The sequence below is a fragment of the Caretta caretta genome, chromosome 6, assembly GCF_965140235.1.
Source record: "Caretta caretta isolate rCarCar2 chromosome 6, rCarCar1.hap1, whole genome shotgun sequence".
Taxonomy (NCBI): domain Eukaryota; kingdom Metazoa; phylum Chordata; order Testudines; family Cheloniidae; genus Caretta; species Caretta caretta.
The window spans coordinates 90,634,932-90,707,020 of record NC_134211.1 but is presented as its reverse complement, the minus strand read 5'-3'; the positions used below and the strand labels follow the sequence as shown (position 1 = coordinate 90,707,020).

Genomic DNA, 72,089 nt, shown 5'->3' with positions numbered 1-72,089 from the left:
AGAGATGCTACTGAGCGGCAATCTAGTGCATTGTAGATTCACACCCTGCTTTGCTGTGCAAAAACATCCCATGTAGACAAGCCCTGTGTCATTTAGGCACTTTTGAAAATGTTACTAACAATGATTAAAATACATTTTATATTTTGTGGAATTTTCCCTTTAAGCCCTGATGCTACATATTACCAATATAAACACTAGTCTAGTCTAACCTCTACAATTTTAATATTTTACCCCAACAGTGTTAGTTGCATTGATGATCATGAATGAAATCCTTCAATTAAAATGATTAGAATGATTAATTCTCTTTTTCCTTCTAGCTCTCAAGTTGTATAATTGTTATAGAATATAATTCAGTTTCCAAAACTCTTCAGGTTGAATATTTCTGGATGACTAATATACTAATATGTGGGGTGTAAAATGCTGTTTCTTTTTTCTCTTCCGGCTCTGGAACTGCAGGAGCTCTCCTTAGCTCTGAAATGTTTGTCATTCTCATGCTGTACCTCTGGCTTGGAATTGGACTTGCCTGTGCTGGCTTCTGTTCCCACCAGATACTGTTGATCTTACGAGGGCAAACTCGCTACCAGGTGCGGAAGGGGATGGTGGTAAGAGCCCGGCCCTGGAGGAAGAACCTGCAGGATGTTTTTGGGAAGAGGTGGCTAATAGGACTTCTCATTCCTGTGCTAAATGTGGGAAGTGACTATCATAGGCATAAAGACAAGTAACTCTCCACAACACACATGCACAGATATACCCCTACTTTCTCCCATACTTCTGCTGCAACATGGCAAAGTTGGGATATTCCATCTCTCAGTACTGCAGACTCTAGGGGGAAGGGATTGGCTAGCAAACCGAGCAGATGTAAGGGATTGTCTTTCTGTTCTGTGCTTGTACAGTGCCTAGCACAATGGGGTCCACATCCATGACTAGGGCTCCTAGCCGCTATGTTAATACAAATAATAAATATTAATAAGGAGATCACAAACCATGTAGATGAAGAGATACTGCCGCTTTGTAGACACATCACTGCACCTGTGTACATGGCAACAGTCTCTGTACTATTAGAAAAATAATATTCAAATCCTCCTTTAGGATCCTTTCTCACTCTTTCATCTTCCCTCTCTCTCTCTTGCTCTCTCTCTCTGTTATCTAACCTATGCCTTCTCCCACAACTGGCAGCAGGATCCTTCTCCATCTAGCTGATAGCCCATGCTATCATGACTAGATTGTGAGCAAAGTATATGTTCCTGTGGGGGGTTTCCAAGTTGGAGCTTTATGAAGCATAAAGTGACCTGAGACAGAAAGAAGCATTTAACAATAAAACTGTAGTGCAGCCAAACACTTTAGGAACAGGCTGCTAGGAAGGCAGAGAGAGTCTAGTCTTCATAGACTAGAAATTAGGGATGGAAAGGACTTCATTAGGTCTCTTGAGCTCCAATTATTCTTGAGCTCTTCCCTTCGTAGGTATATGAAGGGATAGCAGCTCACAGACTGTCCACAGGGCCTGTCAGGATTGTAGCTCTAGTGGCTGCTTCTCAGAGTGTTTCTTCTTCAACTCCCCACCCCCGGCCCTTGCCTTATGACACAGTCCATGGCACAATTGTCTGTCCAGCTCCAAGGACCAGCAATCAGATCTAATAATGGACCTTGGATCAAATAAGGCCAAGATACAAGAAAAGAAAACCGTGAGCATGAATGGAAAAGATGCATTTGAGAGTTGGGCTGTGTGTGAGTGGTTGTGTGACAGAGGTAGGTTGGGGGTGGCTTGCGTGAGTGAGTGATAGAAGGTGCATGCGCACAAACTGGGCTGGCAGGAGAGTGTAAGCGGCAGCACTTAAATGTACATCCTGATGTAGCACACAGTCAAAGATGGTTCGTCCATGTTGAGTGGTGTTCAGAGTTCAGCCTTCACTGGAAGACAGTGGGGTTCTCCAAAGACCAGGACACTTTGCTATAATTTTGTAGTAGTATTAAAAATTAACAAAATGATTACCTCAAACATTCCTGCCACACCCTTAATATAGGCTCTTCAGAGGTTCTCAAACTGGGGGGGCGTGGAATGTATTCTGGGGTGGGGTGGGGAATGAGAAGCTTTAGGGAAAAAATTACCGTGCGTAATCAGAGCGGGTGGCCGGAGAGCGGTGGCCATACCATACCATGCCATCCTTACTTCTGTGCTACTGCTGGCAGCAGTGCTGCCTTCATAGCTGGGTACCTGGGCAGCAGCTGCCACTCTCCACTCTGCCTTCAGAGCTGGGCAGTCAGAGAGCGGCAGCTGCTGGCCAGGTGCTGGCGGGGGATCATGTACATTACAACAGACCCAAAGAAGGGGGGTGTGATCAAGTTTGAGAACGAATGCTTTAGGACATTTCCTCTAGCCCAGGTATAGTGGGGTACATTCATCATGGTATATCTCCACTAAGGAAGTTAATGGAGTTACTATTGGGATTAATCAGCCTAGTATGTCAGTATGTCCTGCTTCAGCAAACCCCATCATATCAGTGCTGAGACACCATGCTGATAGGTGCCTTAAAAAAAGACACTACCACATTTCAAAAATTATCACAGTGCTTTATTCCCAGGGGTTTATTATAATGAGAAGAAGCCTCTGTTATGGTCATCTTGCATCAGACAGTGTGGCCTGGATGGGAATCCACTACTTCTTTTAATAGACTGGAAGGGCTGCTGTTAAGCAATGAAAGGTGTCTTTCTTCCTTAAACACCACTCTTAATCTATCATAGGGGAGGAGCATAATACCTGCTCTCAAAGTTGTGTTTCTCCCACAGCAGTGCACAGCAGTCATTCCTACAGGCTTTAGAATTGGCTCTCAGACAGCTCTATCATGATCCCAGGGTGTACACAAGTAACAAACAAACACAGTACATTGTGATGAGCTGCGTGACCTTGAGAATGTACTGTAGAAAAAACTAGTTGTGTAGGTAGAACACACATAGACAACATTCTTTCCACATTGAATGTGTGTTCGCATGAACACACCTGTATTTACATGTATAGTATGCTGTATTTTCAATAACAGACAACAATAAAGTGTTTTGATTTTTTAAGTTATCTTCTGGATGCTGTGATCTTTAACTGTTCTTTTGTTCTATTTGTGTGTGTGGACATGTATGTGTATAACTGCATATTTAATCACCTTATGTACAGTAGGAAGAAATTAGGAGTCAGGTCTCCTGGGTTCTTTTCCTGTCTCTGCCACTGATTCACTGTGTAACCTTGGGCAAGCCACTTCATCTCTCTACTTTAGTCTCCCCCCCCATCTGAAAATGGATCTAATAACATAGGAGGGTTGTGAGGTTTGATTTGTGTTTGTAAAGTGTTAGGAGGTCCTCAGATGAAATGTGCTAGAGAAGTGTTACTATTATTAATTTATTATTATTTTTATTATAATAATATTATTATTATCCACAGACAGCTTGTAAGAGTGAATTACTCCCTACTGGTACCCATGCAACAGAATGGTTAACCTTGACACTATCTCAAATAGGTAAATGAATTGTTTCTGACAGTCACCTTGTTATTGGACTGTGAGGAAGCACATTGCACTGTATGCCTGAGTGTTTAAGAGTGTTCCCAGCATTATTCTTATTCCACAATCTAGCTGATCCAACTTCCTCTTCTCATCACTGATTCTATTTTTTATTTTTAAAAGGGACAGGCTTGCAAGACTTCAGCCAATAGCTTTTAGGTGTCAGCACAAATTATGAAATTATGTTGTGGAATTCTCATCCCCTGCGTGTGCCATTTTATTGGCACTGTCGGTTTGGTCAGCTCCTGCTATTCACTGCCTGCAGACATGCTACCTCAGACTCTCATCTCATCAGGTATCACATACTAAGAAGGGTGGGGCCAGCTCAGTACTTGGAAGGGGGAAACTTCCAAGGAAAACCCAGGTATTGTACAAAATAATGCTAGTGATTCAGTAGAAATCCCTATTCTCTCCAAGTCAGTAACCAGTGCCCCAGCCTGGTGCTAGAGACAGCTCTGCTGGTGGAAGCTCCTGACCATTTCAGTCATTTTTAGCAAGTGTTAATCCTGGTACACAGCCAAATTGCAGTATGGGGAACTGTATTGTGACTCTCTAAAATTCCTCCTGCAATTTCAGTTATTCCTCACTTCCTGACCTAAGTTGATGTGTAGTGTTAATGTGTGCTGTTAAACAGCTTTTCTGAACCATGCTACAGGCACGTGGATTTCCATGGTAGTGAAGTGACTTCTGCTTGTATATCTTGCTGCAAATAATGTCTTTTGGGAGGAAAGGCACGATAGAAATGTAACATTATTGTGGTATTGTACGTTGTCTTATCTCTCTGCTCTCCATCCAACTTTGTGAACTGCAGCATCCAAAATCTAAGAGTGGTGAGTCCCTCAGGAGCAGCAGTTGTCAGAGCTTCTCACTTATCCATCCACCCCAACATCTCTTCTATATGGTACCTAAGGGTTCATCAAAATCCCCGAAGGAAAAAACCCCAGATTTTAACAACTCCAACCAGAACCTTTGCTCCTGGCTAAGGCTTGGCAAATTAGGCCCAAGCCCAACAGCAACATAGTTACTTCCAATAAATTATCAGGAAAACTGTTTGATGGCTCTAAAGTTTGATAAAAGTAAAGAAAAAAACTTTTCTTAATGTTCAGAATAACAATAACAACAATTACAATAATAAAAACACATTTTGAGAAGTGATGCTCTGTAATAGGGGCTAACTGCTTCTATTATTTTGAAAACTAAATATTAAGGGCTTAGTCATGTTTGAAAGCCCAGCATTGGGCTGAGAGTGGTATGAAGGTGGAGTGCACCACAAAGTTCTCCCGGGGGGGGGGGGGCATTAGATGCTGCTCTCTGAGTCCAATCAGGTGTGCTCTATTGGCTGGTACAGGGTGAGGGAAGCTGAGCCATGGCCCCATCTCTTGCACCCTCTTTGTTGGCTCTGAACATGCATAGGGACCAGGCACATTCTGACCCTTCATAAGGGTTAAGATACTGAACTTTTAAAAGTGTGTATTTCAAAAAATGGTGATTTCTCTGAAGTCTGAAAAAGTCCTACAAGTGACAGTAGAGACCAAACCAAATGAAAGCTTGCAGTGCAATGTCACTGCCAGAGAAGACAAGCAGCCATCTTCTGCATTTAGCCACCATAAACTGGAAGCGAGGACAGCAAGTAGCAAGAAAGAATTTGGCCTTGCTTAGGCTGACAAAAACATCTGCACAGTGTTAATAACAGGGATAGATAAAGTGACAGATTTATGAGAATAAAAAGGGAGCATGAATAACTGGTCTTGAGTCTGGGTGTCTGTAATTATAAGTTTCTTGCTGGCATTGCTTTATTGATAAGTAGAAATTATGAGCTTTTTTGCTGTTGGTAGGGAAACAGTCAGCCCATTAGGGGTTTCTTTGAGTTTTGCTTTGTTTTGAGTTACCTATAAAAGAGTTTAGTTAGTGTGGAGAAGCCTGGGAGAAGTTCTTTTAAGAGGACTTCTATGAGCTTGGAGCCTGACTGCTACCTCCCCAGTGGTTAGGAGGAAGGCCGGCCACTGGAACCCTGCTGCTGATCACTCAACACCATCTCAGACTTTGGGTAACTATATTTTGGGGTGCTCTAAACTATTGTGATTTTAGAGGTACTCAATAAAAACAAGGATTTTTAGGTGGAAGCACTCTTATGTGTGCCAAACATTTATCAGACAGAGGTGCTGTATCCTCCATTGATTTATTTCCTGACACCACCTGGAAAACAGAGACTAGTTACCATAGCATTGAGTTCAGATAATCCTGGGTAACACCTCACCCTGCCAGGAAAACTGAGTCCCGACTTCAAACCACAGGATCCAATTTCAAACCTCCCAGCCTTCAATCCCAACCCAAACACCAGATCCAATCTATGACAAGCTGTCTGAGTTGATCCTACAGCCATTTCAGTTAGTCCCATGCCTGTTAGGTTAGCCATGAAATCTTGAACTGATTCAGAAAATCATCTACATGGATGGTGAAGTTGGCAAGCACAATCAGCTTGGCAAATCCTCTAATCCTGCAGCAAGAAATTCATTAGCTCAAGAAGGGACTTTGCTGCACAGTGGGGCAATCTGCATACTAGAATCATCTTAACTCAGTCATGGGACTCACACACAAGATGGAAATGCTGTATCAGACCAAGTGTTTGAGTAGGAGACTCCCCGCATTTTAGGCTGGTTGCAAACACCACAGCCACAAAATCTCTCATTGGCTCATACTGTATTGAATGTAACATTCTGTATTCCTATGTCCATCCCTTTTTCAAACTATGATACATATTGTACAAACTATGCCTTGTAAGATATCTCCTGAAAACTCATGATTTGCTGATCATTATTGTCCTGGTAAAATATGTGTGGCAACATTGTAAAAGTTATAAGATTCCACTGTATGATGTTACTAAGACATATTCCAAATCTGGGAAAGCAGCCACAAACCAGTTCTTCAGAGATAAAAGGAAAATTGACGCCTCAGTCAGGTGTCAACAGATTCAAATGGACTATCACTTGTTTAAGTTCTTTGGCAGGAAAAAGAGTGTGAGTGAGAAATTTACATTGTGGCAAAGAAACATCTGCAGATTCCCATCCGCACATACTTTCTGTTTCCTGAACCCCAGCAGGAGATGTTTCTTAAAGAAGAGGGAAAGTGTAAGAATGGGGGACAGACATCCCAAGATATCTCTCCATTCATCTCTACTCAAAGCATCAACAACACTTGAAGGACAAAGGAAGCATCATTGGATTGTGGAGGGATCATGGCAGAAATAAATTCAGCCAGTAAGACTGCTAGAACATGTGGTGAGAGAGACTTTTGCTTTGAATTCATGTAGCTTGTTAAGTTAGGTATTAGTTGTGTTTCACCTTTTATTTCTTTGTAACCAATTCTGACTTTTATGCCTCATTACTTGTAATCACTTAAAATCTATCTTTCTGTAGTTAATAAACTTATTTTATTGTTTTATCTAGACCATTGTGTTTGGACTGAAGTGTTTGGGAAATTCCATTTGAGATAACAGGATTTGTGCATATAATTTTCTATTGATAAATGACAGACTTTCTATGAGCTTGTATTATTCAGAAGGAGAGACCCGGCAGTACAAGATGCACATTTCTGGGAGAAGTGTGGGACTGGGAATTTGCTGGTATTGCTCTGCAGTGTAATTCACGAATCGCTGGCCATAGCACTCGTACAGTATAGCTGGGAGTAATTTACATGCTGGAGGCTGTGTGTGAGTAGACCAGGAGTGGTTGCTCTCATGGAGAAGCAGTGTAAAAGGCACACCAGGCTGGAGAATTGAGGGGACACAGCTGTTCAACAGTCTAGACTGTAACCTGGGTAATGACACAACTTGGCTGGTAACATCATAACTTGGCTGGTAACAACTTTGATCCATCATCATAACCAGATCTTATTATCTTCTGGGAAAGAGGAGTTTAAGAGGGAAGATGGGTATTGTGTTGATGGGGAAAGAGAGTGAAGAAGTGGAAAACCTGGCAAACTTAGCAGCGGGGCCAGAACTGACCTAGAGATGATAGGGTGAAAATGGACAAATTAAATATGAGGTTCCAGTTAAATATGGCAGCATTTTGGGATGCAGAAGAAGATGGATAACAATGCAGGAGGTTGGGAAATGATAATCCCTGTCTATATAACTCTGATGCAACCACACCTGGGATATTACATTCAGCATTACATACCTCAGACAAACTGGAAGGATTTCAAAGAGAAGCAACAAATAATTAAGGAGATGAGAGATGGATTTACCAAAAGTGATTAAAAAAAAACTATATCTGTTTATTTTGGATGAATTAAAATAGAGGGGGGTTGTGGAAAGGATATGAAAACCATCTATAAGTATTTGACAGGAGTAGGAGGAATTATTTGGATGGGATCAGCAGGTATAACTAGGAGTGATGGGATCAATGTAAGAAAGTAAAATATAGGTTAAATTTCAGAAAATACTTCCAGACAGTGAGATCTGTTAGACAGTGAAATAATCTTCCTATGGAAGAGGCTGAAGCCCCATCACTTGGGAGATTTAAAGCTAAAATTGCTAAAGCACTAAAGGCAGGGAACAATCCTGCACTGATGACAGGATGGGTGGGGAGATGAACTAGATGAGACCTCATATTTTTTCCTATCTCCAATTTCTACGAAGAAACAAAGATATTTGCACTAGTGCCAGATATAACAACAGGGGATCAAGCTTAAACTGAGAAAGGGCCAGATGCTGAAGGCATTTCTTTACACACGGTGATGCCTACAAAACACTTGGCAAGAGAAGTTAAGCTGCTGGTGAACTAATATTGTCTCATTGTTGCTGTGTATTCCCCCATCTGTCTATCTGTATCAATCTGCTGTATTTTGTCTTATACCTAGATTGTAAGCTCCTTAGGACAGGGACCATCTTTCTGTTTTGTTTGTACAGCACCTAACAGAATGGTCCAGGACTTGGGCACCTGGTATAAGACTAAGGCTCCTAAGTGCTAAAGTAATAAAAATACAATAATAAAGAACATAATCAAATTAAAAGGGCTGTCACATGATGAAAAAAATTAATCGTGATTAATCACATTGTTAAACAATAACAGAATACTATTTATTTAAATATTTTTGGATGTTTTCTACATTTTCAAATATATTGATTTCAATTACAACACAGAATACAAAGTATACAGTGCTCACTATATTTATTTTTGATCGCAAATATTTGCATGGTAAAAAAGAAACAAAAGAAATAGAACTTTTCAATTCACCTAATACAAGTACTGTAGTGTAATCTCTTTATCGTGAAAGTTGAACTTACAAATGTAAAATTATGTACAAAAAATAACTGCATTCAAAAATAAAACAATGTAAAACTTTAGAGCCTACAAGCCCACTCAGTCCTACTTCTTGTTCAGTTAATCACTCAGACAAACAATTTTGTTTGTTTATGGGAGATAATGCTGCCTGCTTCGTGTTTACAATGTCACCTGAAAATGAGAACAGGTGTTCGCATGGCACTATTGTAGCCAGCATCGCAAGATATTTATGTGCCAGATGTACTAAAGATTCATATGTCCCTTCATGCTTCAACTACCATTCCAGAGGACATGCGTCCATGCTGATGACAGATTCTGCTCAATAACGAACTGAAGTCGTGTGGACCAACGCATGTTCATTTTCATCATAAGAGCCAGATGCCACCAACAGAAGGTTGATCTTTTTTGGTGGTTCAGGTTCTGTAGTTTCTGCATCAGAATGTTGCTCTTTTAAGACTTCTGAAAGCATGCTCCACACCTCGTCCCTCTCAGATTTTGGAAGGTACTTCAGATTCTTAAACCTTGGGTCGAGGTCTGTAACTATCTTTAGAAACCTCACATTGGTACCTTCATTGCGTTTTGTCAAATCTGCAGTGAAAGTGTTCTTAAAACGAACAACATGTGCTGGGTCATCAACCAAGATTGCCATAACACGAAATATATTGCAGAATGCAATTAAAGTGGAGCAGGGAACATACAAATCTCCCTCAAGGAGTTCAGTCACAAATTCAATTAACATGTTATTTTTTTTTAATGAGTGTCATCAGCATGGAAGCATGCCCTCTGGAATGGTGGCCGAAGCATGAGGGGCATAAAAATGTTTAGCATCCCTGACACATAAATACTCTGCAATGCCGGCTACAGCAGTGCCATGTGAACATCTGTTCTCACTTTCAGGTGACGTAAATAAGAAGTGGGCGGCATTATCTCCGATAAATGTAAACCAACTTGTTTGTCTTAACAATTGGCTGAACAAGAAGTGGAACTGAGTGGACTTATAGGCTCTAAAGTTTTACGTTGTTTTGTTTTTGAGTGAAGTTATGTAACAAAAAATAATCTACATTTGTAAATTGCACTTTCACAATAAAGAGATTACACTCCAGTACTTGTATGAGGTGAATTGAAAAATAGTATTTTTAAATTATTTTTACAGTGCAAATATTTGTAATAAAAATAATAATATTAAGTGAGCACTGTACACTTGGCATTCTGTGATGTAACTGAAATCAATATATTTGAAAATGTAGAAAAACATCCAAAAATATTTAATTTTCAATTGGTATTCTATTGTTTAACAATGCAATAAAAACTGCAATTAATTACAATTAATTTTTTTAATTGAGATTAATTTTTTTAGTAATCGCATGAATTAACTGCGATTAATCGACAGCCCTAAAAATAAAAAAAATAACAATAAAATACACCTGTGACTACTTTCTGCCCTGACTTACACTTTGTGCCATCTCAGCTGGCGAGTGCAGAATGAGGCCAACTAATTAGTTGATAAAGTGAATAAAGTACCAAAGCTTGAAAAAGCAATTAACTGGGCAAACAGAAAAAGTTGTAGAAAAAATTGCTAACTGAAAGGAGGTATTAGATCTAAATAGAGTTTTCTGGCCTCCTTGTGCCCCAATCCTGCATCTGTAGCATTATTTCCACATAGTTAATTCCTCCTTGGGAATATATATAATTACTATCTGTGGAAAAAGTAAAGGATTCATGTATCTCTAAAGCTCTTTCCAGTACAACAATGACCAGACACAGTAATTTTCAGGTTTCAGAGTAACAGTCGTGTTAGTCTGTCTTTGCAAAAAGAAAAGGAGTACTTGTGGCACCTTAGAGACTAACCAATTTATTTGAGCATAAGCTTTCATGAGCTACAGCATCCGATGAAGTGAGCTCTAGCTCACGAAAGCTCATGCTCAAATAAATTGGTTAATAATTTTCAGTGTCTCAATATAGCCAGCAGAGGGCACATCCAAACAGTTTCTTGGTGTTCTTGGAGAGACAAAGGGGGTGAGGTAATATCTTTTTATTGGAGCAACTACACTCAAAAGCTTGTCTCTTTCGCCAAGAGAAGTTTGTCCGTTAAAAGATACTATTTCACCCTTCTTGTACATCTAATATCCTGGGACCAACACGGCTACAACAACTTGATTGTTCTTACTCTTCTTTTGTCCTTCCAGCTCAGCCTGGGTAGAATGGTCACGGAAAGCTGTGCCTCCATATCAGTGGGAATGAACAAAGTTATTTCCTATTTAACTTATGTTTTTCCCCTTCAAAATAAACTATTGCAGCCTGATTGTCAGAGGTGCTGAGTACCCACAACTCCACTTAAAGCCAGTGGGAGATATACCCTCTAGCACCTCTGAAAATCAGGCCCTTTATATATGACATACAAATAAATGCATGAAACTTCAGATGGAATAAGAGAGCCAATCTAAGACTAAACTCCAGTTCTGGAATGGTTTTAAAATGCTGGACAAAAACAGCTTTCTGATTGGCTCAGCTTGATGTTATAGCACCAAAAATAGATCATTCTGATCGGCTCCAAGTGATAGACCTTTGTTAGTAATACCCAGGAAATGCCAGGGGAAAACGTTTTAAAGTTTTAAATAATTAGTGTTTCCTAATAGCAGTAAATGCCTCAAATATTTTGTGAGGACTGAGACGTGCCATGCAGTATACCCCAGAGCGATACAAAGAAATAGAATGAGTACAGTGGGCACAGCGAATAGCAATGCCTTTGGTGGTAAAATGCAGTGTCACAGTATAGTCAAAGTAGTGAAATGCAGAGCTGTACTGCAACCCTAATCTGTCTCATTGTCAGCAGCAGAGAAGCAAAAGGAATCTGTGAAAACTCATGCTAAATACAAGTCCTCAATATAGACAGAGTCCAGAGTTCAGATCACACTTCATATCCCCTCATTTGAGATGATGTTTCCACAACACGGACAGACCACAGGGACTAGTAAAGTCTCATAACTTTTCACCTCTAGGTGGGAGGCATGGATCAGCGTTCACGTTGCACTCCCCATCAGTACCCAGCCTGGGCTGGGGAAGCTAATGATCCAACCAGTGGACCAAATCTGTTGATGAATCCTGGTCACATGACTCCTGAGGCACTTTGCACATAGGCTAAGAAGAAGACCTCTAGGTCTTTACTTCAAATCTCACTCATCTGAAAATTACAGAAAGTGATGTGTTGAGTTGACTACATGAAATTGGTTGGTCTTAGGCCAACTTCTAATTGGGTCAAGTTTTTGCATTACAAAATCCATCATCAAAATTGGCCCATTGTTGACAGTTGCAGCAGAGAGATGTATGATTGAATGGATCGGGGAGACATGAACTCTCCTTTCAACCCTGTGAGGTCAGGCATGTTGGTGGACTTTGCATGAAAACCACTTCTGTTATAGCTGTTTGGTGATTATGCAGAAGACTTCAGTCTCCTGGACTGTCAACCTGTCACTTTTCATACAAGGTAAAGTGTATTTTTAAAGGTTTCAGAGGAACAGCCGTGTTAGTCTGTATTCGCAAAAAGAAAAGGAGTACTTGTGGCACCTTAGAGACTAACCAATTTATTTGAGCATGAGCTTTCGTGAGCTACAGCTCACTTCATCAGATGCATACCGTGGAAACTGCAGCAGACTTTATATACACACAGAGAATATGAAACAATACCTCCTCCCACCCCACTGTCCTGCTGGTAATAGCTTATCTAAAGTGATCAACAGGTGGGCCATTTCCAGCACAAATCCAGGTTTTCTCACCCTCCACCCCCCCACACAAATTCACTCTCCTGCTGGTGCTAGCCCATCCAAAGTGACAACTCTTTACATAATCAAGTCGGGCTATTTCCTGCATAGATCCAGGTTTTCTCACATCCCCCCCACCCCCATACACACACAAACTCACTCTCTTGCTGGTAATAGCTCATCTAAACTGACCACTCTCCAAGTTTAAATCCAAGTTAAACCAGAACATCTGGGGGGGGGGGGGGGGTTGCGCTATATTGATGACATCTTCATCATCTGGACCCATGGAAAAGAAGCCCTTGAGGAATTCCACCATGATTTCAACAATTTCCATCCCACCATCAACCTCAGCCTGGTCCAGTCCACACAAGAGATCCACTTCCTGGACACTACAGTGCTAATAAACAATGGCCACATAAACACCACCCTATACCGGAAACCTACTGACCGCTATTCCTACCTGCATGCCTCCAGCTTTCACCCTGACCACACCACACGATCCATCGTCTACAGCCAAGCTCTGCGATACAACCGCATTTGCTCCAACCCCTCAGACAGAGACAAACACCTACAAGATCTCTGTCACGCTTTCTTACAACTACAATACCCACCTGCAGAAGTAAAGAAACAGATTGATAGAGCCAGAAGAGTTCCCAGAAGTTACCTACTACAGGACAGGCCTAACAAAGAAAATAACAGAACGCCACTAGCGGTCACCTTCAGCCCCCAACTAAAACCCCTCCAACGCATTATTAAGGATCTACAACCTATCCTAAAGGATGACCCAACACTCTCACAAGTCTTGGGAGACAGGCCAGTCCTTGCCTACAGACAGCCCCGCAACCTGAAGCAAATACTCACCAACAACCACATACCACACAACAGAACCACTAACCCAGGAACTTATCCTTGCAACAAAGCCCGTTGCCAATTGTGCCCACATATCTATTCAGGGGACACCATCACAGGGCCTAATAACATCAGCCACACTATCAGAGGCTCGTTCACCTGCACATCCACCAATGTGATATATGCCATCATGTGCCAGCAATGCCCCTCTGCCATGTACATTGGTCAAACTGGACAGTCTCTACGTAAAAGAATAAATGGACACAAATCAGATGTCAAGAATTATAACATTCATAAACCAGTCGGAGAACACTTCAATCTCTCTGGTCACGCAATCACAGACATGAAGGTCGCTATCTTAAAACAAAAAAACTTCAAATCCAGACTCCAGCGAGAAACTGCTGAATTGGAATTCATTTGCAAATTGGATACTATTAATTTAGGCTTAAATAGAGACTGGGAGTGGCTAAGTCATTATGCAAGGTAGCCTGTTTCCTCTTGTTTTTTCCTACCCCCCCCCCCCCAGATGTTCTGGTTTAACTTGGATTTAAACTTGGAGAGTGGTCAGTTTAGATGAGCTATTACCAGCAGGAGAGTGAGTTTGTGTGTGTATGGGGGTGGGGGGGATGTGAGAAAACCTGGATCTATGCAGGAAATAGCCCGACTTGATTATGTAAAGAGTTGTCACTTTGGATGGGCTAGCACCAGCAGGAGAGTGAATTTGTGTGGGGGGGTGGAGGGTGAGAAAACCTGGATTTGTGCTGGAAATGGCCCACCTGTTGATCACTTTAGATAAGCTATTACCAGCAGGACAGTGGGGTGGGAGGAGGTATTGTTTCATATTCTCTGTGTGTATATAAAGTCTGCTGCAGTTTCCACGGTATACATCTGATGAAGTGAGCTGTAGCTCACGAAAGCTCATGCTCAAATAAATTGGTTAGTCTCTAAGGTGCCACAAGTACTCCTTTTCTTTTTGTATTTTTAAAAATATATGAACAAGTTAAACTTAGCTAAACTTGTCACTTGGCAAGCTTGGATGGAATATAGAGGAAAATAAAAACTTGCTTGGGTTAAAAAGAAGGAAAGGATTTTTTAAATAGCTCATGGCAGAGTATTATATTACCTCCGAAGTACTGAGGCAGAATCGACTATCCCACGCTCCTACTCTCTCTCATCCCTTGTCAAATGCAGGGAAATATTTATTCTTTTTAAACATTGCAGGTCACTGTGAAAAGATCACATGGAAAATGGATTCTTTATAAACTGTCTGGGACAGAACTGGAGCCTCTCTCAGCCCTGGTCTACACTAGGACTTTAGGTCGAATTTAGCAGCGTTAAATCGATGTAAACCTGCACCCGTCCACAAGATGAAGCCCTTTATTTTGACTTAAAGGGCTCTTAAAATCAATTTCCGTACTCCACCCCTGACAAGTGGATTAGCGCTTAAATCAGCCTTGCCGGGTCGAATTTGGGGTACTGTGGACGCAATTCGACGGTATTGGCCTCTGGGAGCTATCCCAGAGTGCTCCATTGTGACCGCTCTGGACAGCACTCTCAACTCAGATGCACTGGCCAGGTAGACAGAAAAAGAACTGCGAACTTTCGAATATCATTTCCTGTTTGGCCAGCGTGGCAAGCTGCAGGTGACCATGCAGAGCTCATCAGCAGAGGTGACCCTGATGGAGTCCCAGAATCGCAAAAGAGCTCCAGCATGGATTGAACGGGAGGTACGGGATCTGATCGCTGTATGGGGAGAGGAATCCGTGCTATCAGAACTCCGTTCCAGTTTTCGAAATGTCAAAACATTTGTCAAAATCTCCCAGGGCATGAAGGACAGAGGCCATAACAGGGATCCGAAGTAGTGCTGCGTGAAACTTAAGGAGCTGAGGCAAGCCTACCAGAAAACCAGAGGGGCGAACGGCCGCTCCGGGTCAGAGCCCCAAACATGCCGCTTCTATGATGAGCTGCATGCCATTTTAGGGGGTTCAGCCACCACTACCCCAGCTGTGTTGTTTGACTCCTTCAATGGAGATGGAGGCAACATGGAAGCAGGTTTTGGGGATGATGATGATGAGCTTGTAGATAGCTCACAGCAAGCAAGCGGAGAAACCGGTTTTCCCGACAGCCAGGAACTGTTTCTCACCCTGGACCTGGAGCCAGTACCCCCCGAACCCACCCAAGGCTGCCTCCTGGACCCGGCAGGTGGAGAAGGGACCTCTGGTGAGTGTACCTTTTAAAATACTATACATGGTTTAAAAGCAAGCATGTTTAATGATGAATTTGCCCTGGCATTCGCGGTTCTCCTGGATGCACTCCCAAAGCCTTTGCAAAAGGTTTCTGGGGAGGGCAGCCTTATTGCGTCCTTCATGGTAGGACACTTTACCACTCCAGGCCAGTAACACGTACTCGGGAATCATTGTACAACAAAGCATTGCAGTGTATGTTTGCTGGCGTTCAAACAACATTCGTTCTTTATCTCTCTGTGTTATCCTCAGGAGAGTGAGATATCATTCATGGTCACTTGGTTGAAACAGGATGCTTTTCTTCAGGGGACATTCAGAGGAGCCCGTCCTGCTGAGCTGTTTGCCTGTGGCTGAACAGAAATGTTCCCCGCTGTTAGCCACGGGGAGGGGGGAGGGTTGAGGGGGTAGCCACGTGGTGGGGGGAGGCAAAATGCGACCTTGTAACGAAAGCACATGTGCTATGTATGTAATGTTGACAGCAAGGTTTACCCTGAAAGACTATAGCCACTGTTTTATAAAATGTGTCTTTTTAAATACCGCTGTCCCTTTCTTTTTCTCCACCAGCTGCATGTGTTTCAATGATCACAGGATCTTCTCCTTCCCAGAGGCTAGTGAAGATTAGAAAGAAAAAAAAACGCACTCGTGATGAAATGTTCTCTGAGCTCATGCTGTCCTCCCACACTGACAGAACACAGACAAATGCGTGGAGGCAAATAATGTCAGAGTGCAGGAAAGCACAAAATGACCGGGAGGAGAGGTGGTGGGCTGAAGAGAGTAAGTGGCGGGCTGAAGACAGGGCTGAAGCTCAAATGTGGCGGCAGCGTGATGAGAGGAGGCAGGATTCAATGCTGAGGCTGCTGCAGGACCAAACCAGTATGCTCCAGTGTATGGTTGAGCTGCAGCAAAGGCATCTGGAGCACAGACTGCCACTACAGCCCCTGTGTAACCAACCGCCCTGCTCCCCAAGTTCCATAGCCTCCACACCCAGATGCCCAAGAACGCGGTGGGGGGGGGCCACCGGCCAACCAGCCACTCCACCACAGAGGATTGCCCAAAAAAAAGAAGGCTGGCATTCAATAAATTTTAAAGTTGTAAACTTTTAAAGTACTGTGTGGCATTTTCCTTCCCTCCTCCACCACCCCTCCTGGGCTACCTTGCTAGTCGTCCCCCTATTTGTGTGATGAATGAATAAAGAATGCATGAATGTGAAGCAACAATGACTTTACTGCCTCTGCAAGCAATGATTAAAGGGAGGAAGGGAGGGTGGTTAGCTTGCAGGGAAGTAGAGTGAACCAAGGGGCGGGGGGTTTCATCAAGGAGAAACAAACAGAACTTTCACACTGTAGCCTGGCCAGTCATGAAACTGGTTTTCAAAGCTTCTCTGATGCGCACCGTGCCCTCCTGTGCTCTTCTAACCGCCCTGGTGTCTGGCTGCGTGTAACCAGCAGCCAGGCGATTTGCCTCAACCTCCCACCCCGCCATAAACGTCTCCCCCTTACTCTCACAGAAATTGTGGAGCACACAGCAAGCAGTAATAACAGTGGGAATATTGGTTTCGCTGAGGTCTAAGCGAGTCAGTAAACTGCGCCAGCGCGCCTTTAAACGTCCAAATGCACATTCTACCACCATTCTGCACTTGCTCAGCCTGTAGTTGAACAGCTCCTGACTACTGTCCAGGCTGCCTGTGTACGGCTTCATGAGCCATGGCATTAAGGGATAGGCTGGGTCCCCAAGGATACATATAGGCATTTCAATGTCCCCAACAGTTATTTTCTGGTCTGGGAATAAAGTCCCTTCCTGCAGCTTTTGAAACAGACCAGAGTTCCTGAAGATGCGAGCAGTCATGTACCTTTCCCGGCCATCCCACGTTGATGTTGGTGAAACGTCCCTTGTGATCCACCAGAGCTTGCAGCACTATTGAAAAGTACCCCTTGCGGTTTATGTACTCACCGGCTTGGTGCTCCGGTGCCAAGATAGGGATGTGGGTTCCCTCTATGGCCCCACCACAGTTAGGGAATCCCATTGCAGCAAAGCCATCCACTATGACCTGCACATTTCCCAGGGTCACTACCCTTGATATCAGCAGATCTTTGATTGCATGGGCTACTTGCATCACAGCAGCCCCCACAGTAGATTTGCCCACTCCAAATTGATTCCCAACTGACCGGTAGCTGTCTGGTGTTGCAAGCTTCCACAGGGCTATCACCACTTGCTTCTCAACTGTGAGGGCTGCTCTCATCTTGGTATTCATGTGCTTCAGGGCAGGGGAAAGCAAGTCACAAAGTTCCATGAAAGTGCCCTTACGCATGCGAAAGTTTCGCAGCCACTGGGAATCGTCCCAGACCTGCAACACTATACGGTCCCACCAGTCTGTGCTTCTTTCCCGAGCCCAGAATCGGCGTTCTACAGCATGAACCTGCCCCATTAGCACCATGATGCTTGCATTGGCAGGGCCCGTGCTTTCAGAGAAATCTGTGTCCATGTCCTGATCACTCACGTCACCACGCTGACGTCGCCTCCTCGCCCAGTATCGCTCTGCCAGGTTCTGGTGCTGCATATACTGCTGGATAATGCGTGTGGTGTTTAATGTGCTCCTAATTGCCAAAGTGAGCTGAGCGGCCTCCATGCTTGCCTTGGTATGGCGTCCGCACACAAAAAAGGCGCGGAACGATTGTCTGCCGTTGCTCTGACGGAGGGAGGGGCGACTGATGACATGGCTTACAGAGTTGGCTTCAGGGAGCTAAAATCAACAAAGGGGGTGGCTTTACATCAAGGAGTATTTCAGGCAGGACTTCACGGAGGGTTCCAATAAGAAATGGTGCACCTAAGTTATTGTTTTTATTGGAACAAGGAGGTTAATCTGGCCTCTGATTGATACATGGCTAGATTTACCTCGCTGCACCGTCTCTGTGAGTGACTGCAGTGTGACCTAGAGGAATGAGTCCCCTAGACAGGGGAGGGGGAGAAGCAAATGAGTACAAAACAAATCTGGTCTATTTCTTGTTTTGATCCACTCCATCTATCTTTTACATCTTTGGCTGGCAGCAGACGGTGCAGAAGGACTGCATGCCATCCACATCTCATGGCTGCTTGGCAGAAGATGGTGCAATACGACTGCTAGCCAACCTCATCTCTTTCCTGCCAGGCAGAAGATGGTGCAATATGATTGCTATCCATCCTCATCTCTTGCCTGCCCGGCAGAAGGTGGTACAGTACAACCGCTAGCAATCCGTATCGTCTGCCTGCTCACCATAAGACGGTTCAATAGGACTGACTGCAGGACTAAAGAGAATGACCTGGTCAAGTCACTCCAAATTTAGTCCCTGCGCCCATGTCTGCCCAGGTGCTCCTGGCCGACGTGTCCAGGAGCACCTCGGACATGACAATGACGGCTACCAGTCGTATTGCACCGTCTGCTGCCAGAAGGCAATGGGTTGCTGCTACTGTGTAGCAATGCAGTATCGCGTCTGCCAGCAACCAGGAGACATACGGTGACGGTTAACTGAGCGGGCTCCATGCTTGCCGTGGTATGGCGTCTGCACAGGTAACTCAGGAAAAAAGGTGCGAAACAATTGTCTGCCCTTGCTTTCACGGAGGGAGGGAGGGAACGGGGGCCTGACGATATGTACCCAGAACCACCCGCGACAATGTTTTAGCTCCATCAGGCATTGGGATCTCAACCCAGAATTCCAATGGGCAGCAGAGACTGCGGGAACTGTGGGATAGCTACCCACAGTGCAACACTATGGAAGTTGACGCTTGCCTCGGTACTGTGGAAGCACTCCACCGAGTTAATGCACTTAGAGCATTTTCTGTGGGGACACACACACTTGAATATATAAAACCGATTTCTACAAAACCGACTTCTATAAATTCGACCTAATTCCGTAGTGTAGACATACCCTCAATAACGGGGCACAATCAAAGAGGAGGAAGCTGGCATTCTGCTAGCTCAGTTACCCGTAAACAAGAGCTGTCTTTTCTGCTCAGGAGATGGAGTTTGCTTACTGAAACTCCAGAGGAAACATAATTGGGGCACAGTCTACATTTCCAATCAAAGCCTAAACCTAAGGATTATGCTGAAGTCAAGGTGCTCAGGGGCTGTATGGATTCTTACTGCCTACAGGAGGTCCCTGAGGCATTAAGAGAATTAGTCTACAGGTAAGAGGAGGGTTCAAAGAAGTTCTTAGTGTTACTTCACAGGAAAATAATCCTTTAAATTAAGAAGCTAGCTGTTGCATTTCTCTCTCTCTTCCCCCCCCCCCCCCACACATTAATTTAGCGTGGGATTTTCAATAGCATCTAAATGACTTAGAAATGTAAGCCCCACTTCCAGAGGGACTTGTGCTCCTAAGTCACTTGGACCAGTGGTTCTCAAACTAGGGCCGCTGCTTGTTCAGGGAAAGCCCCTGGCGGGCTGGGCCAGTCTGTTTACCTGCCACGTCCGCAGGTTCGGCCGATCGCGGCTCTCACTGGCCGCGGTTCTTTGCTCCAGGCCAATGGGGGATGCAGGAAGGGCGGCATATCCCTTGGCCCGCGCTGCTTCCCCCAACCCCTATTGGCCTGGAACAGCGAACCGCGGCCAGTGGGAGCCACGATTGGCCGAACCTGCAGACGCAGCAGGTAAACAAACCGGCCCGGCCCGGCCCACCAGGGGCTTTCCCTGAACAAGCGGCAGCCCTCGTTTGAGAACCACTGACTTAGGCAATTTTGAAAATTCCACACAACGAATGCAGTAACCTTAATTGCACTGCTAGCTCAGGGAACTGCAGATACTTGAACTGTCTAGATATCAAATTATGTTTAAAAATGTCTTCTGTTCCCTGTGTCTCTCTACCCTCAAGACTCCAAAACATCTGTACAAAATAGATACATATAAAACAAACATGGCAGAAGACTCAGAGCCAGAGACATTTTGTACCCATTACTGAAAATAGGCTTGATCCCATCCAGGCAAATGCTTAATCATATGTTTAACTTTAAGTATATGAATAGTCCCATTGACTGTAGCTGAACTAGTCACTTGCTTAATTTTAATCACATTCTTAATTTAGATCAGACTACAGCACTCAGCATCATGCAGGACCAAGTTCAATATGCTTTTATTAAAATCTTGTGACTTCCTTCAGATATATGAAAACACAGCAAATATAATACGTCTTGAGGTTTTTATGACTCCAGTTTCATTTGCTGTATCACTATGATGTCATGAAAAGGGGTGTGTGTGGAGGTGAAGTAATGCGTATGGGAGGATGGTAAGGCAGGCTCTGTCTACACTAGGGAAACTTTCTAAGTTTTCCTAACACAGCTAATACGATTTCTACTTCACTAATGTTAGCAATGGCAGGCTATTTAGAAAATTTCCAACTTTTGGCAGGGCTGTGGAATTTACAGTCATCTAAATAAAATTTTCTCTTTTGTTTTTCAAAACAGAAATGAATCAGGCTCCTTGTTGGGTGGTGGGATCACGGCGGCAACTCAACCACTCATTGGACAATTGATTTTGTTTCATTTGGATAATGTTATGGTTACAAATAGTGTTGAGATTCCCAGGTATTTATCCAGGCTTTTAAGCTGGTCTAATATCACAGCTATGACAACACAGCCATGAAACGTAATGAATAATAATTTAGTATTTGTCACCTGAGATGCTCGAAGTGCTTTATAAAGGTAAGTATCATTATCCCCATTTTTCATATAGGGAAACTAAGGCACTGAAATGTGAAGTGACCTGCCCACGGTGAAGCAAGTAATCGAACCCAGACATCCTCAATTGTAGTGATAAGGAATAACAAATTATTAGCAGTAGCATGTTTGTACTAAGGGCCTTTGAGCCTGGCTGTGAGGCGTAGGACTAAAACCCAAGAATTTAAGCCCACTCATACACTCTGAGAAGGGCAGGTACTCAGTACAGACTGTCCATCTAGATGCATTGTGACTTATCTTTTTTAGACCAGAAGGGAAAAAAACCTTTATTATAAAAAAAAAATTGTTTAGATTTACTCCGTTTCCTTAAGATAGACTAACCGCTTTTAAAAGATTTAAGACTGTGACTCCCCTCCCCCCAGTTATTTTAAAGTCTATTTTCATATATCCCTGTGAGCAAATTCCTCTATGATTGCTATTCCAGCACTGCTGGGTGCTCAGTATTCTCTTCCTCTCTGCCTTCTACGGTGCTTTTTTTTCTTCTTTGTTAACAGCTGCCACCCACTCATAGTATTCATGGGATTTTCTGCATCTTACCCCCCTCCCCATACACATTTTCATCTTCTCAAATTGCTGAGATTTTAAGTATGAACCATATGGCCACTAGCTCCTCTCTCAAAGTTCTCTCATTTTATCTCTCACTTAATGTTATTGTTTAGAATGTGGGAGAGAAATGGAAAATTACAGGTACACTGAGAACAGCAGGGGATTTAAAAAAACACCACATTTTATTTATAATTTCAAGAAGATTCTGCACAATCAATAGCAATTACTGAAACAAGATTGAGCAGACATTATCACATGCCATAATATCAAATATAGACCAAGATCTTGTACAGATTAAAAAGAAAGACCTCAACAATCTTGGAGAAGAAACAGAAAACCAAAACATATATTAGGAATCTAAACGTTATTACAACCTAATGACATGAGGTGAGATATTACCTATCTGAACAAATTGGCTATTTCAATGACATAGGATTTTGAGTGATCAGATTAAAGTAGTTCTGAAGGTTAGATACCCATAGAGAGGGGTCGATTAGAAATGTTTAGACCAATTTGTATAGTAATAGTGGGTAGGAGTGCAGTTGGAAACTTCACCAGGGAAACTGAAGCCTGTTCTTATGATGTCCATATTCTATAAAGAAAGGGAACTGAAAATTATTGCAGTGGGCCATTCATTGAAAAATTATGGACTCACAAATGATTATCCCTATATTGATGTCAGATGCATGCGATGGCCTGAGAAAGAAAAGAAATGATACTGAATCCTTGCAAAGCTCCTGGCTGTTTGCTTAGATATTATCTCAGCAGATTAGCTGTTAGTGCAGTCAGACAAGTAATCACACAGGTTCTTGTAGCACGTGCTGATTCATGGGTAGAGAGCCCATGATACTGACTGGAACAGGAAAGAGACATGAGCCAAATCCTGGAATTATTTATTTATTTATTTATTGGTAGACGTTCAGCGGCTCCTGTTGCTTCCACTGACAGGCTTGTGTGTGACACTGTAATTAACTCTGCAGCCACTGGTTCTGATGGCTCAGAGGGGTAGGAATAGAGGTGGTAAACAAGCAAAGGGAACAGTGGAATTAAAAAAAAAAAAGAGATACAGACAGAAATCCTGTTTTCAAGAAGCTTTTAGGAACAGAGGGAAGAGAAAATACAGGTGGAGGAAACAAAAGATTTTCAGAGTGTTTACTCAAACTATCAGGTATCAGCATCTGCTTAAATCTAATTTTTCTGCCTGTATTACTACTAACCTCAGAAACTGCAACCTGATGGTTGGTAGCAGCATAAAAATAAGACAGCTGACTGGCATAATGGGGCAGCAGTGCAGCTCTCGGTTCCCTCCTAACTTCATTGCTCCAGATCTGTCTGGGGGAAAATGAACAAGATAAGAATGTGAACATGCAAGGTACTCTTCTCTTTGCACCTCAGCCTTTCATGAAAACAGCTTATTGGCCTTACCTACAATGCAAATATTTGGAACTCCTAGAAAGCCAGTTCCCACTGGTGCATGGACTTTCACAGCTCCGTTTGGACTGTACTTGCTCTAAGCAAGACTAACCACTTTAAGTCACTCTTCACTGTTACAGTGCCAGTGTAGACCGCAGTAAAATAGTCCCACAATGCAATTAATCTTCCTACTCCACGGTAGTGCATTTGGCCACTATTTAGGTGTTACATCTGGTTGAGTTTTTTACATTCTAATGAAGCACATTCAAGTTTCCCAGAAGTCCTTTATTTGTGCAATTAATGCTGGACACAACTTACTTATTCGTGATTGCTGTGTTAGCAGCCCACTTTGGAGCACTCTCAGAAAAAGCCATCGTACAAGCATGCTGCAAGCTAGCACAGAATCAATGGCTGAGTTTTAGTGAATATTCAGGATGATGAAGAGACCAGGTCCCAGCTGAATTCTGTTATCAGAAACCCTGATATATGATCACATCTGAACACCTTGCTGAGCAGAGAAAATAAAAGGGTCAAAGTCGTAGTATAATTTAAGGACTGGGATGCCCTGCCAGCAGTCACTCTGGGACAGGAAGCAGATATCTGTGCAATGCCTGATCTTTCGTTCGTCAAGCACAACGGTCTGCTCAATCCTCAATTAGTACCCAACTGACCTGAAATGATCTGGAATAGCTGGCACCCACATTCAATTACCACTCTCTTTTCCATGATAAGCAGAGTTCTCACCCTCATGATCTGGTCCTGTAATGTTGATGCCAGCTAGTCTTCCTGCTCAATAGGAGGTTCTTTTACCACTGTTGCTCATCCCAAGTCTCAAGAATAACTCTGTCTCGCTAGTTTTGACCCAAAAGCTGCACTCCATCCAATGAGCTGCATCTTGGAGTAATGCACAGAGCTAGCTACTATGGGGTTGGGGAAGAGTACAACTTCTCACAAATTTGCAGCATGAATTTTATTAAACTGATGGCTTTTTTCTTTAGCTCTCTGCACATACTGTTAGAGCCACCACCTTTCTTGAGCCACAGGAGTCATTTGGAAATTGATTTGCAGGGCTGCTATCAGAAAATTGTCTCTGATCAGAACTTGCTGTTTGCTCATTCAACCCATCCTCTCTTCTGAGAATACAGAAATAGCTGCATTCCCCAGGGTGTTATATGAGGAAGGGTCAAAGTCTCATAAGTCCCTTGAGTTTGCAAAAAGCCTTCCCAACTCTCCCATAAGCCACTGCTTCTGGGAGTTGTGTCCAGGGCCTTATCTACACTACAAAATTAGGTCGAATTTATAGATGTCGGTTTTGTAGAAAGCATTTTTATACAGTTGATTGTGTGTGTCCCCACACAAATGCTCCACGTGCATGTAGTCGGTGGAGTATGTCCGCAGTACCGAGGCAACCATTGACTTCCAGAGCGTTGCACTGTGTGTAGCTATCCCACAGTTCCCGCAGTCTCCGCCGCCCATTTGAATTCTGGGTAGAAATCCCAGTGCCTGATGGGGCTAAAACATTGTCGCGGGTGGTTCTGGGTACATATCGTCAGGCTCCCCTTCCCTCCCTCCATCCCTCCCTCCGTGAAAGCAATGGCAGACAATCGTTTCGTGCCTTTTTTCGTGGGTTACCGGTGCAGACGCCATACCACGGCAAGCATGGATCCCACTCAGCTAACTGTCACCGTATGTCTCCTGGGTGCTGGCAGACGTGGTACTGCATTGCTACACAGCAGCAGCTTATTGCCTTTTGGCAGCAGACAGTGCAGTATGACTAGTAGCCATCGTCTACGTAGTCCTGGGTGCTCTTTTAACCGACCTCTATGAGGTCAGGGGTGCCTGGGCAAACGTGGGAGTGGCTCAGCCAGGTCATTTCCCTTTTAAGTTTCATCTATGGTGATTCAGTCCTACCGGCAGTGAACTGTCTTTTAATCAGCAGCCAGGAGAAGACAATGGCCAGCAGTCACACTGCACCATCTTCTGCCGAGCGCCCAGGAGATGATGATGGCTAGTGGTCGGACTGCACAGTCTGCTGCCAGAAAGATGTATAAAGATAGATGAAGTGGATCAAAACAAGAAATAGACCAGATTTGTTTTGTATTCATTCTCTCCTCCCTCCCTCCGTGAAATCAACAGCTTGCTAAACCCAGGTTTGAGTTCTATCCTTGAGGTTTTGAGTTCTATCCTTGAGGGGGCCATTCTGTTTCTCGCAAAGCCACCCCCTTTGTTGATTTTAATTCCCTGTTAGCCAACCCTGTAAGCCATGTTGTCAGTCGCCACGCCTTCCGTCAGAGCAACGGCAAACAATCATTTCGTGCCCTTTTCCCTGGATTGCCCGAGCAGGAGCAGATGCCATAGCACAGCAAGCATGGAGCCCGTTCATCTCACCGCAGCAGTTATGACCATTGTAAACACCTCGCGCATTATTGTGCAGTGTATGCAGAACCAGCACCTGAAAAACCAGGCGAGGAGGCGACAGCAGCGCAGTGATGAGGACATGAACACACTTTTCTCTAAAACCACGTTCCCCCGCAATTTGGAGATCATGGTGTTCATGGGGCAGGCTCATGCCGTGGAAAGCCGATTCTGGGCCCGGGAAACAAGCACAGAGTGGTGGGACCGCATAGCGTTGCAGGTCTGGGATGATTCCCAGTGGCTCCGAAACTTTTGCATGTGTAAGGGCACTTTCATGGAACTTTGTGACTTGCTTTCCCCTGCCCTGAAGTGCAAGAATACCAAGATGACAGCAGTCCTCACAGTTCACAAGCGAGTGGCAATAGCCCTGTGGAAGCTGGCAATGCCAGACAGCTACCGGTCAGTCGGTAATCAATTTGGAGTGGGCAAATCTACTGTGGGGGTTGCTGTGATGCAAGTAGCCAATGCAATCATTGAGCTGCTGCTATCAAAGGTAGTGACACTGGGAAATGTGCAGGTCATACTAGATGCCTTTGCTGCAATGGGATTCCCTAACTGTGGTGGGGCTATAGACGGAACCCATATCCCTATCTTGGGACAGGACCACCAGGATAGCCAGTACATAAACGGCAAGGGGTACTTTTCAATGGTGCTGCAAGCACTTGTGGATCACAAGGGACGTTTCACCAACATCAACTTGGGATGGCCGCGAAAGGTTCATGACGCTCGTGTCTTCAGGAACTCTGGCCCGTTTAAACGGCTGCAGGAAGGGATTTACTTCCCAGACCTGAAAGTAACCATTGGGGATGTTTAAATGCCTATAGTTATCCTGCCTACTCCTTAATGCCCTGGCTCATGAAGCCATACACAGGCACACCGGACAGTAGTAAGGAGCTGTTCAACTATAGGCTGAGCAAGTGCAGAATGGTGGTAGAATGTGCATTTGGACGTTTAAAGGGTTGCTGGTGCAGTTTACTGACTCACTCAGACCTCAGCAAAACCAATATTCCCATTGTTATTGCTGCTTGCTGTGTGCTCCACAATCTCTGTGAGAGTAAGGGGGAGATGTTTGTGGCGGGGTGGATTAATTGATTATAAAAATAGGGAGATAACTCACAAGGTAGCCTGGATGGGGTGTGGGAGGAGGGTAGGATGGAAGGAAAAGGCCACTTTAAAACTTGTTGAATGCCAGCCTTCTGTTGCTTGGGCTGTCCACTGGGGTGGAGTGGTTGGATGCCCGGAGCCTCCCACCCCGCATTCTTGGACGTCTGGGTGGGGAGGCTATGGAACTTGGGGAGGAGGGAGGGCGGTTAAGCAGCGGCAGCCTGTGATCCTGCTGCCATTCATGAACCTCCACCAGATGCTGGAGCATGTCGGTTTGATCCTGCAGTAGCCCCAGTGTTGCCTCATGCCTCCTCTGATCTTCCTGCCGCCACCTCTCCTCACGTTCATCGGCCACCGTCCTGTACTCTGTTATTGTGTCCCTCCACACAGCTCTGTCAGTGCTGGATGACTGCATGAGCTCAGAGAACATGTCATCGCACGTGCGTTTTTTTCGCCGCCTTATCTGAGATAGCCTTTGGGATGGAGGAGGGAGGCTTGAAACATCTGCAGCTGCTGGAGGAAAAAAAGGGAGTGAAGTATTTAAAAAGATACATTTTACAGAACAATGGCTACACTCTTTCATGGTGAACGGCACTATTCACATTACATAGCACATGTAATTTTGGTACAAGGTCGCATTTTGCATCTTATATTGAGTGTCGGTGGCTTTGGTGTTAGAGATCACGCATGCAGGGCCGGGCAACAGAATTTGGCTTGCAGGTGGCGATGGTAAGCCATAGTCTTTCAGCTTCTGCAACCTTTATAACAGCAGCCTGTTCCTTTCCCATACCAAGCAAAGCCCGTTGAGTTGGCCATTTAGTGCTGCAGTTTTCCTGTTAACATGCAGCAGCAGAAACCAAACTAACCCCCTCCCCCCACCCAATTCTCTGGGATGATCGCTTTTCCCCTCCCCCCACCTCCTGGCTGGTATCAGGGAAGATCCCTACTAGCCAAACGCGAACAGCTCAGCGCCAATGCCTCCCCCCCGCCCGACTAACTGTGGGGAGGATTTCTTTTCAGCCACAGGCAAACAGCCCAGTAGGAACGGGCACCTCTGAATGTCCCCTTAATTAAATTCCCCTATTTCAAGCAGGCTACCATGAACGATATCACTCTCCTGAGGATAATACAGAGAGAAAAAGAATGGATGTTGCTTGAATGCCAGCAAACACCGGGACCATATATGCTGCCAGGCTTTGTCATGCAATGATACCAGATTACTTGCTACTAGCATGGTGAGGTAAAGTATCCTACCATGGAGGATGGAATAAGGCTGCTCTCCCCAGAAAAATTCTGCAAAGGCTTTTGCAGTACCTCCAGGAGAGCTTCATGGAGATGTCCCTGGAGGATTTCCGCTCCATCCCCAGACATGTTAACAGACTTTTCCAGTAGCAGTACTGGCCACGAATGCATCCCAAGTCCTCAGGGCTACTTAATCATTAAAAAACACTTGCTTTTATAACATGTATTATATTTTAAAAGGTACACTCACCAAAGGTCCCTCCTCCAGCTTCGTTGGGTTGGGAGGGTATTTCAGCCAGGGTGATAAAAAGATCCTGGCTGTCGGGGAGAACGGTGTGCTGTGTGCTCTCCCCAAGCTCATCCTCCTCCTCCCTCCTCATCTTCCCCATCTGCAAAATCCTCAGCCATGGCGGAGAGTACCCCATCATCAGAGTCCACGGACAGGGGTGGGGCAGTGGTGGCGGACCCCCCTAGAATTGCATGCAGCTCAGCGTAGAAGTGGCATGTCTGGGGCTCTGTCCCGGAGTGTCCGTTTGATTCTTTGGTTTTCTGTTATGCTTGTCTGAGCTCCTTAATTTTCATGTGGCACTGTGTTGCGTCCCTGATATAGCCTCTGTCCCTCATGGCCTCTGAGATTTTTTGAAATGTTTTGGCATTTTGTCTTTTGGAATGTAGTTCTGATAGCATGGATTCCTCTCCCCATACAGCGATCAGATCCAGTACCTCCCGTTCGGTCCATGCTGGAGCTCTTTTTTGATTCTGGGACTGCATGGCCACCTGTGCTGATGAGCTCGCCTGGCCAAACAGGAAATGAGATTCGAAAGTTCCTGGGGCTTTTCCTCTACACCTGGCCAGTGCTTCTGAGTTCAGAGTGCTGTCCAGAGCGGTCACAATGGTGCACTGTGGGATAGCTCCCGGAGGCCAATACCTTCGAATTGCATCCACACTAACCCTAATTTGAAACGGCGATGTCGACTTCGGCGCTAATCCCCTCTTTGGGCAGGAATACAGAAATCGGTTTTAAGAGCCCTTTATGTCAAAAAAAATGGCTTCGTTGTGTGGACGGGTTCAGGGTTAATTCAGATTTAATGTGGCTAAATCTGACAAATTTGTAGTGTAGACCAGGCCCGGAAGTGCAGTATAGGTACCTACAGGGTGAGGCAACTGCAACCCTCAACTAGAGTTCTGTACATGGATATAGGTAAAACTGCACCCAAAACAGATGGCCAATGTGGATGCTCTGCACCAGTGCTACTTATACCAGTCTCAGAGTAGCAGCCGTGTTAGTCTGTATCCTCAAAAAGAACAGGAGTACTTGTGGCACCTTAGAGACGAACCAATTTATTTGAGCATAAGCTTTCATGAGCTACACCTCACTTCATCCTATGATGAATTTATGCTCAAATAAATTGGTTAGTCTCTAAGGTGCCACAAGTACTCCTTTTCTTTTTACCTATACCAGTGCTATCCCAGCTACCAATAGTTCAGTTCTCTAGTGTTGATGCTACTTTTGAAACTGAAACACAAAGCTTGTTTTGCTGCCTCGGAGCTGCTAACCAGTCATTACAAAGTATGTACAGCTTTTTTCACTCATCCAATTCAGTCCGGTATCAAAACATTTTAAAAACATAACAAATGGAAAGGGACAAAGGTATCCCCAGCCACTCCACTTTTCAAAAACGTATGTGTGACTAAAATTGGTTCACCTCAAAACAAAGAACTGACAGTACTGTCTCAAGCTGGGTGCTGTGTAACTTTCCATTACCCAATGCCTCTCAAGTTAGCCCTGCAGTATCCTCTGCTCTTCCAGTCCTGCCCACCACAGCTTTACCCAGAGATGCTGGAACAATTTGTATATTTGGGGTGCTGAGAGCCATTGAACCAAACTGTAACCCCTGTATATGATGGAAACCACTTCAAGCCAGGGTGTGCAGCAGCACTCCCAGTTCCAGCACCTCTGGCTTTACCAGTGCAATCAATCCTGACTACAGCCCTTCGCTATTCTAGTTCTGTTCTCTTACAGTCAGCTCTGCCAGTGACTTCCCTCAGATTATTTATGTATAGCACCAGTAAGAGAGGCACTTTTTACAACTTTGTGGCTGAGCTAAGAGGTGGCAGAAAAAAGTTGACAGCTTCATCCGTACTAGGTGGGGACTGTACTTCTCGTCCTACCTTCAGTGGACATGGAGAACAATTGATCACCATCCTCTTTATAACATTATTATGTTCCCCTCAGTCTTCTTTTCTCAAGACTAAGGTTTTTTTAAACCTTTCCTCAAAGGTCAGATCTTCTAAACCTTTTATCATTTTTGTTACACACCTCAGGACTCTCTTCAATTTATCCACATCTTTCCTCATGTCTAGCACCCAGAATTGGACTCAGTACTTTAGATCAAACTAACTCGATACGTACACATAAGCAATGAGATTACAAGTTTTGTTGATAAAGGTAATAGCGCTGATGTAACACACAGACTTCGGTAAGCCATTTGTCTTGGTACTGCATGGTGGTTTGATTAAGAAAAGAGAATGATATAAAATCAACATGGCACACAAAATGGATTAAAACTGGTTAACTGATCTGTCTCAATATTTTATTGTAAATGGGGAATCATCATTAAGTGTGTGTTTCTAGTGGGGTCTTGCAGGTTCTTTCCCCTATTTAACATTTTTATTAATGACTTGGAAGAAAACAAAATAATTACTGATAAAGTTTACAGATGATAAAGATTAGGGAAATGATACATAACGAAGATTATAGGTCACTCATAAGAACAAATCTGATCACTTGGTAAGCTGAGGGCAAACAGTATGTGTTTCAGTATCACCGAATGCAAGAAGTCATACATCTAGGAACAGAGAATGCAGGCTATGCTTATAAGATGCAGGGGGCAATTAGGGGTGGGGAGTGGAGAGGGGACTCTATTCTGGAAAGCTTTGACTCTGAAAGAGTTGGAGGCCCTAGTGGATAATCCACTGAACATGAGCTCCCAGTATGATGCTGTGGCCAAAAGGACTAATGCAATCCTTGGACGTATAAACAGGGAAATGATCAAGGAGGAGAGACAGGTTATATTACCTTTGTATTTGGCGGTGACCACTTCTGGAACACGGTGTCCAGCCCTGGTACCCACAACTCAAGAAGGATGTTGATAAATTGCAGAGGGTTCAGGGAAGAGCCATGATATTGACAGGAAAACATTAAGTGATTGAACTTATTGAGTCTGTTTACCTTATTAAAGAAAAGGTTAAAGGGTGACATGTTCACAGTCTGTCAGTACCTACCTGGGGAACAGAAATTTGACAGGGGGTTCTTCAATCTAGCAAACAAAGGTGTAACAAGAGCCAGTGCCTGGAAATTGAAACTAGACACATTCAGACTTAAAATCAGGCACACATTTTTAACAGTGAAGGCACTGGAACAACTCAGCAAGGGTTCAGGTGGATTCTCCATCTCTGGCAATTTTTAAAACACTATTGGATGGCTTTTCTAAAAGATACGGTTTAGCTCAAACAAGAATTAATTCAGAGTCCTATAGCCTGTGTAATGCGGGTCAGACTAGATCACAATGGTCCCTTCTGGGTTTGTAATCTATTAACTTGATTTAAAAAACAAAACAAAAAAAACCTCTTTTTTGTCATCATCTAGACATATCCCCAAAAACCACATACCAGCTATGGATAGCCAGAGTGCAGCCACTCCCTTTCTCCACTTCTGCAGCAGGGGCAATGAAAAAGCATAGCATAGCAGCCAGCTACTCTGCCTCTATGAATGCGAGCAACTCCTGCATGCTGGGATAATCCCTAACAGGACAGTGGCTGGTTTCTGTTCCCTTTCTGGCACTTGGGCAGCGCAAAGGGGGGGGACGGGACTGGAAGCAGAATTTGCCCCACATCACTGATCTGGCAGCTTGACTTTTCTGAAGTCAGGGCTGAAAACGCTGGATGCATTTGTATAGATTGTATGATCCAAGAACATCCTTCTTGGGAATAGACTGAAATTCTTGGCTCCTGAAAAAAAGTATTGCTTCCTCTTTGAGAGGAGATAACCTACATTAGCAGTTTACAATTTCAACTTTTGCACATTTGGCTGACAAGATTAGCAATCAGTGTATGTGTCTACCCCTACACAGACTGCATGCTTCTTGCAGTTTTCACATAATTATGGAAGTTGGAGATAGAAATGATTTGTTTGATTATCTAGCCCATCTCTATGCCAGTGCAGGATTTTTCACTACAACATATTTTGAATGTTCTGAGAAATCTAATTTTACCTCTTCTTTTCCAAACCCTTTGCCCCTTTAGTGGAGATATAAGAGGCATGGATTAACATTAAAGATACTGTGATACCTTTTGTAGAGACGTGCTATTACATGCCACTTGTTGGTACCCATTGCTCCAGAACCAGCTGCATGTCACTGTACTGATGTTTGTTACTCCTGGAGGAATTCTGCACCAAAAAATTAAAAATTCTATGCATATTTTAAAATTCTGCAGGATTTTATTTGTCAAAACAACAATATAATCATGCCCATTTCAATTATTTTGGTAATTTATTTCAAAATATGTCAGAAAGTATGTCTGTATCAATACAGACAAAAAAAAATCCTGAATCTTTTTTGGACAAAACAGATTCCTTACTAGGCATATTAATACAGAACGTTGAGTAATAATTCATTTAAACTACAATACAGAACTGTATTTCCTGCACCCCTCAGAAGCAGTGCAAAGGCTTGGCCGAATCAGGGGTAATGGAGGAGCTGAGGGAGAGGGCAGAAACTGCTGGAAAGGAGCCTGGGAGTGAACTTAAGAGGAAGAAAAGTAGGGAAGAAGGGTTTTTTTGGTGGGGGGGGGGGAGAAAGGATTGGTAGGAAGTTGGGGAGCCTCCCCCATGAAGACTCTAGCTGACCCCAAGCCTCTCCCATTTCAGTCAGACACATCTGCCACAATCCCCTTCAACTCCCTGCCCCCACCCCCACCAGCTACCTCTCCTCCCCCGTCCCCATGTGTCCCTGCACCCTCTGCCCTCATGTGGCTCTACACCCCCATTCCCATTCAGCCCCTGGCTCAATGCTGTCACCCCACTACCTCCTGTGCCCACCCCAGCCTGTCCCCCCACACTAGCCTTTTTGAGCCCCAGCCTGTATCACCTTCCCAGGAGCCCAGTGTTCACTGCTGTGTCTGTCCCCGCCATACCCCGTGTCTCCTTACCTGGCCCTGCCGGGAGGGTGCTGTGAGGAAACCAGCCTCTCCCCCTCCCTCTCCAGGGCTGGCTGAGCCAGTTGCCCTCTCTTCTGGTTCCAAAGCAACCCCTGGTGGGCAAATGGTGTAACTGCAGCACCTTTCCAGCAGAATGTATTTTCAGCAGGGGAAAAAAACCATCTGCAGGAGGCATGAATTCGGTGTGTGCGCAGTGGCACAGAATTCCCCCAGAAGTGTGTTTGTAGAGAGTATTTTGCAGTAAAGGACTCCATAGTTTAGTAGTATTATAGCAATCCACAATTTTTCAGGCACATACTTTATTTCATTCATATTTCACAGTCAGTCTCTAGAAAGCTTTACAGAAAAAAAAAATCACATTTTGTAATCAAGTTCTCATACTACAGAATTCAGATTTTGCAATGCACTTGAAGGTACAGAAAATATTTACATTCAACCAGAGTTATCCAAGTTTTAAAAAAAACTTCATGAAAGCAATTAAAAATTCAAGATGTATAAAGTTATTAAAACTCTTGCATGAAAGCAGAAGTCTGGTTGACCCATCAACCTTCCCCTTTCCTTGTCATTTCTGCCAGTTGGTGGCAGGACCAACAGCAGAAGCCTCAGAAACTGTTTAGATGACCTTTCAGAGCTCAGGACCTCTGGTTTAAGTCTAGGTTCTTAAATCTATGGATCAACTACAATTTGCTTTAAAAACCTCCAAAACCTGCAGGGCCAATGGTTACAGAATTGTTTGATTGAAGAGGCTAAGTTTCTGGACAATCTTGCTAGGCTGTTTCTGGATTCAGTTTAGAACTGGCTTCAGCTTCAGACGAAGTCTACTAAAAACCAATGAATTCTCTCACCATAGCTCCATGCCCTTTTATTTTACTAAGCTTACAGCTAGGGTAGGAAAGCTTTTGCTATATAAAGCTTCAGTAAGGCTTCCAGCAATAAAGGCAGCTAAAAGACGTAGGAGTAAACTGGGGTTTGACAGCCTTTTGTATATCTACAATCAGCGCCCTCCAGTGTACTTCATTAATTACCTTAACTGCTAATTTATCTGTGGACATGATTCCTAGGTGACCCCAGATTTATTCAGTAGTTTAGAAGATTTTTCTCGTTCAGTACATACTGAATAAGAAGTTTGGATTCTGACAAGCAGTATGATTTCTAAACAGTTGCTGAACTTCTATTCACAGTTTTACTATGTTCACATATATTTTATATAAAATTGTGTGAGCTACAGCAGATTTATACTGTCCAGGATTTTCCTACATCAGGAAGTACACTATATCCTGTTGGAGGGTAATTTTCTGCCCTCCCCCCCCCCCGCCCATTCCCCTTCATCTCTAAAATGTCCACAGTTCATTCTAGATCCATCACTTCACGTTCTAGAACAGTCATTCTTAATAAATAGGGTCTGAATTTAGGATTCTCCACAGCCTCAGATGGGAGAAGCAGCGCTTCCAAGGAAAGAGAAGGAACCTCTGAGGGCAGGACTAGGTCGCTCACATGTCTATTCCCCTCTCTGCAATCCCATACACAAACACCTGTATCACTCAGATCAAGGGAACAACCTTTACTCCCTTTCAATAAGGGGGTTGGAAGCTCCACTGCAGTAACTTTGTTGTGATTCTCTAGCAGGCTCAGGTGTCTGAGTCTTTGGCCTGGAGTGTGTGATGCCCTCCTGCCATATACAGCCTCTTGTTTGAATTTGGTGTCACTATGCTATGTGTTAACAGTTGCAAGCTAACTTCAGATATTAGGCAACACAGGAAACCCACATAAGATTTTGGCCAAATTCCCAACGACTGCTCCTTCCCACCCCCATGCTTTCTTTGGTGGTGCTCTACACCACAGTTGGAATTGTGCTTAATCAGCTACCATTCAGTTGGGTTTTGAGGGGAACAGAGTCTTGGGGCCATCTGGGAAATCTCTCTCTAGCTCCAGAGGCCAGTCCAAGTCTGACTTTCATGTTCCATCCCGCCTTGAGGCATGTATGCAACTCCTTTTCAGTGAACTAATTAAGGTGCTGAAAAGGAAAAACTCTTCTCCTACCTCCAAAGTTTCCTAAGGCATTTGTTACAGTAATGCTGTAGGAGAATTCTTTAGGACCTCATGCAATGTTCATTTGAGGCCATTAGAAGGATGAAAGGGTCATGTCACTGAATTTAAAGACAAAAGGCCAACTCAAACTTTTTAACTGGAAAGCTTTTAGGTTTCTTTTTGAGAAACTGAAATACATACAGGAATGCAAGAATGTCAAGGCAATACTTGATCACATGAAATGCAAGTTTTGTTTGAAAAACATTGTGAAACCAAAGGGATCAGACTCTGATCATATAATTTAGAATGGGAGAGACTGTTCACTTCATTCTTAGATTAGCATATTTTAAATCTCCTTATACAGAGGAGTATTTGAAAGACATGGCTCAAGTTGAAGGGAATACAAAGGAGAGTGACAAGTCAAATTCACACAATATGAAGATGTCTGTAGAACAGCTTTTGAAACAAGACTGTCGGGTACATCTAACACCAAGGTCTAATGCCTCTACCAGAATCAGTGTGTAAGTGCATGCTTCAAGACTAGCAGGTTGGGAATGAGAATACTCATACTAATGAGAACATTAAAAAGTGTTCAAGGTCATATTCTTGGGAAGATGTCACCAAAGTGATCAGTGTCTCTTCTAGTGATACACTCAGATGTTTCTCATAAAAAGAAAAACAGGGCTTGTTTCACTCTAGGACCGGTACAACCACTTTTTTCAACTCAGCAAGCTGATTTCACAGCCAAAGAAAGAGTCTCTCCTAAACTGGATAAAAACCAAAGGATGCATAGCTGCCTAGCGAGGAACATATTTTGGGAAAGTTCTATAGCCTGTGTTATACAGGAAGTCATACTAGTTGATCACAATGGTCCCTTCTGGCCTTGGAATCTAAGAATCTTCATTGTAATGAATTTTTAAAAAAATTACATAACAGCTTCTTTTTTTTTAAAGTAACAGTCAGTGTTTAATTTATTGCATACCTGGGAAATCCAAAGCCATCTTGCTTAGTACAGTTGTTAGCTGTTAACGGGCAGTTCAAATAAACCTGCTTTGGAATAAACACTTCCAGTGCATGTCTAGTGCTTTCAGATTTTCACCCAGCTCTCAACTTTAAAGAAACTAAAATAGGCAGTTGACAGGCATGCCTAGAACTATTACATTTATTTCTAATATACCCCTCACCTCCCCACCCCTACTTTGCTCAAGCAAAGCAACGTATGGAGTGCAGCTTTAATGCAAGCAGATCTCCATTTGTTCAATGTGGTGATTATCCAAAAGAAAGACCACTGTATATCTTTGGAGTATTAACACAAAGCTGGAGATACTATGTTACCCATCCAGTTTCCTCTTTCCATATCAATTCATAAATGGCTACGCTAGACTAGGTCTTTTGTCCCATTCTGTGAATTGGCTGTCTGGAGATAGGGGGTGAAAAAAGATGCTTGCTAGGAAAGAGCCATTTGCAATGTTCTCCATCATAAGAGTGGGAACACATCACATCATAGCACTTTCACACCTTCATGGTCCAAAGAAGAGCACAGTTGCTCAGTCCCAGTGACATGAAGCAGTACTAATTCCAGCCGAGGCCTCCCATTGTGCCAGTCTCACAACTGGCATTTGGGACAGCTTATTAATGGCATGCTGCTTTGTGAATGAGTTTTTAAAGCAGCCTCAAACTTAGAAAGTGCTCTTGTAAAAGCCTGAGACAGAGGAAGAGAGGCACTGGAGTCACTTGAACAGCTATATATTTTTTGCGCTACATGTTGGGATATGTAGGAGAAGCCTCAAGGCTGCTGTCAGCTTTATCTGACCCCGTTAGAGATGCCTCTAGCTCTGCCCAGGCCTGAGGAGCATTGCCCTTTATTGCCTCCATGAACAACTGTGTTTGCTGCTTCAGCCGGTCCAGTTCAATCTGGGTTACCTGGTTCTGATGAATCAGCTCCTTGGTTTTCAAGGTGATCTCCAGCAATCCAGACCTGTGCAGCACAACAAAGGTATTCTGAAAGCGCTTGCACTTGCGTTGCTGCTGCAACGATAGCTCAGGAGTAGTATAAAGTTCTTCTGCTGCCAAAGGTGGGCTGCAGGTTGCTAACTGCACCATATGATGTACTGGATTCTCCATCTCAGGAGATCTGCAGTCTGATATCTGGAGGACTCCAGTAGGAGAAAAGGGAATCAAAGCTGGGGCCTTTTGTTTGTCAGTAGAAATATACTGAAAGCCATCAATAGTTGACATTTTTCCACTTGCCATCACAGCTGAAGAACTCTGCTGAGTAGAGTCCTGAGCAGGCTTAAAGTCTGGTGATACTTGGGGGCAAGCACTAGGGGGCAATAAACTAGTCTTACTGGACACAGTAGTTAGTATCTGTGCAAAGCCATTTCTGTCCACTGGTTCTCCCTCTTTCCTCCAGATCCCAGACACGATCTCTTTTGCAGGGATGTGGTGCTGTCTTTGCATAGGAGTTCAGGATGGGCAGGTAATTAGTAGAGTCAATTCTCTTCTCACCAACAAGATGAGGGTTAATGGGAGGGGAGATGGCTGGATGAAGAAACACTAGCTGTGGCTGAGCTGGAATCACTTCAAAAGATGGCTGAACAGTCCAAGACTGAAGCTGCGATGAACTGCTTCCCTGAGAAGTATGGGTGGAAAAAGTGGAATTATCACAACTAACAGTGTAAGAAAAAATGTTAGAAAAGCTTTATCAGAACAGGTGAGCCTGGTGCCAATGCTCCAATGTAGACGCTGTTGCTAAATGCTGCCAGTTATAATGTAGTCTGAGTAGATTTTACCTCGTATAAATTCATTCTTCCCTTCTTGTGACACTGCTAGAGACCAAGCTGTAATTCAGAATCTATCTACTGCTGAACAGCAAATACATTTAGAAGTCATTCCGTTTTAGCATTCCTATTTATGCTAACACAAGCTGGCAGCAACCCTGGGCTTGAGGATATAATAAGAGAATAATAACTACAGGTGTCCAGAAAACTTTGAAAAAAAGTCACAACACTTAAAGTTATGATTTAAAAAAAAAAACATTCAGATGAACGCTGCACAAACATTCTATCTAGAAGTTTAAATTTTATATTAGTTGAGACATAGGAACTCTAATCCTGTCACTTCTATTATTACAGAAAGTGCTTGAAACAGTCTCGGTTATTTCTAACACAGTAGGTAGTCACTAACAAGTGCTGCAGTTTTAAAATTTATTGAAACCATATATTATACAAAAACCTAGCACTTGAAGTAACGCCTACTAGCCCCAGGAGAAATACCTGCTCTACACACAAAGTTGCACCCTTTCAACACCACACCTTTGGTTAAACTGGTGCAACTTTGTGTGCTGAAAAGCTTAAAATCCATTACTGTGGGAGAAAAACACCAGTGCTTCCATCCAAAAGTTACAAATATTTCATTTTTTTAAATTGGCAGGGTTGTAACATCAACAATCTTGATTTAATAAAAAAAAATCACTTACCACATTGATACTCTTTTGGCTCAAAATTGTGCCCTCAGCTAAACCTGTCCTAAGACATCCACCCTACCTCCCACTTGTTTGTCTCATCTACCTTTAATGGCGGGTCTCTTAGATGCCAATGCAGCGAACATGAGCTAGAGTCCATTTGTATTCAGCAAAGCACTTTACCACACAATTAAGTGCTTTGATGAACAGCAAACAGCAGAGGAAGGATGATCCTGTGGTTAGGATGCTAACCTGGGACTCAAGAGGCTCCAGTTCAATTCCCTGCTATGCCATAAGCGACCTGTGTTACTTTGGGCAAACCACTTAGAGGCAGAGAAACTGTTTCTCATCTGTAAAATAGGAATAATATTACCTTCCTACTTCAGAGGGGTGCTGTGGGGATAAATACATCGTGAGATGCTCAGAGATTATGGTAATAGGGGGTCCGTAAATACCTTAGATATACAGATGGGCTGTAGAATTTGAAGCCTTAGGCTACATCTACAGCAAGCGGTAGGGGGTGTAATTCTCCTGCTTATGTACATATACTCATAATATCGCTCATCAACCTAGCGCAAGTATAAATAGCAATGGAGCTGCGGTAGCAAGGGTAGCAGCAGCAGAGGCATGGCTGAGCCATGCCAAGCACATACCCAACAATTTCAGGCAAGTTTGTGTTCAGCCTTGCTGCCAGTGCTACAGTGGCTACACTACTATTTATACTTGAGCTAGCATGAGTATATGTACACAAGCAGGGGAAATCATTCTCCTAGCTGGTAGCGTAGACATAGCTTTAAAGAACAAGCTCTTTGGTGCAAGGCTTGTCATTTACTAGATGTTTGCACAAAAGGACCATTCCACGAAGAACAATTCCAACACAGTTGACTGACCTAACATATTCCAATTTGCTTAGTTATTACAGGTTGAGGCAGGAATGTATTTCATGATCATTAACCTATATCCATTGTTTTTGTTTGCTGAAGTAAAGTCTTCCATTTTACTTTAACATGACTCCCTCTTTATTTTAATATAAAGAGGTTTGGACATGAAGATCTATGACACAATGGACTGTCTTCCTTGTTTATTCTTAATTTCTCTCCCTTACTCTGCTACATTACAACATTCTATAACTTAGGTATATTATAAAAAATGGTAAAGTTCTGCTTGCAACATGCCCTGGGAAGTTTGTTAGCATAACAAGAAAGCCAGTATTTCATTTTCCATCTCTCACCCTAAAGGCACCAGAAGGTGAAGCTTGCCTAACCCCTATCAGATTGGAGCTTTGTGCATCTGCCTAAACAGTTTGTCCACATTTCCAAGAATGTTTTTTTGGGGGGGACGGGGACGACCACACAGTCTTTTGTCAAGCTAAAGAGAGCATGTTGTGGAGATTAAAGAACTGACTTCCCTATAAAAGCCTACTCCAGACATCTCTTTCATTGCACATCTTGACAGAGCCTCACTCTCTCGTTGGATATCAATACTGAAGTTTAACCAGATTTGCTTTCAACCATGCCAGCCTGGGCTGTGAGCTTGTCAGATCTCACAGGCAAGTCGGGGAGTCTAAACTTGGATTGTGGTTTCTCCTTGGAGGCTTCCCATCCATTTGTCCCCACTGCATTTTCAGGAATTTTTCACTCAGATGGAGGGCTGAAGAAATGTTGGTCCCGCTCTGATGAGAGAGTTAAAAACATGGTTTCTCCCACACCTTATTCTAAGTTGCACATTTTTCACAAGTGGCTAACAATGTGCTCATAGCCTGACAGAACAACGTGGCAGAGAAACTAATCAATTAATGAGTTCACCCAGTTGTTACAACTTAAGGCCTGAAATTTACTTTTTATTTAGTAATTGTTTAACATTTTGCTCCTAATCATCTTAATTTAGACACAAAAATATAGATTAGAACAGAAAAAGCTTTGACAAAAACAAATATAAGCAGAGATGGTTTCATATTTTATTCATTTTGAATTACACTTTACCATTTGCTTATACTATTGGAACCCAAAATCCAAAAGCCTTCTTAAATACTTGAGATCTAGCAAGTGAAACTAACTATTCTAGTTTCACTGTCTAAGCTGAATAAAATACTCCTGGGGGAATTCTGTGCCACTGCACACACACAGAATTCATGTCCCCCGCAGATTCCGCTCCCCCCAAACGTAGAAATACATACAGCCAAGAAGGCACTGCAGGTACACTTTTCACCCACCAGCGGCCATTGTGGTGCCAGAAGAGAAGGCAGCTGGCTCAGCCAGCCGTGGAGAAGGAGGGGGAGAGGCGGTCTTCCTCACAGCACCCTGCCCACGGGGCCACATATGGGGGGAGATGGACAGAGCGGGACACATGGGGGTGTTGGGGAGGTCACACAAACTGGGGTTCAGAAAGGCTAGTGGGGGGTGGGAGACTGGGGCAGGGGCACAGGAGCTAGCTGGGGGACAGCATTGAGCCAGGGGCTGATTGGGAGTGGTGGTGCAGGGCCACATGGGGACAGTGGCAGATGCGCCTGACTGAATGGGAGAGGCTAGGGGTGAACCAGCATCTGCATGATGGAAGCGCCCCAACTCCCTCACAATCCCTTCTCCCCACCCAAGAAAAGCCATGCTCCATACTTCTCCCACCCACACCCAACAACCCTCCACGTGCACTCCCAGGTTCCTTCCCAGCAATTTCTTCCGTCTCCCTCAGCTCCTCCATTATGAGTAATTCCCACGAGCCTTTGCACTGTTTCTGTATTGTAGTTTAAATGAATTATTACTCAAAGTTCTGTATTATTATGCCTAGTAAGGAATCTATTTGTCAAAAAACATTTCCTGAATCTGTCATCTGTGTTACAGACATACTTGCTGACAGGTAATTTGAAATATATTACCAGAATAACTGAAACTGGCATTTTTTTTAATATTGTGTTATTTTGACAAATAAAATATGCAGTTTGCAGAATTTTAAAATATTTTGCACAGCATTTTAAATTTTTTGGCACAGAATTCCCCTAGGAGTAGTAAAGCATCAATGCAGAAAGTACATTAGATTTCTAAAATTCTTTCATTTAAATAATCTGAGGTAATTAGTATTTTTTCCTAAATATGTCTTTTATCTTTCCAGGATCCCTTTAAAATAAAGAGATTTAACAAACTTATATGAGGCATTAAGAATCTTACGTTTGATCTATCTTGCTGATGTTAGCCTGCCTCTGGCCAGGCACATACTCACTCTAACAGATCTTCTACTGATACTATGATTCTATGAGTATAGCAACGAGTTAGATGAACATCACCCTTTAAAAGAGTTATTTGCAAAACGCACTTCTGAAAGGAAAACATACTTTCCAATATATTATTATCTTCCCCCCCGCCCCCCACCTGTCTGACCAGTACATTTTTCCTTACGACCACAGGAGAAAGTGCTGGGAAGGAATTGCTTGTGGCCAGTGAGTAGAGCCAGGGCCCATCCTCTGTGTTCCAACACAATGCATTCAGCATATTCTCTGAGTTGGTCAGCTCCACAGAACTCAGACACCCTGAACTTCCGTCTGGTAGATGCGAAGTCCAGTTATTAGTTGTTTTATATGCAGCACACTTTCTAACCTCCCACCTATTTCCTGATTCCACACTGTTCAATCACATTGTGCATAATGCTGCTAATCTGATTTTGGAAACCAACTAACATGGGCTTCATACATTGTCTGATGGCTGCTCAGTGTCCTCAGATTTTAGTTAAAAGAAAAGGAGTACTTGTGGCACCTTAGAGACTAACAAATTTGAGCATAAGCTTTCGTGAGCTACAGCTCACTTCATCAGATGCATTCAGTGGAAAATACAGTGGGGAGATTTATATAGAGAACATGAAACAATGGGTGTTACCATACACACACTGTAACCAGAGTGATCACTTAAGGTGAGCTATTACCAGCAGGAGAGCTGGGGGGTGGCCAGGATGGTGTTTTCAGGAAGATCACCGATGGATTGTAGTTTCCTCAGAAGTCAGTGGTGTCTCAAAGATAGCTGGGAGTGCTGGTAGCGTAGGGCCTGAGGAGGCAGTCTACATAGACAGACAATCCTGCTGTCAGGGTGCCAATGCCTGAGATGATGGGGTGTCCAGGATTTCCAGGTTTATGGATCTTGGGTAGCAGATAGAATACCCCAGGTCAGGGTTCCAGTGGTGTGTCTCTGCAGATTTGTTCTTGTGCTTTTTCAGGGAGTTTCTTGAGCAAATGCTGTAGTTTCTTTTGGTAACCTTCAGTGGGATCAGAGGGTAATGGCTTGTAGAAAGTGGTGTTGGAGAGCTGCTTAGCAGCCTCTTGTTCATATTCCAACCTATTCATGATGATGAAAGCATCTCCTTTATCAGCCTTTTTGATTATGATGTCAGAGTTGTTGCTAAGACTGTGGATGGCCACTATGGATGTAGAAGCCCTCTACATCAACATTCCACACAAAGATGAACTACAAGCTGTCAGGAACAGTATCCCCGATAATGTCACGGCAAACCTGGTGGCTGAACTTTGCGACTTTGTCCTCACCCATAACTATTTCACATTTGGGGACAATGTATACCTTCAAATCAGCGGCACTGCTATGGGTACCCGCATGGCCCCACAGTATGCCAACATTTTTATGGCTGACTTAGAACAACGCTTCCTCAGCTCTCGTCCCCTAATGCCCCTACTCTACTTGCGCTACATTGATGACATCTTCATCACCTGGACCCATGGAAAAGAAGCCCTTGAGGAATTCCCCCATGATTTCAACAATTTCCATCCCACCATCAACCTCAGCCTGGACCAGTCCACACAAGAGATCCACTTCCTGGACACTACGGTGCTAATAAGCGATGGTCACATAAACACCACCCTATACCAGAAACCTACTGACTGCTATGCCTACCTCCATGCCTCCAGCTTTCATCCAGACTACACCACACGATCCATCGTCTACAGCCAAGCTCTACGATACAACCACATTTGCTCAAACCCCTCAGACAGAGGCAAACATCTACAAGATCTCTATCAAGCATTCTTACAACTACAATACCCACCTGCTGAAGTGAAGAAACAGACTGACAGAGCCAGAAGAGTACGCAGAAGTCACCTACTACAGGATAGGCCCAACAAAGATAATAACAGAACACCACTAGCCATCACCTTCAGCCCCCAACTAAAACCTCTCCAACGCATCATCAAGGATCTACAACCTATCCTGAAGGACGACCCATCACTCTCACAGGTCTTGGGAGACAGGCCAGTCCTTGCTTACAGACAGCCCCCCAACCTGAAGCAAATACTCACCAGCAACCACATACCACACAACAGAACCACTAACCCAGGAACCTATCCTTGCAACAAAGCCTGTTGCCAACTGTGTCCACATATCTATTCAGCGGACACCATCATAGGGCCTAATCACATCAGCCACACTATCAGAGGCTCCTTCACCTGCACATCTACCAAAATGTGATATATGGCATCATGTTCCAACAATGCCCCTCTGCCATGTACATTGGTCAAACTGGACAGTCTCTACGTAAAAGAATAAATGGACACAAATCAGACATCAGGAATTATAACATTCAAAAACCAGTCGGAGAACACTTCAATCTCTCTGGTCACTCGATTACAGACCTAAAAGTGGCAATACTTCAACAAAAAAAACTTCAAAAACAGACTCCAAGGAGAGACTGCTGAATTGGAATTAATTTGCAAACTGGACACAATTAACTTAGGCTTGAATAGCAACTGGGAGTGGATGGTCATTACAAAAAGTAAAACTATTTCCCCATGTTTATCCCTCCCCCCCACTGTTCCTCAGACGTTCCTGTCAACTCCTGGAAACAGCCAACCTTGATTATCAGTACAAAAGGTTCCACCCCCGCCCCTGCTCTCCTGCTGGTAATAGCTCACCTTAAGTGATCACTCTGGTTACAGTGTGTATGGTAACACCCATTGTTCCATGTTCTCTATGTATATAAATCTCCCCACTGTATTTTCCACTGAATGCATCCGATGAACTGACCTGTAGCTCATGAAGGCTTATGCTCAAATAAAGCTGTTAGTCTTTAAGGTGCCACAAGTACTTCTTTTCTTTTTGCGAACACAGACTAACACGGCTGCTACTCTGAAACCTGATTTTAGTTAGTAATTTTCAGTGATGGATATCTTTTTATGTGGATCTTTCCTCACAACTGGCACCCTTGGTGTGGTCTCAGAGAGGCCAAGGATTGTACTTTGTCTTCATGCCTATTAAATCTATTAAAGCATACTAAGGTAGGACAGTGTTGCAGAATCTTGCACTGCCAGTTTGCTGTGACTGTTTTGTACCCAGGGCCTCTTATCTCCTTCAATCACTCACCTTTCACAAATAGAATTATTTTTTCTCATGAAAAGGAAAGATCATTGCATAGTTTTGGTGTGTATTAAAACTGTATGTGGATGTGCCATTTTAATCAACCTTACAAAAATTACTTTCTAGTGTAACAGGCTGTTTGACATTCTGGTCACATGTAACTCAACAGGTCATGCAAGGACCAAATAGGAGCCCCTTTTTCTAGACAGTAGCTAAAATGAAAAATATGCCCATTAGAAAGAGAGACTCAAGTAAGCCCCAATACCGTGCAGATTGACAAAATGAGCTTTAGAAGAGTATAAAGCTTGGCTTTGAAGGTTTTAGTAGTCACAGGATTTTCAAACTTGCCCTATACACAAAAGTCCTCCCACCCTTCCACATGAGTTTTCTGAACTGTAAAAAGATAAGTTTGTTAAGCAAACTGTGAAGTTTAAAGGAAATAACAGGAGGAAAGTTAATTATATTTTTCTAAACCTGAGAATCCAGATTCTTTGTCAGATTCAGCTGCTGCTATGCTGAACTGATGCGTCAATCTCTTCATGTCCATCACATTGCCCAGTTTGGTTAATAGCCTTCTGGGGCTCTCTCTAGGTGTGTACTTTCTCTCCATTCTTTTACAGTGCTGGAGACAGAGCTGTCAACACTTTTTCCATTGGGGGTGAGGTGGAGGAGGAAAAGGAAGAGATCTGGAACAAACAAAACAAAAACAAAAAACAAGTCCCTCTGAAGCTGAGGAAGCTAATTCCACTGATGCAGAATAAGCTTTGCAATAAGAGAAGCTCATCTTTCTCTGACAAGCCCTTGAATTATATTAACAGAGCTGGTTATCTAACATCCAGCTCTAGATTTGCCATTTTTATAAAAAAAATTCAGGTCAGTACATGGACTGTCAATAATAGCAGAGCTTATTCCCTGTAAGCCTCCCTCTCTAAACTTTATAACCTAGAGTGCTAAAAACACAAACACATTATTATTATTATAGGCTGTGCTAAAAAAGATGCCTATAGGTAAGGTTGCCTGACAATTTACATTAGACAACCTAGTTTTCAGTTGCTTAGCTTTACCAAACTGCTTGGGTTGAAATATTCCATGCTGGGTGTCTGCCTCAGGCTAAGCAGTTTTATTGGTTTGGTTTTTTTAAACAAAGAGTTACAGCTAAGTTATTCAGCCATTTCTCAGAATGAGATTAGGCAAAATGATGTTTTGTTTTGTTGTTAAGAATTCTTACAACTATTTCACTGAGAATCTCTAGCTCCTCCATACTTTGGAGCACAAACTTGACATCTGTCTGGGGAGTTGCCCTCGTGTCAAGGATGCGCCTTTTATCATCTTTGTGAAAGTCCACCTAAGTTTGGCCAAGTTGTGAGCCTCTGAAAATCTGAGTTCATGCATGCTCAGTATAGACTTGTTGGAATTCACAGCTAAGTTCTCCAAAGATTTCATCTACACCAGGGATCTCAAACTCAATTTACCTTAGGGCCAGTGCCAGTCCTCAAATCCTCCCAGTGGGCCAATAATGTCACTGAAGATGGCATTCAGAAAAGAAAATGTTTATATTGTATTTTTTATTTCAAATTTCTTAGAAATAATAAAACTGTCATACAACTTTATACAATTCTTTGCCTGCCAGAGAGTGTTTTAGTGTTTGCCAGACACCTGGCAACGCCTCAAGTTCTTTCAGTTTGTTGCCATTTGGCCTCAGTGACTGAGCAGTTGAAACCGTCAGGATTGCAGCAAGGTGTGCATCAAATAGTTGTGTTCGGTATTTTTACTTGTTTATATTCATTGTGGAAAAAAGTGACACAGCCTCCATGGCTGACTCTGCCCAACAACTAATGATGCTGCCTCCATGGCTGACTCTGCCCGGCAACTAGTGATGCCATCTCTGTCACTCTCCTCCAGCCAATGGGAGGTGTGGGGGGCAGCGCCTGCAGCAGACAGAGCCGGCAGCGTGGCTGCATGCGTCTTCCTCCATGGGCCGCAGTGGCGAGGTTCTCGCGCCGGGACTTTGAGACCCCTGAGCTACACTGAGCATGCCTACCTAGCTTGGGCTAGCAAGACTTTTTCTGTAGTTGTTCCTCCCAGCAGCTAGGGGTTGCTGAGGCAGCAAGCCCAAGAACTATGGGAATCAATATGGTTCTACATGACTACAATATTGTTTTTTTCAGGGATGTTAAAAGAATGCTAAAGTTGCAGGGTCAGTGGAACACTACTCTGGAAAACTGGATTTTATCCCCATCTCTACCACACAGTTTTATGACAAGTAACCATTAACTGTGTGTTACCCATTTTGAGACACCTGGGGTCTGATTTGCAGAACTGCTGAAATCAGAACAGCAACTGCTCTCAGATAGCTGTGCTCTGAAAAACACAGTTTTATAAAATACTAAGCTCCCAAAAAAGTCAGGCCATAGGCCTTTCAAATTGGGAACCCAAAATTCATGTACACTTGATAAACTGGAGAATTGGTCTGACATCAATAAGATAAAATCCAATAAACTGCAAAGTGAACTTAGAAAGGGAAGATAAAATGCACAAATACCAAAAGGGGAATTACTGGCTAGACAGCAGTTCTGCAGGAAAAGGTCTGGAGGGTAAAGTGGATCACAATTTGCATATGAGAAAACAGTGTGATGCTGTTGTGAAAAAGGCAAATGTCATTCTGGGATGTATTAAGAGGAGTGTCATCCTTAAGACATGGGAGGTACATGGTTTTCGGTACATGTCGTCAGTCTCCCCTCCTTCCCTGAAAGGAACGGCAAACAATCATTTCACGCCTTTTTTCCTGGTTTATCCATGCAGACACCATAGCACGGAGCCCGCTCAGCTGCACACTGCTTTTTTGAGCATTGTAAACACCTTGCGCATTATCCTGAAGTATGTGCAGAGCCTAGTTAGGAGCCACCAGCACAAAGAAGATTGTGAGGATGACATAGACACAGACGTTCCTGAAAGCACGGGATGTGGCAATTGGGATATCATGGCGGCATTGGGGCATGCTGATACAGTGAAACGCCGATTCTGGGCCTGGCACATAGGCACAGACTGGTGGGACCGCATAGCGTTGCGAGTATGGGATGATTCCCAGTAGCTGCGAAACTTTTGCATGCATAAGTGCAGGAATATCAAGATGAGACCTGCCCTGACAGTTGAGAAGTGAGTGGTGATAGCCCTGTGGAAGCTTGCAACACCTGACTGTTTCCATTCAGTTGGGAATCAATTTGGAGTAGGCAAATCTACTGTGGGAGCTGCTGTGATCCAAGTAGCCAGGGCAATCAATACCCTTCTGAAAGAAGGGTAGTGACTCTTGGAAATGTGCAGGTCATAGTGGATGCCTTTGCTGCAATGGAGTTCCCTAACTGTGGCGGGACGGTAGACAGAACGCATGTCCCCATCTTGGCACCGGACCACCTTGCCAAAGGGTACATAAACTGCAAGGGGTACTTCTCAATGGTGTTGCAAGCACTAGTGGATCACAAAGGCCGTTTCACCGACATCAACGTGGGATGGTTAGGAAAGGTGCATGACTCTCGCATCTTTCGGAACTCCGGGCTGTTCAGAAAGCTGCAAGAAGGGACTTTCTTCCCAGACCAGAAAATTACCATTGGGGATGCTGAAATGCCAAACAGTTATCCTTAGGGACCCTTGCTTCCATGGCTCATGAAGCCGTACACAGGCAGCCTGGACAGCAGTAAGGAGTAGTTCAACTATAGGCTGAGCAAGTGCAGAATGGTGGTAGAATGTGCCTTTGGACATTTAAAAGGGCACTGGCACAGTTTGCTGAGTAGGTTAGACCTCAGTGAAAGCAATATTCCCATTGTTATTGCCGCTTGCTGTGTGCTCCATAATATCTGTGAGAGTAAGGGGGGAGACGTTTATGGCAGGGTGGGAGGTTGAGGCAGATCACCTGGCAGACAATTTTGAACAGCCAGACACCAGGGCAATTAGAAGATCGCACCGAGGTGCGCTGCGCATCAGAGAAGCTTTGAAAAATAGTTTCATAACTGACCAGGCTACAGTGTGACAGTTGTGTGTGTTTGTCCTTGATGCAAAGCCGCCCCCTTTGGTGAATGTACTTCCCTGTAATCCAATCCCCTTCTCCCGCTTCGACCATAGCTGGCACAGGAAATAAAGTCCCTATTGTTCTGAATCCATTCATTATTTATTAAAAAAATACTTCAGATCACCGACAACACTGACTAATAAAAGGTAGCCCGGGTGTACAAAGAGCTTGATAATGGGGTGGGGGAAGAGGGAAGGACAAGGCCATATTGCTTATTGTAGCCACACTACAAATCAAAGCTGTTTGAATGACAGCCTTCTGTTGCTTGGGTCATCCCCTGGAGTTAAGTGGCAGGGTGCCTGGATCCTCCCCAACCCGCATTCTTGGGTGTTTGGGTGAGGAGGATATGGAACTTGGCGAGGAGGGCAGGCGGTTACACAATGGATGCAGCAGGGGGGTCTATACTCTAGTTGCCTTTCCTGCAGCTCTACCAGATGCCTCATCATGTCCGCTTGCTCCCCCATTAGCCTCAGCACCTCCTCCTTCATGTTCCGATCACGCTCACTGTATGCTTTTCTGGCCTCTAACACTGAATGCCTCCATGCATTCAGCTGTGCCCTATCCGTGTGGGAGCACTGCATGAGCTCTGAAAACATATCATTGCAAGTGCATTTTTTTGCCTTCTAATCTGCAATAACTTCAGGGACGGAGTTGATGCGGGGAGCAAAGAAACATTTGCAGCTGCAGGGGGGAAAGAGGGAGAGTAGACTTTTAAGAAGATACTTTTCTGAGGAAAAAAAGGGAGACTTTTACAGTGAATCAAACAATTCACAGCAGACAGTACATGTGTTTTAGGTACAAGGTCGCACTTTGCCTTTTATATTGAGTGCCTGCCAGTATGGTGACACATCATACATGGCTGGGCAACAGAATTTGGTTTCCAGGCAGCCATGGTAAGCCAAAGGGTATGTGGGATTGGCTTCTTCTGCGTTTATAACATGTAGAAATAGTTTCAAACTGCAGTGCCCTCCTCTCCCACAGCAACCAATGCCAGTTGGGTTTGCAGTTTAAAAGGAGGGGCTGTGGTTTTGGGGTGGATCTACATCACACCCCTCCCCCACCCCCACCCGGCTATTCTCCGGGGTGATCCCTTTTAGCTAAGCGCAAACAGCCCAGCATGCCCAGGGTCTAATGTGTTGTGGATCACCATACAGAGGGTATTACTGTTCCCTTACAAAACTTCCCCTATTTCAACGAGGTGACCATGGATAATATCACTCTCCTGAGGTTGACACAGAAAGATAAAGACCGAACGTTGCATGAATGCAACCAAAACCCAGGACCTTTCGCTGCCATGCTTTGTGCTGCAATGATTCCAGACCACTTGCTACAGGCTTGGTGTGGTCAAGTCTCCTACCATGGAGGACAAAATAAGGCAACCCTCCCCAGAAGCCTTCCGCAAAGGCTTTCAGAGTACCTCCAGGGGAGCTTCATGGAGATGTCCCTGCAGGATTCCCGCTCCATCCCCAGACACATTAACAGACTTTTCCAGTAGCTGTACTGGCCCGGAATGCATCTCAATTCTTCAAGGCAAACCAAACATTAAACATTATTGCTTTTAACCCCTGTAGTGTTTTTACAAATGTGCACTCACCAGAGGTGCCTTCTCCACCTTCAGGGTCCGGGAACAATAGGCCCTGGGAGGGTCCTGGCTGCCGGGGAGAACGGATTCTCCACTTTCCTGCTGCGCATTCTCCTCCTCCTCCAAATCCTCATCTGTGTTGCGTGAGGCTGCCACCTTGCAGGTGTCCACAGAGAGTTTTGGGGTACTGGTAGGGTCCCCCCAGCACCTAGAATGGCATACAGCTGATCAGAGAAGCAGCATGTCTGGGACTCTGATCCGGAGTGACCGTTTGCCTCCTTTGTCTTTTGGTAGGCTTGCCTTAGCTCCTTAATTTTCATGCGGCACTGCTGTGTTTCCCTGGTGTAGCATCTCTCCACCATGCCTGGTGCGATTTTGGCATATATATCAGCATTTCTTTTGCTGGATCAGGGTTTTGCCTGCACAGATTCTTCTCCCCATACAGCAGTCAGATCCAGTGTCTCCCGTTCGCTCCATGCTGCAGTTCGTTTGCAATTCTGGGACTGAATTGTCACCTGTTCTGCTGAGCTCGCCACGCTGACCAAACAGGAAATGAAATTCAAAAATTCCTGGTGCTTTTCCTGTGTACCTGGCTAATGCATCATAGCTGAAAGTCTCAGATAGCTCCCGGAGGTCAATACCATCGAATTGCACAGCGCTGCGTCTACGATACCCTAAATTAGTCCCCAGAAGGTCGATTTTAGCGCTACTCCCCTCATGGGGGAGGAGTACAGAGGTCAATTTTAAGAGCCCTTTACGTCGGCAGAATGGGGTCGGTTGTGTAGACGCATTCATTATAAAATCGACCGAATGTGGCTAAATTCGACCTAACCTCGTAGTGTAGACCAGGCCTAAGGTTCCACAAGGACTCCTCGTTGTTTTTGCTGATACAGACTAACACAGCTAACCCTCTGAAACCTGAACTAAAACTGTTTCATACTTGAGTTTATTTAGTACACTATATGATAGATTCATCTGGAGAAGACTCTCTGCATAAATATTCCTAACTCTTTAAAGACTCTTAAACAAGCTAAAAGAAAAGGAGTACTTGTGGCACCTTAGAGACTAACGAATTTATTTGAGCATGAGCTTTCATGTAAACATCTGATGAAGTGAGCTGTAGCTCACGAAAGCTCATGCTCAAATAAATTCGTTAGTCTCTAAGGTGCCACAAGTACTCCTTTTCTTTTTGCAAATACAGACTAACACGGCTGTTCCTCTGAAACCTGTCATTAAACAAGCTACTAATTCCTTACGTGCGACATGTGAATTAGTAAATGGAAATGTAATTTCTTGTATTGAACTGTGGAAAGGCAATGTCTGGCTCTACTTGATTACTGTGAAGTTCAACAGTATGGTGACCCAGATAAGACAGTGGAGATAAAATGCATAACTTATCTGTAATTAAATCAATGGTCTTTTGTGAAAAATGGAATACTCATGTATATTTTAATTTTCTTACAAAGAATGCTGTCAGTGAGCTAATTGGAGACCTTCAGGAAGTGGAAGCATCTTCATAATGAGCATGCATCCTCAAGGACTGAAGCGTAGACAGAAGACTAATGATGTAGCTCCATTCTCATTTCCCGACATAGAGAGCACTGACTAAAAACCGAAGATTGATATTCAAACAAAAACAAACCAAACCACTGTGCTAAGGGGAGTTAAGGTTGCTTAGGCCATGTCTATACTGAAGACTTCTGCCAGTATAGCTATGTTGGATAGGGGTGCAATCCCTGATCAACATAGTTATGCTGACAAAAGCTCCAGTTGTAGACACAGCTATTTGTGAAAACACACAGTTTTGCCAGTGTAGCTTGTTTTGTACAGTTTTGCTGGAATAAGCTGAGTCCACATCAGAAGCATTTTACCAGTACAGTATACTGGTATATCTATATTAGTAAAGTGTTCCTGGCACAGACATGGCTTCAGAAATGCCTCTTCTTCCCCCACACCCTTTCAGAACATTAAAGTTTGAAATTACACTATGAAAACCATAAAAAAGGTACAATTAAGATAGTACTTCCCACACCCCACGTCCTTCAATTTGCCCTTTTAGAGTAGGACAGGCATAACTCAAACCTCTAAAAATGATGGAAATGAAGATAAGGTAAGTCAGACTTTTGTTAAGAGAAAGTTGAGGGGACTAGTGTTGGTAAGCTGATCATATGACTGGTTAAATAGCATCACCTGAACGCCTATTATTAGACCATTGGCAAATACTGTCAAATATTTGAGCAAGAATACCCTAATGTAGGTGGTGGCCTACTTTTTTATTGCATCATGGTCTCATCTGTTAGTAAGACATTTAACTACATGCTAATGCTACTGTTGGGGGAAAAAAGGAGAACTAACTGAAAATTTAACATCTTGATTGATTGTAATCTTCTAAACAAACAATATACATACTAAAAAGAAAAGGAGTACTTGTGGCACCTTAGAGACTAACCAATTTATTTGAGCATGAGCTTTCGTGAGCTACAGCTCACTTCATCGGATGCATACCGTGGAAACTGCAGCAGACTTTATATATACACAGAGAATATGAAACAATACCTCCTCCCACCCCACTGTCCTGCTGGTAATAGCTTATCTAAAGTGATCATCAGATGGCCCACCTGATGATCACTTTAGATAAGCTATTACCAGCAGGACAGTGGGGTGGGAGGAGGTATTGTTTCATATTCTCTGTGTATATATAAAGTCTGCTGCAGTTTCCACGGTATGCATCCGATGAAGTGAGCTGTAGCTCACGAAAGCTCATGCTCAAATAAATTGGTTAGTCTCTAAGGTGCCACAAGTACTCCTTTTCTTTTTGCGAATACAGACTAACACGGCTGTTACTCTGAAACCTGTCAATATACATACTTATATCTTTAGTTGTTCACCCAGCTATCAGTGTACATGGCTGTTTATAAAGTACATTAAACAAGTTAAAAGACATGGTCTCTGCCCCCAAAGTGCCTACAATGTAAACTGACTAGACAAACATACAGAAATGAATTCAAAAGGGAATGGTAGACAGGAGCTTCCTCCTTCAACACAAAGAGAATAGATGTATAGCCATTAAGCTGTGTGAAGAATTGAGCTGCTATCTAGCATAAGTGCATTTTAAAATGGCTCTCTTTTATAGTCGCTATGCATTTCATTTCTGTTTAATTTCACATCTGTTCTTTAACTGTTCAGTCTTGAACAACATTTACATTTAAATGCTAACCTAATATTGTTTTAAAAGGTAATACTAATGTCTCTCCTTTTTTTACAATTTTATTGAATTGTTTCACATTTTTCTGAATTAAAATAACTCAAGTAACTTTTTTGTAATCATGCATAAGTATCTAAGGCTAAGCCTACTGGATACCATAAAAATCTTACTTTTTTTTTTTTACTGTTCTAATATATTCGTGCTTTGATCACATTTGACTATTTTTGACTGGTCAATTGACCAATTACTTTTGGATCAGTCAAATATCCAACCCTTGGGAGGACAGGACAGAGGAACTTATTAAGCCTAATGCTTTTCCATAAATGTTTTCATGATTTAAAGACAAAAAACAAAAACCACACAGCATGTTTGGATTCAAACATTCCTTTGCAGTGTCTGCAGCACAGACAACTGATTTGTGCAAATGCACGAGAAACAAAGAGAGCCAGACTGATTAATTTGCATAAACACACTAAAAATCAATTTTAGAAGTTATTTACATTTTATTACTCTTAGATGTTATTAGTTACACAGGTAGGAAATGTGTTTTTAAAAGCAATTTTTTTCTCTAGTGTGGTTGCTTTAGAGCAGGGGTGGCCAACCTCTTCAGAAGTTAATATGCAGCTCCTTGTATAGGCACCGACTCTGGGGCTGGAGCTACAGGCACCAACTTTCCAATGTGCCGGGGGGTGCCCACTGCTCAACCCCTGGCCCTGCCCGCATTCCACCCCTTCCCGCGCCCTCCCCTGAGCCTGCCATGCCCTCGCTCATCCCCGTTCCCCCCCCCAGAGCCTCCTGCATGCCACAAAAGAGATGATCGGGAGGAAGGGGAGGCGCTGATGGGTGTGGCTACCGGTGGGCGGGAGGCACTGGGAGCGTGGGGGGGAGCTAATGGGGAGGGGGAGCTGCTGACATATTACTGTGGCTCTTTGGCAATGTACATTGGTAAATTCTGGCTCCTTCTCAGGCTCAGGTTAGCCACCCTTGCTTTAGAGAATAGTTCTGGTATGAAAAGGGAACTGTAAAATGGGAACAGAGGAATTTCTATAAGGGATCAGACCAGTTGTCTATGAAGTCCAGTCTCCAAAAGCGGACAATGCAAGATGACGCAATAAACCCTGTACTGGAATAAACCTACTCATAACAAGTTTCTTCTGAACTCATGACAGTTAGTAGTTGACTTATGCCTTGACGCATAAGTATTCGTATCCACTACAAGTTTTCATTCTAATAACTGTGGGTGGTTTCCTTATCCACAGCAGAATTTCTAAGAAATTTAGATATTTGTAAGTTCTTGGCCTTGACATCTTGTGGCAGTGAGTTACACAGGTTAAGTAGATAATAGTGCTGAGATACTATGGCGATTAACACTAGGTAAAATTAAGACAGACAGACTAATGCTTAGTGTAAGAGTATATCTTTAACAATCCTTCCCCCCAGCTCCATTTCTGCTATTTGCATGTTTAATCACATTTGCTGACCTGTCAGCATTTACAAAGCCAATGTAACGCGGAAGAGCAAGCCAGATTCTACCCCAGTCTGTGCATCATTAACAGAATCATTAGTTAAGTTCTTACTGAGGAATTTTTATTACTGATGGGGAAATACAGTTTGAGAAAATACATATCTGATGGATTCACACTTCACAGGTGAAATTAATATTTAAAGTAAATGAAAATATGATCTGACATTTAATCTCTTATTCATTTTATCTAGAGCTATCACTCACTGAAAATAAATATTGACCCCAGGATTCTGCTTCAGTCATTTATCACTCAGTAACTGCACATTAGTGGCCCAACTACGTGTATGTGAGAGATGGAATCACTACTCCGATCTCTTTCTTGATCACTTATCCCTCCCTGAGACAGATAGGGGCATTTTTTTAAAATCAATTTATATGTACTGATAAGACACATTAACCATTGAACAATTTAACCAAAGAGACTGAGTCACATTGGAGGGTTTATCCCTTTAAGAGATTAGGAAAGGGTAAAACAGGAATACTTCACCTTGGGCTCGATCACAGTATCACTGAAATGGGAAAAATTTGGAAGTGTGAAAGGAGAGCAATAACATTTGCTCATTATCCCCTACACCATTTCTTTTTCTTTTCTTTTTTTTAAAGCACTAGGAGCTATGCAACTCCGGAGTTTTAATACAATACTAAAGCTCATAAATTTAATTCACTGCTTTTAGTCAGGCTCAGATCACTTAGTCAATGAAAGCTGTTACCATCCAGCAGTTGCTCAGTGGCACACTTGAAATAAACAGGTAGTCCAAGCTTAGTGAGCAGGAGTCTATTTTACAAAAACACCCCCCATCATAATTGGTATAAATTGAACTGATGACCTTGTGAGCAATCTAAGCACAGGGAAGGCAGCAATTTACACACCGAAGCTCGGCAGTGGAAGCTGCCACACCAGTTTGCCTTTCCTCTGTGCTGGAAGGGCTCCCTCCAGGGATAAGGGGAGGAATTCAGTCTCCAGGACTTTTATCGGTAACAGACATATCATTAAAAAGGGAGGACTTTCGAGTAAGAGGTGGGATCGTCTCAGAACAGCGCACGGAAGTGGTGTCATTATCAACACCACCATTTCTCAAGGCTCACGTGTTCCCGGCTAAACCAGCAGGCAGCAGCAGGGCCCCACCACCGCCCGTGCGGCACATCCCCAAACTGGGTGCCCGCTGGACACCCCAACGCCGGATCACCTCTTTGCGCTCCCGGGTCCTCTTCTCCGCTACACCCTAAATGCCCCCCCCGACTGACCCCGTTATGTCCCCATAAGGCCGCCACCTCAAGCCCCCCCATGCACCCACACGTCATCCCTCCTGAGCCCCCACCTTGAGTGTGCCCCTCACCCCCCTCCCTCCCATCCCGCTCTCCCTAGTGCCTCCCTCTGGGCTCCCCCGCCCCCCGCGGCTCACCGAATCCGGAAACCCCCCCGCTGCCCCCGGCCCCTCACCACCCACCTGGGCACAGGTGCTACTAGCGGCTCCCCCTCCAGCAGCACTGCGCCTGCCCTCCCAAGCGGCGCATGCGTCCGACCGCCAACATAGAGTACAAACGTCACCGAGAGAAGCCCTGTCTTGCGGGACCTCTTCCGTTTCCAGCCTGGAGTGGGTGGGGATCTGTGCGACCCCGCCCACCACTTCCGCCTTGCCCTGCACCTAAGATGGCGGGTGGAGGGGCTTTAACTGACTTTTCTAGGCTTAACATTGAGTCACCTCCAGGGTAGCTTCAGCGCGCTTGCGCAGAACGAGCCCCCAGACTCTCCCTTTTTCTGGGTGACGGAGCTGAACGGCTCTGCTGCGCACGCGCAGCCAGGCCTGCAGTCCGTTTTGTTTTGGCGCCACCTGCTGCCCTAGATGTGAAGGACGGAGGGGAGGGACCCTAGTGCGCCCACCCCTTTGTGTGTGCGTCAGCGAGGCGCTATGCTGGGCCACAGTGCCCGCAGCCTGCTGTACTCTTGGCCCGGGGGCTGCAGGAGTGGGCATGAGGCACAGTAGATAGGAGGGAAGGGTCAAAGCGAGAGGGAAGGAGGAGGGGGAGCTGCAAGTGCTTGGTAAGCAGGTACAGCCCTCAATAAAACCTCCACTGTGTATATCAGCCAAAGGCTGTTTTCTGCGCCTGGCAGCCTTGGGCATCCAAAGAGGTTTGATTGAAGAAGAGGATGGGATCTGAGGTTTCCAGGATTTGTCTCCCTCATGTTTAAAACTTAAAAGTACCACAGGCTGGCCTTTTTCCTACCATGATTTATCACCCACACTGCATTGGAAGGGAGCACCTTCATTAAAGGGCAACGTGGTTATCCCTACCCAACAACTGTCTTGTAGAGGACAGTGTGCAGGCTTTGAATACTAGCCAAATGCCTGCTTGCGGGGTTTGAACCTTTTATGGCTCAAGGTGATGAAGGGAGTCTGCAGGCTGGATAGACCATGAGTTCCTGAGGCTGTTGGACGGTCTGAATACAGTATAAAGGGGTTACAACCCAGCCCCCTTGAGCGGCAGTCTTTTCTACAGTCTTTTTGGCCAAAATAATGAGAGCATTTAAGGGGTGGGAAGAATGAGGGAGGAAACACCAGAATTTTAAGGTTTTTGGCCATTTGGCTAAAGGGAGGGGGAAAGCAGCAAAATGAGGCAATTAGGAGACCTAGAAAGCAAGTGAAAAGTGAGAAATACTCCTACCCTTCCAAATGATTGGGAAAATCAGCTAGTGGAATAAATATGAGGGTATGATGCCCCATAAGTGCTGGAGAAACCAGGCCCAATGATCAGGAGAGAGACTGGGTGTTCAGGCCCAATGGAGACAAGATGTTGTGACTAGAGTAGTCTCATGAACTCTGCCAGAAAGGGGGATTTACCTGCTCCATCTGCAAGTCTGCCAGAGACAGAATGATTTGCCTTTGGACATGAAGAGCAGTTTCATAGAGAGTTCAGATAAAGACTGAAATAAATTCTATGAGCAGAAGTGGAGAGAAACAATAATAAATACATTCAGATGGTGTTTGTGTTCAAGAATCTGAAACATCCCCATTAAAAATGGCAAACATAGAAATTCCTGAATGAGTGAGAAGAGGAAATCACCTCCAACCCAAACATACAGTGGATAAAACAACCAGTCACAAGTGGAAAAGGAAACAAAAATGCCTTGAGTGTCAGTTGAAAGGATGACCCAGATGAGGTAGGGATTTCTCATCCTATTGAAGTTGTACCACAGGATGGCAAGCACCTCCAACCTCATTAGTCTTAAGTGCTGTGAAAGGACACAAGGCAGGAAACAGGTAGGCTGTTCCTACAGTATATTATTGGAGTAAATAACTAGCATTGGGCCTCTATTAGAACATCAGAGCCAAACAGCACACCTCTTGACTTTGGGGTATGTTAGATTCAGACCCCAAGACTAGTTGTTGTGAATCCCTTTCCATTTCCAGATTTGGGGAAGGAGGAAAGATGATAAGAATACTGTTTTAATGTATCTCCTACTCCCAGGCCTGTCCCTGGTTTCTCCAAGCCCATCCTCACCCCCAGAGGTATCCCTCACAGAGCTCTCAGGATACGATTATGAACCTGGGTGTTGGTAGAAGGAGGGTTCAGGGGAGTGGGGCAGTCTGTGTGTGGGGTGGGAGTGTTTTGGAAGTGGCAAAGATCAGCCATTCACCTCAGATGATGCCAATGTCAGGGAAGAAAGACACCAGGTTTCCATGCAAAAGACAGCACCAGGTAGGAAGACTGTTAGGGGGAGGGTCTCTCAAGGGTCTATTGGATAGTTTGGGTAAGCATCTGAACTTTTAAATACTTATCTGAAACAAACACCAAATCATTTGAAGCCCAATCCACCCCTTTCATTAAAATGTGGTTTTTTGCAATGTTGGGGCCAGTTTCCATTGTGCTCTTATATGCATTTTTGCTTATGTGAAGGTCTGGTTTACCATATGCTTTTATGTGGATATTGACAATGCTGAAAGGCTACTTTTGCCTCTTCTTATGTATATTCATGCATTGCTGAAGCTGTTTTCCTGTGTGCCACATGTACATGTTTCTATATTAATTATGCCCATGGTGAAGATTGCTTTCCTGTGTGCTTGTATTTGAATTTGAGCAATGTTGGGAGCGTGTTTACTGCATGCTGCCATATATCTTTAGCTGTGTTGTGGCCTCTTGTACTGCATGTTCTTCAGTGTGTGTTTTGTCAATTTTTGGAGAAGGAGAGGGCATCATTTAGTTCTTGCTCCTATAAGTATATTTGTATTGTTGAGCTTGGAATTTGCATGTTTTTTAATTTTATTATCTCTGTAGTACTAGAAGCAGGGCAAAATTATTCAAAGGTGAGAAAAATATTATATTTATTTTAGTGAAGTATATCAGGGGACATTTGGAAAGCATAAAATCCTCCATATTCTAAAAGGCTACATTCCTTTCAGCTGTAAAGTGAAAACTAAAAACTAGAGTTCGCTCTCATATTGTCCTTCTGTAGGAAAAACCAAACCATGATAACTGAAATTTTGCTAAAACAAAAACAAAGGCTTCATGAGACCACTGACTAACTGTAACCTATAAAAACATATCTGGTTTTATAGAAGTATTAGGAAGTTTAGCTTTTTTAAGATTGTAGCCACTAGAGGCTGACATGGTCACATATACACAAACAGGTCTGATCTCAAAGACACTTGAGCAGGAAAGGATAGCAGTGTATACATACAAAATAGGGTGGCAACTATGCATGCAAAATGATGGGATATACGGTAGCTGTTACCACTCAAGAAAGAGATCTTGAAGTCACGGTGCATAGTCCTCTAAAAACATCCACTCAATGTTCAGCAGCAGTCAAAAAAGCAAACAGAATGTTAGAAATTATTAGTAAGGCTAAGATTTTGTCATGGTTATTTTTAGTAAAAGTCATGGACAGGTCACAGGCAATAAACAAAAATTCATGGAAGCCGTGACCTGTCTGTGACTTTTGCTGCTGTGGTTCCATGGTTTTCCCCCACCACCGTGGTGTCTGGGAGCTGTGGAGTTCCCCCTCTGCCCCCGGCGGCTGGGAGCTGCAGGGTGACCATATTTCCCAAAGAGAAAATGGGACACCCCAGCTGCTTGCCCGAGGTGTCTCCCTCTCCCCTGTGAGAGGCTGTTGCCCGTTGCTAGAACCCTGGGGAGGGCCCCCTCAGGTGTCTGTCACCTGTCGCTGGAACTTTGCAGAGGGTCCCCTGTCGCTGCTGTTGCCTATCGTTGGAACCCGCCATGGCCCCATTGGCTGTCAGCTCCAGAGTCCTGCACCCCTGGGGCTGAAGCAGAGAATGTCACAGAGGTATCTGGAAGTTGCGGATTCCATGACTTCCATGACCTCTGTGACATAAACGTAGCCTTAACTATTAGGAAAGGGATAGATAATAAGACAGTAAATATCATAATGCCACTGGGTATCTCACACTTTGAACACTGAGTGTATTTTTGGTCCCCTCATCTCACAAAGGATAATTAGAATTGGAAAAGGTACAGAGAAGGGCAACAAAAACGCTAAAGGGTATGGAACAGCTTCCATGTGAGGAGAGGTTAAAAAGACTCGGACTTTTTAGCTTGGAAAGGGGATGACTAAGAGGGGGTATAATAGAGGTCTATAAAATCATGAATGGTGCAGAGAAAGTGAATAAGGAAGTGTTATTTACTCCTTCATATAATACAAGAACTAGGGGTCACCCAATGAAATTAATAGGTAGCAGGGTTCAAACAAACAAGGAGTACTACTTCATACAACACAGTCAATCTGTGGAACTCATTGCCAGGGGATGTTGTGAAGGCTAAAAGTATAACTGGGTTAAAAAAAGAATTAGATAAGTTCATGGAGGATAGGTCCATTAACGGCTATTAGCTAAGATGGTCAGGGATGTAACCCCATGCCTTGGGTGTCCCTGTCCTCTGATTACCAGAGGCTGGGAGTGAGGACAGGGGATGGATCATTCACTAATTGCCCTGTTCTGTTCATTCCCGCTGAAGCACCTGGCATTGGCCACTGTGGGAAGACAATGGAGTGGGCTAGATGGACCATTGGTCTGTCCCAGTATGGCTGTTCTTACGTTTTTAAATGTTACGGTGCTGGGTTTCTTTGGTATTTTCCCCCTACAAGGATCTTAAATTTAGTTACATTATGGTCACTATTATTGAGGTCTTGAGTTATATTTACCTATTGGACCAGATCCTGTGCATCACTTAGGACTAAGTCAAGAATTGCCTCATTAATAGTGCAGTCACTAATGCGACTTCAGTCATTAATGACATCTAAAAATTTTATCTCTGCATCCCATCCTGAGGTGACACATCCCCAGTCAATGTGAGAATAGTTGAATTTCCCCATTATTGTTGGGTTTTCTGTTTTTGTAGCCTCTCTGACCTCCTGGTCAAGGTGATCAGTAGTATATCCTACTGTTATACTTTTATTATTCAAGCATGGAATGTCTGTCCATACAGATTCTATGATACTGTTTGATTTATTTAAGATTATTACTATATTTGAGTTTATGCTTTCTTTCACATATAGTGCCACTCCCCCACCGTCTGACCTACTCTATCATTCTTGTATATTTTGTACCCTGATACTACCATGTCCCATTGATTATCATGGTTCCACCAAGTTTCAGTGATGTGTGTTATATCAATATCCTCATTTAATACCAGGCACTCAAGTTAATCCATTTTAGTATTTAAACTTTTTGCATTTGTATACAAGCACTTTTAAAGTTTGTCAATATTTAGTTGTCTGCTTTAACTTATACTCTGCTGCAATGGACATCTGTGGGCCATTGCAGCAGACCACAATAGTTTGGAGGGCAGTGTGCTCTTAGCATACTCATTCCCTCCTCCAGTACATCCCCTCCTTTTCCTGTCCACATCCCCAGCATGCCCTACATGCTGGGCTACGAAGGGTGGGGAGCATAGGTTCATTCTGCCAACCCTGTTCAAGGGAATTCTTCTTATGTTGTGGTTATTTTCTGATGGAGAGATCTCCTGTCTTTGTGGTGCTGTTATATGGGTGCTGTGTTCCCCAAAATCGAGGATGTGGAGTTGTAGAAAACTGCAGGAAGCATTTTCCTTTGTTTTTGGTTTGCTATTAGAACATTAGAAGCAAACACTAAGGACATGGCTACACTTGCGAGTTACAGTGCAATAAAGGAGCACCGGGTACACTAGCTCACTACCTGTCCAAACTGGCAAGGCACGTAGAGCGCACTGACTCCGTGGCTACAGTGCTGCTGGTACTCCACCTTGGTGAGTGGAATAACGTTTGCTGCACCCTCGCTGGAGCGCCGCGGCGCCAGTGTGAACGAGGTGTTGCTTTACTGCACTCTGATCAGCCTCTGGAGATGTCCCCTAATCCTCTTAAGTCAAGTGGCCACTCTTGTCATTGTTTGGAATCGGCTGTAGGAATGCGGAAATGCCCTTTGAAAACTCAGTTTCTGACAGCCGGCTGCTTATCTGCCCTGAGACAAAGCAACCATTAGTGTGGAATGCTGTGTGTGAGAGAGATAGACAGGGAGGTGAGTGAGGTCTGCTGCTGTCTGAACTTACAAGACAGCATGCTGACATGCTCTCAGCCCCCCAAAACCCACTCTCTCTCCCTCCACATACACACAACACACTCCCTGTCACACTCCACCTCCCCACACCATTTGAAAAGCACGTTGCAGCCACTTGCATGCTGGGATAGCAGCCCATAATGCACCGCTCCCAATGCCGCTGCAAGTGCCACAAGTGTGGCCACGCCAGTGCGCTTGAAGCTGTCAGTGTGGACAGACCGCAGCGCTTTCCCTACTGTGCTCAATGAAGGCTGGTTTAACTCAAAGCGCTCTATATCTGCAAGTGTAGCCATGCGCTAAGACACTTACCAGGCATGCTGCGATACAGTAACTCCTCACAATGCTTTTGCTCCTTTGCCTCACTGCCAGTGGAGCTAGGGAATTGATATCAAACAATATGGGTGTGGCAATGAGAAATAAAAAGGGTTCCTTTTAAGGGCATCACTTGTGTTAAGTGATGCAGGACAACTTTTGCATCACCAGTGTGTCCACACAGCATTGTTATCCCCAGTTAAGCTACTTCCCTGTGGGATAATTATGTCCAAAAGAGCTATGTTGTTTTTAAATAACTGCTCCGCATTCTGGGCAGACATCCTAGGGTGCATTGCTCTATCACTAGGCCTTATAAATTCTGGAATTTTTCTCACTGCTCATTGTGGGATACCTACTGGAAGGCATTGGAATTGTGAGACTTGGGATCAAACTAAATAATTCCCATGATTCCGCTCATTTCATCCCATCATCCATCTTGTTACAGGCCAGTGCCATTTTCAGAACATTGTCAGGAAGCGTGGAGAAAAGTTGCTGAGTGCTGTGACCCTCATGATGCCTAATATAAACAGGCTGCTGCACATATATATCAAGTTGTGCAGTGACTTCAGAGCCAGAGTGAAACAAGCAACTGAGGGGGAGATGACTGAAATTGAGTAGACATTTTTACTTGAACTTTTCTTGGAGTGACTTCACATGGTGGACTGCCACTTTTGGGCTCTGCTAACTAACACTGACTGGTGGGACAGGATAGTGCTGCAGACCTAGGATGAACAACAGTGTCAGCAGAATTTCAGGATGTCAAAGGCCACTGTCCTAGAAATCTGAGCAGAGCTCTCCCTGGACCTGCAGAGATGGCACACATATATAAAAGCTGCCCTGAGTATGGAGAAGCACGTGGCCATTGTCATGTGGAAGCTCACCACAACTGATTGCTACTGGTTAGATACTGACCAATTTGGTATGGGTAGCTCAACTGTCAGTGCTATTGTAGAGGAGGTATGTATTGGTATCAATAAGATGCTATCCCCCATTTGTTATCTTTTGTCTTATATGTAGAGTATAAGCTCTTTGGGGCAAGGAGCATTTTCGTTCTATATTAGTACAGCTCCGAGCACAGTGGGGGTCCTCGTCCATGACTAGGATGCCGAGGAACTACAGTAATACAAATAATAAATTAATCATAATAATGCACAGGAGGTTATTTATGGATTTGCATGTTTGAGTTCCCAAATTGTATTGGAGGCTTGGTGGCACCCACATGCTCATTCTTTGCCTCCCACACCAGGCCTCTCAGTTCTACAACAAAAAAAGGGGTAATGCTCCATGGTTCTTCAAGGCCTAGTTGATCATTGTGGATGGTGCACCAGTATTATTGTGGGCTGGATTGGAAAGGTCCATGGTGCTAGGATCTTTAAAAACTCTGTCCTGTTTTCTGCAATGATAAATGGCAGTTTTGTTCCAAGGACCACCATAGACATTGATTGTGTTGCCATTTCTCCTGTCATTCTTAGAGATGCAAATTACCTTCTACTTCCATGGCTTATGATGCCTTTTATTAGACACTTGGATAGGAGAAAGGAGCTGTTTAGCTATACCCTGAGCAGTTTCAGAATGACAGTGGAATGGGCATTTAAAAGGTAGATGGAGGCACCTGACGTTGAAGCTGGAGGCAGCTGATAGCTGCTTGCTGTGTTTTGCACGACATATGTGAGAACAAGGAAAAGAGACTTGCTGATGGGTTGGAGGAGGAGGTGGGCAGGCTTGCTGAACAGTCAGAGAGGCGGCTTCTATGAAATGCAGCAATTGGCCAGGGATGCATTAAATGCAAATTTTGAAGTTAGGACAAATTGTGAGCAACTAGTACACCTGATTAGTGCTCATGTATTGACATTTTTGTGTAGTGGTGGGAGGACGTTAGTATATGTCAGATGAAGACTTTATTAAATCATACAAGGTTTTTATAAAAACAATGATTGTCATGACATTTTTAATGAAATTTTAATAAATGAAACATACACCAACTTGAATATTGTGAATTGTAAAAGTTTTATTGATCAAACATAACATGATGCAAAATTAAAAACCCAGTGCAAAAGTAAAAAAATTGAAAGTTCTGAGAGTACTCAAGTATGTGCTTTTGAGGTCACAGATTTATGTATGGAGGGAGATGAAAAATGTTCTCTGCATCTTGTAGTGTGGGATGGCAGTAGAAGAGCCTATGCCAGGTGAGTGATGGAATTAAGAGGTTCTTCCAGTATGCATTTTTCCCCTTGTTGTCTTGGAGTGTGGAATGTGGAAGGTAGGGCCTGTTCCTTGGATTTGGTGAAGTGAAGGGTATAGCCCAGTAATCAGAGTTATCAGAGGAAGAGGGTTTCAGGACATGGCTAAGCAGGTGCACTCTCCTTGAACATACTGCCACTGTGTTCTGCAGGAGTGTTGTGTGCTTCTCCATCATCCTCAGAAGTTGTTCCTGGCCAGATCCCTGCCCTTCTCTGTTTGGATGGACCCGGACATGATCCTCTCCCCACAGGCAATGAAATACAGGACCTCAGCACGGGACCAGGCACAAATGCGAGGCATTGCTACAGAATATTTGGTTTTGAAATCCAGTTACGTAAACTCACCACAAGCTGGAATTGCAAAGGGCCACCCGTGGCTGAATGCCAGCATTTAAATTGGGAGGTAGCATTTGGTCAGAATGACCCTGGAGCAATAGAAGGTGCCCAGGTAAACAGAAACAACAAGGAGTCTGGTGGCACCTTAAAGGCAAACAGATTTATTTGGGTATAAGCTTTCGTGGGTAAAACACCACTTCTTCAGATGCATGGAGTGAAAATTACAGATGCAGGTATTATATAATGACACATGAAGGGAAGGGAGTTACCTCACAAGTGGATAACCAGTGTTGACAGGGCCAATTCGATCAGTGTGGATGTGGTCCACTCCCAATAATAGATGAGGCGGTGTCAATGCCAGGAGAGACAAAGCTGCTTTTGTAATGAGCCAGCCACTCCCAGTCCCTGTTCAAGCCCAAATTAAACAGATAAACAGAGAGGCTGACCTAGGTAGCCAGCAAAGCAGTTTCGGATACTAGATGTGGAACTGTTGTTTTTGGATGAGTGGGAAAGACAATAACAGAAAATGAGGAAATGGCAGAAGTGCTAAATGGCTTTTTTCTTTCAGTTTTCACCAGAAAGTTTAGTAGTGATTGGACATCAAACATAGTGAATGCTAGTGAAAATGAGGTAGCATCAGAGGCCAAAATAGGAAAAGAACAAGTTAAAAATTACTTAGATAAATTAGATGTCTTCAAGTCACTAAGGCCTGATGAAATACATCCCAGAATACTCAAGGAGTTGATGCAGGAGATATCTGAGTCATTAGTGATTATCTTTGAAAAGTCGTGGAAGATATGAGAGCTTCCAGAGGATTGGAAAAGGGCAAATATAGTGGCAATCAATAAAAAAGGGGGAATAAAGACAATCCAGGGAATTACAGACCAGTCATCTTAATTTCAGTGCCTGGAAATATAATGGAGCAAATAATTAAGCAATCGATTTGTAAAGACTTATCACCTTATTATCTTCTAGGTAACAGTCAGCATGTATTTGTCAAGAACAGATAATGTCAAACCAACCTAATAGCTGTTTTTGAGAGGATAACAAGCCTTGTGGATAGGGGGGAAGTGGTAGATGTGGTATATCTTGACTTTAGTAACACTTTTGATACTGTCTCGCATGAACGTCTCATAAACAAAGTATGGAAATACAACCTAGATGGAGCTACTAGAAGGTGGGTGCATAACTGATTGGAAAACCATTCCCAGAGACTAGTTAGGAGTGGTTCACAGTCAAGCTAGAAGGGCATATCAAGTGGAGTCCTGCAGGGATCAGTTCTGATTCCAGTTCTGTTCAATATCTCCATCAATAATTTAGGTCGGGATGGGCAAACTGTGGCCTGGGGGCCACATCCGGCCCTTCAGACGTTTTAATCCGTCCCTAGAGCTCCCGCTGGGAGCAAGTTCTGGGGGCTTGCCTCGCTCCGTGTGTGCCATGGCTCTGCACGACATATGTGAGAACAAGGAAAAGAGACTTGCTGATGGGTTGGAGGAGGAGGTGGGCAGGCTTGCTGAACAGTCAGAGAGGCGGCTTCTATGAAATGCAGCAACTGGCCAGGAATACATTAAATGCAAATTTTGAGGTTAGGACAAATTGTGAGCAACTAGTACACCGCTGGAAGCAGTGGCAGGTCCCCTCTCCAGCTCCTATGTGTAGGGGCAGCCAGGAGGCTCCACACGCTGTCCTCGCCCCAAGTGCCACCCCTGCAGCTCCCATAGGCTGGGAACCGTGGCCAATGGGAGCTGCAGGGGCAGCGCCTGCAGACGGGGCAGCGCGCAGAGCCGCCTGGCCATGCCTCCGCGTAGGAGCCGGAGGGGGGACATGCCACTGCTTCCAGGAGCTGTTTGAGGTAGGGGCCGCCCAGAGACTGCACCCCTGATGCCCTCCCATGCCCCAACCCCCTACCCCAGCCCTGATCCCCCTCCTGCCCTCTGAACGCCTCAGTCCCAGCCTGGAGCACCCTCCTGCACCCCCAACCCCTCATCGCTAGCCCCACCCCAGAGCTCGCACCCCCAGCCAGAGCCCTCACAAGCACCACCCGCACCCCAACCTCCTGCCCCAGCCTGGGGCTTCCTCCCGCACCCAGAATTCCTCATTTCTGGCCCCACCCCAGAGCCCGCACCCACAGCCAGAATCCTCACCCCCTCCTACTCCCCATCCTCCAATTTTGTGAGCATTCATGGCCCACTATACAATTTCCATACCCAGATGTGGCCCTCGGGCCAAAAGGTTTGCCCACCCCTGATTTAGGTAATGCCATAGAGAGTACACTTAAAAAGTTTCCGGACAATACCAAGCTGGGAGGGGTTGCAAGTGCTTTGGAGGATTGGATTAAAATTCAAAATGATCTTGACAAACGGGAGAAATTGTCTGAAGTAAATAGGATGAAATTCAATGAGGACAAATCCAAAGTACTCCACTTAGGAAGGAACAATCAGTTGCACACATATAAGATGGGAAATGACTGCCTAGGAACAAGTACTGTGGAAAGGGATCTGCGGGTCATAGTGGATCACAAGCTAAATATGAGTCAACAACAGTGTAATACTGTTGGAAAAAAGCAAACGTCATTCTGGGATGTATTAACAGGAGTGTTGTAAGCAAGACACAAGAAGTAATTCTTCCACTCTACTCTGCACTGATTGAGCCTCAGCTGGAGTATTGTGTTCAGGTCTGTGTACCACATTTCAGGAAAGATGTGGACAAATTGGAGCAAGTCCAGAGAAGAGAACAAAAATTATTAAAGGTCTAGAAAATATGACCTATGAGGGAAGACTGAAAAAATTGGGTTTGTTTAGTCTGGAGAAAAGAAGACTGAGGAGGGACATGATAACAGTTTTCAAGTACTGTACATAAAAGGTTGTTACAAGAGGAGGGAGAAAAATTCTTCTTTTCATTAACCTCTGAGGATAGGAGAAGCAGCAATGAGCTTAAATTGCAGCAAGGATGGTTTAGGTTGGACATTAGGAAAAAATTCCTAACTGTCAGGGTAGTTAAGCACTGGAATAAATTGTCTAGGGAGATTGTGTAATCTTTGTCATTGGAAATTTTTAAGAGCAGGTTAGACAAACACCTGTTGGGGATATTCTATAATACTTAATCCTGTTTTGAGTGCAGGTGACTGGACTAGAAGGCCTCTCGGGGTCCCTTTCAGTCCTACAATTCTATGTATCTATACGTACTTTGTTGTACGTAAACTCATCCTGCTTCCAAAGTGGGTTTATTAACCTGGGTTAAAACACCAGATGATTCGCAACAAAAAGGTGTGTGTGTGTGTGTCTGGACAAGGTACTTTATCATGAAATAACTCAAGTTAACCTGCAACAATTTTCAAGTTTAGACAATCCTAATTTTTTGCCTTGTTTTCAGACACAATAGGAAAGAGTAAACCAGTGCTTCTTGGGCTGTGTGTAGGATTGAGAGGAGCAATGAATCATCATTTTGAATATAAAATTATCAGTCAGATGGGAAAATTGAAATAGATATTGATGTTTCACCTTTGGCCGGTCTACACACAGTTATTATACCAACTTAACTAAATCAGTTTAGCAATAGATATAATTAAATCAGTGCAAGCCCTTAGTGTAGACACAGTTATACCAGTATAAAGATATTTTAATTGGTTTAACTTATATCAAAACAAGCTGTATCGATTTAAGCACCTTCATACTAGGATAATTGTGTCCACAATAGGAGGGTTGTACTGATTTAACTGTATGTGTTTCTAAATTGTGGGTAAACAAGCCTTAATATTCCACAGTATAGAGCATTGTGCATTTTTCCTCATTATTTTGTTTGATTCTGTTTGTTTTTGTTTCAAAATGAATTTGGTGGCTGTCACAGGATCAAGATGGGGGCAGTCATGCCTAGTGGTCGGCACAGGAGTCATGCCTAGTGGTTAGAACAGGAATCAGTAGCCAGGAGTAAGAGTCCATATGCCAAAGCCAGGAGTTGAAGCTGGAGCCCAGGATCAGAACCAGAGTCAGAGGCCAGGGCCAAAGCTGAAATCAAGTGACGAATCAGAGTTGAGGGTCAGAACCTGAAATGAGGCAAAGCTGGGTGTAAGTCAGAACAGGGCTAGGTGCAGGGGCTGTCATACCCATAAGCAAATGCTTTGAGCAGCCACTGACCTGCTGCTGCATTTAAGAGCTGCTCTGCTGACTCTTCCAACCCATCAGGTGGCAAAGCCAATCAGGCAGCCTACTACAGGACATCTGTGCTTATTAGGTTGCCTGGAGACTGACTCTGCTGCAAAACTAGCTCTGCTGCAGACCTTGATTCCTGTCAGTGGAAGGTTTTAGAGTGGCAATTCTGAGACTAAAGTTTTCTATTTATCCCCAGAAAAAGTACAGTGCAAACAGCAGCAATGCAAGCTTCCACACACATCCTCAATCAGTTAAGATCTTAAGGGGCCCCAGAGCAAAAGAAGGGTTCAGTATCCATAACTCATTCAGTCTTCCACTCCATGGATTCTCTGCTGAAACTGCCAAAAAGGAGACCAATTATTTCTCACTGTGTTGGTGACTTTTTAAAATGGACACTTGTTCACTAGGGACTGAAACATGAACCATGAATTCTTTTCATAAAGACCACCAAAACAGTCATTGGATGGTAACTACATTCTGTAGCTATTGACCTGAGGCCAGATTACAAAGAGTGATCGTTCTAGAGGTGAAAGTAATATTTGCCAAGAAATAAGCATATTGTGTTGTTCTCCCCTTTGGCCCCAGTCATGGTTAGCCTATATTCAGGATCTTGTGAATTGTATCCAGTAGAGGGAGAAATTGATAGTGGAGTCAGGTATTTCTTTGGTGTAGTCCTGTTTATTTACAAAGACTAAACATAAAGTCCTGTTTCCCTGAATGTAATTGGAATCAAACAACAGGAGATAGCTTCTTTGCTCACAGTTCCAAACTTCTTTTGTGTCAGCACTCTACCCAAAAGCGCTCTCTCTTAAGTTTTTCTTAGGGCTACGCTACAAGTGCTTCTCTGATTGTCTCTGGGGCTTTCTTGCTGCGCTCTGCACGAGTTTCTGCAGCTTCCCTTTCTCAATCACACTGCTTCATCAAACAATACCCTATCCCCTGTATTTGCATTCAGATCCTAGGGAAAACCCCCTGAGACCATATGGCTCAACTCCTCCTTTAGTCCTGCATATAGTCTGTGTTTTGGGCAGTGGCTGCTATTGTTTCAGCTATCATTTTCAAAAGGGAGCTTAATTTCTTTTTACATTTATTCTGAATGAAGGGCAGCTGCTTTGCCCACCAGCTTCGATTAAGTTTCACCCAACCCCCAGCATAATGGTATTCTTGGTTGTACTTTATTAATTATTATTAATTGTGTATTATTGTGATAGTGCCTAAAGACATTTATTGGTATAGGGGTAATTTCAGACAAGATGTAAACAAGTGAGTGTAACGAACCATGGGAGGAAGAGGAGGAATGAAAGTTGATGGTAACGGTAATAAGATCACGATTGCATAGTATGGCACAACTTGATGGTGCCAAGTAATCTGAAAGCCTTTTAAAAAAAGAAATAAAATAAAATCAGCTATGACTAACCATCATATACTGTCTTTGTTCTTAAAGGTGTCACAGCAAAATTGGTCTTGAGTGGCGATTTGAGAAGAAGAGGTTAGTGAGTGTCTGTACATGAGAGAATGTTGCAGGAATGAGAGGAAGTGGAAAAAAGACAACCTGCCAAGGAATTTTTGTAACATATATGCTGGTGTGTGTCCCAGGAACTGTCTGTGATCTCTGTGTCTATGTGTACTTGTTACTTCCTGCATTAGATCTGTGTCTAACCTGACTGGAGGCATCATGTAAGCTGACCAGTCACGGGTCTTTAATAAAATAATAAGATCTTCTGAAAACAGGATTTGTCTCACCCTAATCCAGCCCCAATATCTCACCAGTGAAAAGATCTGTATCTCATTTCCATTCCCTGAGCCATACTTGTTTCTTTTTCAAGTTGGTCAAGGCTTTCTGGAGGAGCAGTGATAATAGGAGGTACAAGGAGATATTTAAATGCAAAGTCTGAGAACAGAGACGGTGAGTAGTATATCATTATTGATTTGTATCCTGTAGCTAGCATGTTCCTGAGTCATCTAAACTTTCA

The 72,089-nt window shown here is 43.8% G+C and overlaps 2 protein-coding genes across 5 annotated transcripts in view; one reads left to right on the top strand and one right to left on the bottom strand.

Annotated features, from left to right (window-relative positions):
* ZDHHC22 (zDHHC palmitoyltransferase 22) overlaps positions 1–3,067 on the top strand; it is an 8,931-nt gene extending 5,864 nt beyond the window's left edge. For all 4 annotated transcript variants that reach the window (XM_048855586.2, XM_048855585.2, XM_075129797.1 and 1 more), the window contains exon 3: positions 457–3,067. In XM_048855586.2, the coding sequence (XP_048711543.1) occupies positions 457–722 (266 nt within the window). In that variant the 3' untranslated portion in view covers positions 723–3,067. The remainder of the gene's footprint in view (positions 1–456) is intronic.
* Positions 3,068–33,608: 30,541 nt separating this feature from the next.
* CIPC (CLOCK interacting pacemaker) lies at positions 33,609–51,800 on the bottom strand. Its single transcript, XM_075129796.1, is given in 5 exon segments — positions 33,609–37,702; positions 37,704–37,986; positions 42,180–42,349; positions 45,633–45,844; positions 50,816–51,800. Coding segments are annotated over 4 exon segments (1,179 nt in total). The 5' UTR covers positions 45,769–45,844; positions 50,816–51,800; the 3' UTR covers positions 33,609–37,112.
* Between the last annotated feature and the right edge of the window lie 20,289 nt (positions 51,801–72,089).